Raw genomic sequence first — 72,089 nt, 5'->3', positions numbered from 1 at the left:
CTTCTTATGTTTGGATCCAATATATGCACATTTGCTTGAGATAAGTGTTGTATTGAAAGTGACAGGGAAAGTGATAGGGCAGTAATACTCTTTAAACACACACACACACACACACACACACACACATGCACACACACACACATACCAGCATCTATCTCAGTGGAGAGAGGAAGGGTATTCTATCCCAGGGACCACAGAAAACATTTGCAGAGTGGGGAGAATTCATTTTCTCTCTGACTCAGACAATAGACATTCCAGTGTTCCCCCATATTCTTCCCACCACAAAAGCTATGTGCAAATCCTCAGGGACAGAAAATAAGTTGCATTTCAAAGAATTTTAAAAATGTATTAACTGCAATTCACTTTTGAAATTAAAAGAAAAGAAAAGAAAAAACATACACCTATATCTATTAATACTAAGCTTGTAAACTAAGCTTGATGTAAACTAAGGAAGTATGAGATTTTAGAAGTTTTGGGATTAAGTCTTCATTTTTTTTTTTTTGGTTTACTAAGTACAGTGGGTTATAAAAGGATACTGTATAAAATATTTTCATGTCTCTACTGATGAATGGTATCTACCTAACTAAGATATGCATAAGAACTGCAGTTGGTCATGAATTGTTAGAGGCAATGATGAGAGAAATATTCTTGCAGTATGGTTTGCACTATAATGGACACTTCCCATTAATAAAGAAATACAACGTACCTGCTAGCAAATGTTTGTGATAAAAAAACAGAATATCCAATTATAGTTGTGTTAAAATATAAAAAGAATGTATACCTTTACCTGGCTGAAAAATCCAGAAGTGACTTTGGCATTAAACAAGATTTTGGCTCAACTAGAATGACCACAACCTCATTTTTATTCACTTCTCACCTCTGCACCTGAGATATTTTGGAAATTTAAGAGAGATACTGGGGAGACAACGTAGCGAACAATTATAAAATTAAAGCCTATCTGTTGTGTAGTAGTAAAAGCAAGAAATAGGCAAAGGATGAATTGATTCTGTTTAGGAGGATTAAGGATAGAAATAAAGAAGAAAAAATACCTGGATTGGGTAATTGAATCACGTGAAAGGGATTTTGGCATCACAAACATGATATTTGTGCCATACACACTCATACACACATATAAATCTATACCTATGATTCTATACATGCTATCTGTGTGTTTATGTGTGAGTTTATTGGCAGAGTTTATTGGCGGTTTATTGTGCTAAAATGCATATACGCATGACTATTCAATATTGCCAAGACATAAGGGTAAAACTCGATTCTATCGTTTTCTAGCTATGCATTCGGCTAAGACATATTTAAATTTTGTGCACATCAGTTTCCACATCTAAATATGGCAATAACAATATAGTTACTATAACTACAAAGAGTTGTAGTAAGATGAGAAAATAAATTAATGTTGGTAAAGTACTTACAGCAGTGACTGACAATAATAAATGCCATATAACTGTTTATTATTAACAAATCAGTCACTATTTTTAAATGACATATTGATTAAACATTCTTTTATGGCAACTAAGGAATATGACTCTATGTTGCAAAGTAATTTAGAAATTGGTATTTCAATGTTGAAGTGCAAAATGAGTAGTCTTTTTATTTTTATTTTGCCCTCTCAATATGATTATTTAATCTTCCATGAATTGATAAGTAATGTAATGTTTCCAAAAAAGTAAGTTGTGTCTCAATATGTATAGATTCCTTTTAAATGTTAATTTGACCATTTGGAAGGTCAAAATTGTATTTCCCATTTATCGATATTGCATACTAACATCTTGGAAGAAACGAGCTCAATTAAGCAAAAGTGTTTGACATTTTAAAATGTTAACCCATGTGCTTTATTGTCCAATATAATGAATAGATTGCCAAAATACTCAGTCAGTTTTGAATTACTTTAAGAGAAAGAGCACAGCGTGAATGACAATATTTTTCTTGCAATTTGTAAGGCTCAAGGCAATTAAACAAAGCTATTTTATCACAGCTAAAAATAAGATAAACACCTACTTCTGAGAAGTAAAGATATATTTGTCCTAAAACAAAGTTTACTTGTTTTTAGAAGGTGGAATTCAAATATAATTGGAGGCTGTTGATTATAATTCCAATTCCATTTTCTCAAAATAACACATATTTAAGGAAGAAAAGTAAAACTGTTTTTAATAGATTAAAATTTGTCTGTAGCCTGGACTATATCAAGCTCTTTTGCTTGTATATATGGTATTAAAATATGATAAATAAATCTTCTTAGGTAATTATTTTAACAGCTTTATTAGGTATAATTAACATACAAGGAAGTGTACATATTTAATGTGTACAATTAAAAATGATTTTTCAATGTTCACTCATTTTTTATAATTTTTTGTTGTTTATTATTTTTGACAGAGAGAGAGAGAGAGACTGAGAGCAAGCAGGGAAGGAGCAGAAAGAGAGGGAGACACAGAATCTGAAGCAGGCTCCAAGCTCTGAGCTGTCAGCACAGAGCCTGATGCAGGGCTCAAACTTATGAACCACAAGATCATGACCTGAGCCAAAGTCGGACCTTAACCGACTTAGCCACAGAGGCACCCAAATGTGTACAATTTGATGAGTTGGGACAAATGGAAACACCATGGTATCATCACCAGTATCAAGGTAATAGACATAAACAACAGCCCCAAAGTGTCCTCGAATCTCTGATTTTGTCTGTTTTGTTTCAGTGGTAAGAACGCTTAACAAGGAATTCACTCCCTTAACAAATGCTGTATTTTAACCCTAAACCATATGTCATACAGTGGATATCTAGAAAGTACTCATCTTGCATAACAGAAACTATATGCATATTGAACGATTCCCCATTCCCCCCACCCCTCAGTCCCTGGCAAATACAGTTGTATTCTCTGCATTGCATTTCTCTGTCAATTTGATTAGTTTAGATGCCTCATATGACTGGAATCATGCAGTGTGCATTCTGTGACTGGCTTAAGACACATCTATGTTGTCACAAATGGCAGAATTTCCTTTTTATTCCCCCAAAGCCAAATTATAATCCCTTGTAGGAATCTACCACACCTTTATCCATTCATCGTGGGTTTTTTTCCACATCTTACTACTGTGAATAATGCTGCAATGAACATGAGAGTGCTTGAAGTACCTCTCAGGGTCATGATTTCAATACTTTTGAATATGAAGTATTCATCCAGAAGTGGGACTGCTGGATCATGCTGAAATTCTATTTTTAATTTTTTTAGTAAACTCCATAATGTTTTTCAGAGCTGCTGCACCATTTTACATTCTCAGCAATAGTGTTCAAGGGTTCTAATCTCTCCACATCCTCTTCAACGATTAACCCTTTCTTATAATAGTCATCCTAACAGGTGTCAGGTGATGTTTCAGTGTAGTTTAGATCCGCACTTCTCTAATAATTAATGTTTCAGAGCATATTTTCATATACCTGTTGGATTTTCTATGTCTTCTATGGAGAAATAACTGTTTGAGTCCTTTGTCCATTTTTTTTCCAATGCTAAAATTCATTTAGAACCAGAAAAGACCCAGAATAGGCAAGGCAATCTTGAGAAGGAACAACAAAATTGGAAGCATCACACTTCTTGATTTCAAGATATATTACAAAGCTACCATAATGAAAATGGCAGAATACTGGCAAAAAAATAGACATATTGACCAAGAGACTAGTGAGCCCAGAAATAACCCATGCATATGTGCTCAACTGATCTTCAACAAGGGCATCAAGAGTACACAGTGGGGAAAGGATAGCCTTTTCACCAAATGGCATTGGGGAAAGGACATATCCACCTGCTGAAGAATAAACCTGGACCCTTATCTCGCACCATACATAAAAATAAACTTAGAATGAATTAAAGATTTATGAATGTAATACCAGAAACCCTGAAACTCATAAAAGAAACAGGGGGAAAAACTTCTCAGGGTGCCTGGGTGGTTCAGTTGGTTGGGTGTCCGACTTCAGCTCAAGTCATGATCTCATGGTTCCTAGTTGGAGCCCCACGTCGGGCTCTGTGCTGGCAGGTTGGAGCCTGGAGCCTGCTTCGGATTCTGCACCTCCCTCTCCCTCTGCCCTTCCCCTGCTCATGCTCTGTCTGTCTCTCTCAAAAATAAACAAAACATTTAAAAAACAATTCTGACAATGATTTTGGCAATGATTTTTTAGATAGGACATCAAAAACACAGACAAAATACAAGTGGAAAAGCATTAAAAAATGAAAAAAAATCAGAAAAAAAGCGGGACTATATTAAAGTATAAGTGCTTCCCGACAGCAAAGGAAACACTCTGCACAGCTGAAGGACAAACTGCAGAATGGGAGCAAAACAATTATCTGATACAAGAGGATAAAACCCAAAATATATAAGGAACTCCTACAGCTCAATAGCAAACACACAAATAAATATTTAAAAATGAGTAAAAAACTTGATTAGATGTTTCTCCAAGAAGGACACACAAATGGTCAATAGATATTAGAAAAGATGTACAATATCACTAATCATCAGGGAAACATAAATCAAAATCACAAAGAGGTATCATCTCACATCTCTCAAGATGGCCATTACCAAGAAAACAAAAGATAACGAGTGTTGACAAGAATGTGAAGGAAGGAAAGGAACACCTTGTACACTCTTGCTAAGAACTGTAAATCGGTGCAGCCCTTACGGAAAACAGTATGAGGATTCCTTAAAAACTAACACTAAAGGGGTGCCTGGGTGGCCCAGTCAGTTAAGCATCTGACTCTTGATTTCGGCTCAGGTCATGATCTCATGGTTTGTGAGTTCAAGCCTCGTTTTGGACTCTGCACTGACAGCATGGAGCCTGCTTGGGATCCTCTCTCTCTCCTCTCTGTCTCCCCTTCTCACTTTCTCAAAATAAATAAATAATCATTTTGAAAATTAAAAATAGAACTATTTTATAATCTAACAATTCCACGTATGGGTGTATATCCAAAATATTGAAATCAAAATCTTGAAGGGATATTTATACCCTCATGCTTATTGAAGCATTTTATTCCCAATAGCAAAGGTATGGAAACAACCCAAACTTCCATGGAGGGTTAAAGAACATTTGGTATATACATGCAGTGGAATATTATTGTATGTTCTATTAATTTTTTGCTATAAAATATAAGGAAATTCTGCCATATGCAACAACATGGGGATTGACCCGGTGACATTATGCTAAGTGAAATAAGCCAGTCACAAAAGGACAAATATTGCATGATTCCCCTCCATAAGGTATTTAAAATAGTCAAACTCGCAGAACCAGAGAATAGAATGGTGCTGTCAGGGGCTAGGGTAGGGGGAAGTAGGGAGTTACTATTCAATGAGTATAAAGCTTCAGTTACGCAAGATGAATAACTTCCAAATTTCTGCTGTACAGCATTGTGCCTATAGCTAATAATATTGTACTGCTTATTTACTTTCAAGTGATCCATCCCATGTGTTTTTTAAATTTGGTTTGGCTTTCGCTCCTGTTTTTTAATAAATGTGTTTGCATTTTCAGAACTAAGAATAAATGTAAATTTAACAGGAACAGCATAGTAAGTTCAATCATGGCCTCTATAATGATTGCAGACACAGTTACTCCACTTCTAAACTAACAACTTAGGTCCTTACCTGTAGCCCCCCTTTAATCCTCTAAAATCAGACACAGAATAGCACCAGGTTTCTGGTACCTTCAACATTTCAAGAGGCAAATGCAAGGTCAGAGGAGGGTTAGAAGAACCACAGTACAGAACATATTTTTTTTTTAAAGTAGACAAAGAATCAATAGCAAATCCACCCTTTCCTCTGCATTAATGTCTGGGCTGAAAGAAATGGGAGGAGGTCCTTGGGGAAGGAGAAAAAGAAGGAAGGAAGGAAGGAAGGAAGGAAGGAAGGAAGGAAGGAAGGAAGGAAGGAAGGAGAGAAGAAGAGGGTAATACCGAGATTGGCAGGTCTCATGTTCCTACCACAATTAAATAACAAATCATTACAACTTTTTCATCCTTTAGTATTCTACCATATCACAGTTACTTTGTGATAGTTAGACAATAGATGATAGAAATTTTAAATTAACCACAAATGAATATATTAATCTAATAATAATAATAATAATAATAATAATAAATCATTGTGCTGACTTTCAGACTGGGAACAAAATCAGACCGTAGAGAGCCAGTTGTTCACTACAATTACTTGTGGGGATTGAGGAGAAGGTACTGTTTACCTAACGCAGTGTACATTTGTGACAGAATTAGATTTTTTTTATTTCTCATTACAGCAGTATAACAGAGTTTGCAACCTGGCACACTGTGGACTGAATCCAATCTACACAGTTTTGATAGAAACAATAAATATGAATGTCATTAAAAAAGCATCAGTTCCCTGATTCGCCACAGGCCATATAGTTCTCTATTATGTTTCATTCAGTTCATTCATACATTTACTTTTACTGCTTGTTCCTTGTATGTGAGACTGAGATGACGGAATAAAGCGGAAACATTCACATACCAATATAATACCAAAGGCTACTGTGGATATCTTAAATCTTCACAACAGAATAATTCAGTTTGATTATCTCTGATTCTGTGTTCCCCGGGTTTCTACAACTGTGATAACCATATAATTCTTCTGAAAACTCACCCATCCAGTGGCCAGATCCATATGCACATTATGCAGACGATACCATTAACGAACCAAAGGCCCCACATAATGTGTCTTAATATGATGCCATGACCCTAGACTCAGAAAGGAGAGGCTTCTATATGACCTGCTGTGGGTAAGCAACACCTAAATTAAAATAATTTCCACTGCTCATATTGAAACATCCATAAGAAGTAGTTCACATGTGTAACTGTGATCAATCATTATGTATTTATTTTTCTAAATCTCTAAATGCATTCATGTTGAGTTGGCTTAGGAAGTAGTAAAAGTGTAAAAATTATAATAATTATCACTTGTATTATATTAACTAGAGCTGACTTTGGAGGATCTGATCAAATTAGAATGGAAGCTATTGAATCAAATCATCAAGAATGTAGTGCTTGAAATGAACCTGTGTTCATGAGAGTTAGTTGGATTCTTCAGAAGCATTATGATAATGGGAAGATGCTTTCATGGAGGTTGGTAAGCATTCAGCTGAAAGTTACCTTTTTAGCAAGATTATAGAGAGAAGGGTAGAGGATTTTTACGTTGTAGTGCAATAAGGATAGTCCACTCAAAACCTTGAGTTGTGACACGTGCGACACATGTAACGCCTATTCAATGTAAATTGAGAATCCTTCCTAATGAGGAAGGGCTCATTATAATTAGACAAGTCATGTGAAATGAGAGAAATCATAAAAAGAAAAGCTGGCCTTGACATAGTTCCACATTCAAGATACAGAACACTTTTGGGGCGCCTGGGTGGCTCAGTCGGTTAAGCGGCCGACTTCGGCTCAGGTCATGATTTCGCGGTCCGTGAGTTCAAGCCCCGCATCGGGCTCTGTGCTGATAGCTCAGAGCCTGGAGCCTGTTTTAGATTCTGTGTGTCTGTCTCTCTGACCCTCCCCTGTTCATGCTCTGTCTCTCTCTGTCTCAAAAATAAATAAACGTTAAAATTTTTTTTAAAAAAATAAAAAAAAGATACAGAACACTTCCAATGCCTCCCAAATGTTCTCACACCCCTTTGTAGTACATCCCTCCTTCCTCCAATCCTTGCCCAAGCAACCACTGACATTACCATAGAGTGGTCTGCCCTTGTTTTACTAATTTTTTTTCTGATACAAACTCCTGTATTTTTGTCTGACTTCTTTCACTAAGCAAGATTATTTTAAGATTCACTCATGTCACTGTATGCATGAATGGTTCATTCTTTTTTGTTTGCTACTATCCCATTTATAGGGCTATAATTTATTTTGCTTAACCATTCAACCCTTGATGAGTACTTAAGTTGTACCATTATGAATAAAGTCACTGTGGATATTTGTATGCATCATTTTTGTGGACATGTTTTTATTTCTCTTGGCTAAATACCTGGGCATGCAAACGTTGGGTGATATGGTAGAAGTACACTTAATATTTTAAGAAACAGTTGAAGAATTTTATAAAATGGTTGACTCTTTATCATTCCACCAGGGGTTTAGGAGAATTTCAGTTGTTTCATATCCTTGCCAACACATTCTTATGTCAGGCATTTAGTTTTGGCCATGTAATGTATGTAAAGTACCATTTCGGGAAGTTTAAGTCTTAATTAGAAACAGGACACATGAGGGGTGCCTGGATGGCTCAGTTGGTTAGGCATCTGACTTCGGCTCCGGTCGGATCCGACTTTGGATCCGTTCATGGGTTTGGACTTGTGTGGGCTCTGTGCTGACATCTCAGAGCCTGGAACCTGCTTCGGAATCTGTGACTCCCTCTCTCTCTGTCCCCTCCCCTGTTCATGCTCTGTCTCTGCCTCTCAAAAAATAAATAAACGTTAAAAAAAATGGCCACATCATATGTATGTATTTATTTACAGTTTGTTTCATTTTTACCTAATTAAAAATAAAAATGATTTTATGGAAAGGTAACGTACAAAAAAAAAGTAGAAAGATGATGGCATATTTGCATTACTGTCTGTTTAGATAAATATATTACTTGTTTCCTATTGAGCAATTGTGGCATTATATTTTTTTCTTTCCTTTGTTTTATTTATTTATATGAAATTTATTGTGTTATAAATTTATGAATAAAGATTTCAGTATATGAATCCAGTCCTTCCACATTAGAATATGCAAAATCATAGAAAATTCTATGATTTGATGTTCACTCACATTGAGATAATGTCTAATATATCTATTTATGAGAGAACAGGAGTTTCTTTTTATATTTTATATAGTTTTCTCATAATGAATGATAACCTTTCCTTTCCAGTGAAACACTATATTCTAAAATACATATCGCCATATGTTGACATGGAGGTATATTTATAGAGTTAAGAAAGCATTTGCCTCAAGGAAATATACAACAGATCTCAAAAGCTATATTCATCAACGGTCATAAATAATACTAAAATATCTCAATATAAATATGTTCCCCCAAATTAAAAACAAAAAAAGAAACTTATACCTAATATTGTAATATTTTTAACACAGGACACTTTTTGACCAATGGGCAAAAATAAAACTTGAGAATTTCTTTAAAATTATGACATATGGCAAATTTTTAGGGCAGTTAAAATTGGAATAATACATAATTAAATAAATATAAAATGCTAAAAAATTAATTAGAACACATCTCAAAAAATATGAGAAAAACAATGTCAACACAAACGTGGCAGTAAGAACACAAAAGCAAAAATTAATCAATTTAGGAACTAGAATGTAATGACTAAAAATACATTTAAATAGCTAGTTTTTTGTGAAATCAAACAAAGCTCTAAGTACTATATTATCTAATCCAGAATTTAAAAAGACACAATTGCATGAAGTTTTAAAACCTTTATAAACCTCTTTTCAAATAAATTTGTAAAGCTCAGTTAATTGGATTTTAAATCTTTTTGGAAAATTGAAAAAATGTAATTCACTAAATTGACTTCAGAAGAGAAAGACTCTAAACAAGCTACTTGCAATTCATTAATTACATAATTAAAGAGCTCCCACAAAATACTTTCTTCCAGATTGTTTCACAAAGAAATCATACTAAACCTGTAAAAATATGATGATTTCAGTGCGACTGAAATTATCTCAGAGTATAGAGAAAAAAATAAAAATTTACAAAGTTATTTCACGAAGCGTGTTAAATATGGACTCTTAAAACCTAAAAAAAATATATTGTCACAAAAACCACAATATTATTGATCAATTTTATATATAATTATTAAAAGATGTTAATATATATTATATTAGAAGAATGTGTAATATATGTACAACCATACAAACTTTTAATAATAGTGACAGAGGTAATTGTAGAAAGTAATACATTTAAATTAATAGCTGCAATGAGCATACTTAAGAAAATCCAGTCCCTATCACACATGGCTTAAAATTCTGTACAAATGAATTGCTATATATTTTCTTAAAGTATATGTATATAAGAATGTGCATATGTGTACTTCAACATCGTACTAACTAAGGAATTTAAGAACATTACAAACATACAAAGTATCTTCATATTTGGGTAGAATTATTAGCCAGTGCTATTTTACAAGAGTGACTAATATACAATACAGAAAAGAGATTAAAATATTCCTATTTAGAGATCACATAATGTTTGACAACCTAAAATAACCAATAGAAAACTCCTAAGGGCGGTGAACAAAATTCGAAAAGTACTATGATATAGAATTAACATTTAAGTAGTCCTTATGGTATATGTAATATATATCAGAAATCATACTAATATAAAATTACTGAATGTTTAACCTTTGAAAGCAAGAACAAAACAAGAATGCTTTCTGTCATGTTTATATTTATAATTATGCTACTGATAATAGTAATTACAGTGAAAAAAGAAGATGTAGACATAGATGGCAGAAAGTTAAGAAAAATGCACCTATTTGCAGGTGATGTGACTATCTAGAGAAGTAGTTAAGCATTCTTCCTAAAAGACTTCAAAAAAAGAATATCTTAATTTTGCAAGGTTTCAGAAATCAAAGTTAAGAAGCATATCATTTGTGCTTATATATACCAGCCACAAACTAGTTGAAAATGATTTTTAATTCTATTTATAATAGTAACAAAAACACACATAAAATTCTTAGAAATAATTTATCAAAATGTGTGTTGACTTCTGTACTGAACGCTATAAAAAATGCTGACAGTAATTAAAGAATACCTAAATAAATAGAGACCTTCAAGAATTGGAAAGACTGCAAATGATAAAGATGGCCGTTTTCCATTAATAAACTGATTATACATTTTATATGGAAATACAGATGGCTTAGAATGACCAAAACAAATTTTAAAAACCTCACAGTTTTGTTTGTGAAAATACAGTGCTTGATTTTAAGGTTTACTGTAAAGTTACCGAGACAATAGCTGTTGTCATAAGGTTTGACATTTGATCAATAAAATAGAAAAGTAGTCTAAAAACTGGTGGACACAAATTTATTGAGTCAATTCTATGAGGAGAGAAAAGTGTGTTCAACAAGTGGTTCAGGAATAACTGCATATTCCTATGTAAAACAAAAAAATAAATAATAAAAAAATTCTAATACCAAGCAGAAAAGTTAACTAGAAATGAATTATATGCCTAATGGTAAAATGTAAAAATATAAATCTCCTAGAAGAAACTATATGATAAAATAGTTTTCATGATCAGGTATATAATGATTTTATAAATAACAAAAAACCCACAAAAATTGATAAATTGTAATTTCATATTATTTTTAAAGTACATAGTTATGAAAATAAAAAAAAAAACAATCCACAGAATCAGTAAAAACATTCACAGAACCTATTATCTGGCAAAATTTTATATCCCCAATGTGAAAAGAACAATTATGATCGAAGAAATAAGAAGCCACAATACTTCTTGACCAATTAGACATCTAAACAGATGTTTCACAAAATGAGTTACATAAATGGACAAATATATATGAAAGCATTATTTATCGAACAAATTCAAATTAAAACAATGAGCTATTATTTGATAACCTTTATACATACCAAATTAACAGACTGACAATACTATATGTTAACAATGCTGAAGAACAACTCTAACTTTCATATACTGCTTGACGGGGGTTGGAAGGGACAGGGTGGTAGATGTAAGCATTACCTCTTTGCCAAAGGTTTAAATATTAACCTACTCTAAAGTTTTGACATTCTACTCCAAAGTATGAAAAATACAGATGAAAAATACATATTCATGCTAAGACAGATGAAAAATACCTATTCATGCAAAGACTTATAGAAAAGTATTTGTAGTATTTATTTACAATAGACAAAACCTTAAAATGAATCATAGGAAGAGGAAAGTACTCAGTAATTAAAAATAAAATAAAATTACCTACATGCAACAGCATGAAAGATTTTTAGAATCATTATGCTGAGAGAAATTGTACACACAAGATTACATGCTGTAATATTCCATTTTTATAAAATTATTGAAACTGCAACCCACTTTGTAATGGGTATATACATATATATATATATATATATATATATATACACACATATATATATATATACACATATATATGGTTTTATACTGTAATGGGCATATATGTAATAAGTATATATGTAATATGTGTGTGTGTGTGTGTGTGTGTGTGTGTGTGTGTGTGTGTGTGTATGGTGTGAGATATACATATATACACACACACACCAGTAGCTGCCTGGAGATGGGGGCAGGGTAAGATACAGCTCATAGAGACAAGGAAATTCTCATTCTCAGATAATCACCTGAAACCATTGCTTCTGTTAAATAAAGGGACATTTAAGACAATATCTTCTTTAAGTGTTTAACAATTTGAGGCATCAAATCAGTTCACAATAACTATATAGATTTTGCAGTGATCCTTAAGTCACTGTATGAAAATGCCCTTGAAGTTAAAATAATAATCCCATAATCCATAATGATTGACAAAGATCTACTCTTCCGACTGGTGGATAATGTGGATTGAGAAAAAAACATGCCCAGGTTTGCATCCTAAAGAAATTCATACATAACTAAAACCTCAGAATACAATTAGATGAGCAATACTGTTATTGAGAATGGGAGACACCTTTGAAACACAGTGTCTAGGGTGACGGGGTAGAGTGTTTAATTCGATGTTTAAATCAATGAAGATTTTTGAGGTAGAAGAGTTTTAAGTGCTGGAAGATCCTTGTGGCTACTATTGTGAAAGAAACTAAAAAGGGAGTAGAGATGAAAATCGTTTGAGTGTACAATAATCTAAATTAATCTGCCTAATTTTTGAAATGTCCCCTTTCAATTGAGGTTGAAAACTCTCAGGATTATTGAAATATTTGGAGTGCAAAACAAAGCAGGATTTGGGATGAAACAAGAAGGAAACCAAAATAATGTTTTAACCAGGACCAGGAATTACCAAAACAATACTAGTAATAATAATAATAATAATAATAATAATAATAATAATAAATAATACATTTTAAAAAGGCTTTAATGCTAAGAAGGATGGAAAAAAACAAAGAGAAAGCTGAAATAGTAATATTCTGAAAGTAGCAGTGATAAAAAATTATAGCTGTTTTATGGCCATGTTGAGCATGACATATGGTAGAATGTGTAGTTTACAGGGAGGTAAAATGCAAGAAAACTGAACTCACTTTCAGAAAAGTTCTAGGATTCAGTAAGGACCTGTAGTTTTAGATAACTTGGGTGAAAATAAAACTTAGCTTGTATTTACAGTTGCATAAAATTCACAGTGGTTATGTAGTGGTAGAGTTTACGTAAAATCTCCTGTATATCATAAACCAATTATTTTTATTCTTCCCAAAGAAGAGATATATTTCCTACATAAGTCAATATGGGTTTGTTTATTTGTTTGTTGGTTTTTACATCCATGGAAAAAGTTCATGCCAGAAGATAGAAAGAGATGGAAATTTGGAGCCTTTATTAGAGAGAAAATACATGTTTCCCATCATCTGGTGAAGTGGACATGATTCCTTCAAATATGTGTTACTTATCTCTTGCACGGAAATGTCTGTTTCCAATTTAAATTGTGTAACTATAGCTTCAAGTTTTACCTTGAAATAACTTTCCACTTTTCTCCATAACTCTCCTGAGTTTTTACTATAGGAGCCTGCACAAATTGAACCGTGGAGCAACCCAACAATTTCACCTTCGGTAATCTCTCCCCGTGGATGCTGTTTAAAACCATGCGGATTCACAGATTCCATCCCCGTATGCTAGTGCTGATGGGACCGAAAAGACATACCAGAGTGAACATTCCCATTTACACACCAAAGCCTAAACTTCATTCCATCTTTCATGCATGCTTCTCTGTTAAGATCCATGATGAATCAATTAATAAACTCCAACATTTTGATATACCTAGGATCAAGTCTCTCCGAGTGATTCTGTGCCGTGAGGTCTTTGTTTTATGTAGTCTATTCAGTAAGCAACAGAGAGCCACCAGGATTTTTGTGAGTTGGCTATTCCCTTGAGGAATGAACAGTTCTCAGAAGATAGCCTAAGTCACTATTAAAGACAGAGGGAAGAAAGAAAAGAATAGCAACAGAGAAACCAGTTAAGTTTTATGCATGTAGTTCAGAAACATGAAAACAAGGGCCCATCCAAAAACTTTTAGGGACACAGAGGATACACTAGATGTAAAAGATTAATTCTCTATGTTAGAAGAAGAAAGTATAGGGAGGAAACTGTTAAAATAACTGCAAAGCACACTGGTCTGTTGCTGAGATGCCGAATGTCTCCGTACTCTCTAAATAGTTGAGGGCTGACTTTCTGCTAGAGGTTCTTCCTTGATCTAATTCACAGTGATAAGGCAGAGAAGGTACTGGGGAGAGAGAGAAAGAGATCATTCATACTTAGAGGTGGACAGAGAACCATTCCAGGCACCAAGCTAGAGGTTAAGGCACTGTGTGGACTTTTATCCTGCTTCAGGTTATATGTGACGTGTGTATTAACTGTAAGACTATTATAGGTAATTTTATGTTAGAATTGCTGCATTATATTGAATAATTCTATAATAAACATAATGAATTTGAAAAAATGAAACTGAAGTTAGGTGACAGAAATCTGTCTTTAGAAATACGCTTTCATTGTGTCCATTACTTTTCACAATATAGGTTTCACATAATGACCTATACCATATTTACTTTGTGAATTTAGGAAAATGTTGTTATCTCTGAAGACCTTTCACACATATTTTTTCCCCACACAAAGAGAAGGATTTGGTCACTTTCCTGGCAGAATTTCTCTCACTTCCATCTGATTGCTTTACAAAAATGAAAGAAAACAAAGGATTCTTTTTTTTCCATTCCATTGGTTACTGAGAGCTATGCCCCAAAGCAATTATGGCGTACATAAATATTTTTAGATAGCAACTGTTTTCTTCCTTCATGTACACTATACTTTGTAGTCTTTGCATTTTTCTCTCTGTGTATCACATCCATGGCCCTAGGGAAGGAGGTAATGAGGTTCAACAGAAGGAAGTCCATGGAAATAGTCATTTTGGGGGCTCTGACTTTTATAATCCTAAATTTTCACTTAAAGTAAAAGATACAGAAAATGCATGTTTATGAAAGATGTTTTCTGCCCAAGACTAGATACCACAAGAAAAATGTACAGGGAAGAGGCAAGAGTCTACAGTGTTTGTGGATTTGTGGAGAATGTCCTCTGTCAGAACTAGGTAAGTGGACATGTAAAGAGCAGAGTATGTGTTCCCCGAACCCCAGAATAAATCTGGGGAATGGACTAGTTCCTTGCGTCGACGTGATAGAATGAGTGTCTACATGGTTTGCCTGGCCAGAGATATCTGACAAGGTCACATGTTTTTCCAGTCGCCCCAAACAGAAAGATACCACAGAATACTTTTAATGCAATTGGAGGTGGCAGAGATAAGGCACAGAGACCACAGGCCTAAAGAGGAGATGAGAGAGAAAATCAGCAGTGCCCGGCATGGACAAGTGAATGGACATCAATCCAGAAGAAGGATGTCAGTGAGGAAAAATAATGCCACGAGGACAGATTCCTTCTCTATCTCAGAACATGTGTTCCCCAGAATTCCTACAGAAAACCAAAGAAAGCTGATGAGACACTAAATTAATTAATAGCAAATGGCTCCATATGCGGAAAATGGTGTCTGAAATTAATTTTAAGTTCAGATACACAATCTATTTCTGTAGACCAAGGATATTGGAAGAGATTCGTGCCCTCTACACTATTAGTTAAAAACCAAAATTACCAAAGTAAAAGGAACATATTCATAAAACCATTTACTATCAACTTACTGCTTTAGAAATATTCTTCAGAGATGAAGTGCTGAACAAGATTGGCCTTAGGAAATATCTGTGAACCTTTACCTTCCCTCCTTTTGTTTTCTAAACTCTTAGAGGAATTCAATGCTATTCTCACTACTGTTACTCTCACCACTTCCACTCCTGTGAGATTCCATTAGAGCAAATTCATTCATACTAGGATGTAAATAATTTGTCACAATTGATGTTTTAATTTCTCCATTCAGGGATATGCAAGCTGTGGCATCGCATCGAAGACACTCAGAAATGGCCCTCTGCTTAGTTTCTATCCCCTTCATTCTTTCCTAACTCATCAGTAAATCCAATGTAGAAAGTGCTGGTAGAGGGTTGCTTGGGTGGCTCAGTGGGTTAAGCGTCTAGCTTTGGCTCAGATCATGATCTCGCAGTTTACGGGTTCGAGCCCTGCGTTGAGCTCTGTGCTGACAGCTCAGAACCTGGAGCCTACTTTGGATTCTGTGTCTCTCTCTCTGCCCCTCCCCCATGCGTGCTCTGCCTCTCTCTCTCTCTCTCTCTCTCTCTGTCTCTCTCTCTCTCAAAAATAAATAAACATTAAAATTAAAAAAAAAAAAAAAGAACTTGCTGATAGAATGTTCATTTGCCAAGAAGTCAAATATAAACAGCTGAGATAGTTATGGGCAGCGTCCCTCTTCTTGTAGTTAACTCATTCCATTTAAAATGATTTGTACTGTATTGGGCGCCTGAGTGGCTCAGTCAGTTAACTGTCTCACTTTGGCTCAGGTCATGACCTCCCAGTTTATGGGTTCGAGCCCCGCGTCGGGCTCTGTGCTGACAGCTCAGAGCCTGGAGCCTGCTTCACATTCTGTCTCTCCCTCTCTCTCTGCCCCCTCCCCGCTCATGCTCTTTCTCTCGCTCTCAAAAATAAATAAGCGTTAAAAAATTCAAGTGATTTGTACTGTAAGAGATGAATGGCAAAACTCTTGCTAATAAATGTAAATAATCTTGTCTTTATTTATAATGATCGTAACTAGCAAATAAAAATCACCATTATAGGCTGAGAAACTGTACAAGAAATATATTTTTATACCTTTAATGGCATTTTTTCTTGGTGTTTTTCTACTCTTTGAAGGGGCTTCAGATTTTCATTTTACACAGGGCTTTACAAATTATAATACTGACCCAGAATTACCATGCAGTCACATTTTAAAACTTGAAAGAAAGTGTTTGTACTGATTCAAAATAATATAATTGAAAGAAGTTAGTTTTAGCAAACTCTAAAGGAGTTGATTTTATTATGAAATTATAAAATAACTAAGCAGAGAATTTCCCTAGGGTTACCTAAAAAGCACAGAGGTAGTATTTTAAAAATTTCCATGCCTGAAAATGACATAAAATGCCTAATTTAAATGATATTTTGTTGATACCCTCTCCAAATGAGATTCCAACGTGTCACTGGCATTGGGAGGCTATGTTTAAGTTCTAAGTTGAATCTGGATTATTTGAATATTATTCAGATAAGCTTATACATATATGTCAATAATTGGTAATAATATGGATAAACAAACCTTATTTACCAGCCTAGCTATGATCATCAAGTCAAATTAATAGTTATGGCTCTTATCATTATTTTTTTTCATTTTTTTAATGCTTATTTTTGAGAGAATGAGAGAAAGAGAACTTGAGTGGGAGAAGGGTAGAGAGAGAGAGGGAGATACAGAATCCAATGCAAGCTTCAGACTCGGAGCTGTCAGCACAGAGCTGGACACAGGGCTCAAACTCACGGACCGTTAGATCATGACCTGAGCTGAAGTCAGATGCCTAATGACTGAGCCACTCAGGTGCCCCAGCCTTTATCATTTTAATTAGAGTGTCAATACACAGAGTATTGTTTGTGTATCAAAACTTCATCGCCAGGAAGAGTAATATCTTGCTATTGCTTTTATATTCTGTCCAAAAGATAAGCAATTTTCTCGTATTTTGACTATAGTTACCTAGGAGACTTATATTCTAGATTCAAAAACGAAGATGATCTTTTTCTCTCTCACATTGACATCCAACAGACAGTAAAAGTTTGTATAAAGATGTTGTCATTAAGTATATGACAATAACCAATCTTGTTTTTTTAATGTGAAATTTATTGTCAAATTGGTTTCCATACAACACCCAGTGCTCATCCCAACAGGTGCCCTCCTCATTGCCCATCACCCACTTTCCCCTTTCTCTGACCCCCCATCAAACCTCAGTTTATTCTCAGTCTTTAAGAGTCTCTTATGGTTTGCCACTCTCCCTCTCTAACTTTTTTTTTTCCACTTCCATTCCTCCACGGTCTTCTGTTAAGTTACTCAAGACCTACATATGAGTGAAAACATATGGTATCTGTCTTTCTCTGACTGACTTATTTCACTTAGCATAATACCCTCCAGTTCTATCCACATTGCTACAAAAGGCCATATTTCATTCCTTCTCATTGCCAAGTAGTATTCCATTGTATATATAAACCACAATTTCTTTATCCATTCATCACTTGATGGACATTTAGGCTCTTTCCATAATTTGGCTATTGTTGAAAGTGCTGCTATAAACATTGGGGTACAAGTGCCCCTATGCATCAGCACTCCTGTATCCCTTGGGTAAAACCCTCTTGCGCTATTGGTGGGAATGCAAACTGGTGCAGCCACTCTGGAAAACAGTGTGCAGGTTCCTCAAAATATTAAAACTAGGTCTAATCAATCTTGTTTTAAAGTTTAATGTGTTACGTTATGTGATAAGATCATTAGAGAAGTGATAAGATTTTTGTTGGTAGAATAAAGTTTTAGGAAATATATGCACTGGCATTAAAAGAATCTTACTGTCCTTTACTATGTGAATATCTTCAGAAAGAATCTCAAAGACAAGAAGAAAAGTGACAATTCTTGCAGATATAGAAGTTTTTTTTGTTTTTTTTTTTTTTAATTAGCTAACAAGTTTTGCAAGCTATGGACTATCTTGGAACTAACAATGAGAAGAGGCTGTTACCTCAGATACCTAATTAAGGTGACCACACTTCTGAACTGACCAGGCTTAATTAGTTAGGGAAAGCATATTTTTTTTTTAAACAGCTGGGTCAATTAAAAAAAAAGAAAAAGAAAAAAAGGACTATCATTGAAATAGGTCCCTATCACCCATAACAATGTTTTTTAGGACAATTAAAGAAAATAACTGATAAAAGTAAAATTGGATAAATCCTGTGTTTTTTTTTTTATCATCAATGAACAGCAGAATAATACAGTTATATTTGGAATTGTCATAAGGAGTAAAAAATGGACAAGATTTTATTAGAGACATAAGTGATATAATTCTGTTTTCAATTTTTGTTCTACTTTATATTTCATATATATTCTCTAACATAGGTCAGTGTTTATTTAGAATTTGCAAAGTTATAGCTTTATGCATTTTCCCTATTATGAAATCTATATACTGGCCCTATTTTTTGAAAGGCAGTGACTGTGCAGGAAAAAAAAAAAGAGGAAAGAAAGAAAGGAAATGATGAAAACACACATATTTAAGGGGATACAGAGTTAGGAGATATGGGTAGTTGTTCTAGTGATACAGATATGTAATTTACTTCGATAATAGGAAACGTATCTGCTCATATATGGAAGAACAGCTAGCACCAAAGAGTTTTTAAATCTTTTTTAATGTTAATTTATTTTTGAGAAAGAGAGAGAGAGAGACGGGGCACAAGTGGGGAAGAGAGAGAGGGAGACAGAATCTGAAGCAGGCTCCAGGCTCTGAGCTGTCAGCAAGGAGCCCATTCCAGGGCTCAAACTCATGAATCGTGAGATCATGACCTGAACCGAAGTCAGAAGCCCAACCAACTGAGCCACCCAGGCGCCCCCCCCCCCTTTTAAATTTTGTTTTTAATATTTATTTTTTAGAACAGTTTTTTTTAATGTATAGTACTTTTTTTTTCCATTGGCTTAGGTTAAAGCATAAAAAGTCATGAAAATTATTATGATCATCCAACAATAATTGACTATAACAATACATAGGTATGACAGAGAACTCACCATAGCATTTTCTTGGGAACATAGAAAAATCACATTCCCAAACCTCTTTTGAAGTCAGTTTGGAAGCCATGCAACTAATTTTTGTAAAATGGAATATAAAAAAAGGTGAAGCCAGCCCCACTTCCCAGTGGGCATTTAAAGAATAGTCAATAGGCTGCTTCTGCTCTCTTTTCCCTTCCACGCTTCCTTGAAGCACTGACTTAGAAGCCATAGCTGCAAGAAAGGAGAAGTCACAGAATAATCCTGTAAGAGAGAAGCTGTGAAAAATGTGAGGTAAAGAAAACTTTATTCAATTAAGACCCTGAGACTTGATAGTTTATTACCATAGGAAAGTCTAGTCTAGTCTAATCTTTTCTTTATTTTTTTCCTTTATTTTCATGTTGTTTGCATAATGGAAGTAATACATGATAATTGCAAAAAGTGAAATAGTACAGACATATCAGAATTTTCTTTGTGGTCAAATATGGGATCAATGATTTAGTTATTTTATTATTTTTGTTTTATTTTATTTTTTACTTTAAATTCAAGCTAAATAACATACAATGCATTCTTGGATTCAGGTATAGAACTCAGTGCTCATCTTGAAAAGTGCCCTCCTTAATGCCCATCACCCATTTAAATCATCCCAGCATCCATCCTCCCCTCCAGCAACCCTCAGTTTGTTCTCTGTATTTAAGACTCCCTTATGGTTTGCCTCCCTCTCTGTTTCTATCTTATTTTTGCGTCCCTTCCCCTATGTTCATCTGTTGAGTTCCTCAATTTCCACAGACCTAAATGTGACACAGGAAACCATCAAAATTCTACAGGAGAAAACAGGCAGCAACCTCTTTGACCTGAGCCACAGCAAATTCTTACTTGTCTCCGGACGCAAGGGAAATAAAAGCAAGAATGAACTATTGGGATATCATTAAGATAAAAAAAAATCAAAGGAAACAGTCAGCAAAACTAAAAAGCAACAGATGGAAGGGGAGGAGATATTTGCAAATGAGATATCGGGTAAAGGGTTAGTATCCAAAATCTATAAAGAACTTACCAAACTCAACATCCAAAACACAAATAATCCAGTGAAGAAATAGGTTGAAGACATGAAAAGACACTTTTCCAAAGAAGGGATTAATTATATATTCCATAAACATATGGGAAGAAAAGTTTTTCTTCACTGTTCAAAAGATATAAGGTCTTTTTCCTATATTCATGAGTGCATGCACACACAAGGGCACGCACACACACACACACACACACAGCAGTTTACTTATCCTATTGTCCAATTCCTATATGTTCTTACTTATTTTTAGTCCATTATAATCCATAAAATTTCTGATCTATATAAATTTATACAGAGGTAGGTCACCGCACTATTAAAATGCATCTCAAAGCATCATTTCTCATGACCAGACAACAAGGAAACAACTACAAGATAACAGATGTAAAAGACTGAAAATATACAAACCAATTGCTATAAATTTGGAGGCAGACTATATGCTTAGAAGACTTAGAGACTTAAAGAAGATAAATGTGCTTGTAGTCATTGGAAATTTTTTTAAAGATCTGAGAAGAAGGATAAGAGATACCTTAGAAATTCAAGGCTTTCCAAGAGTGGAGTAGAATGTTTCTGAAATATTGTTTTATAAATGTTTTATGAAAAGAAGCCAGTAAAATAATTTTGATTTAATAAAGTGGCCTATAAAAATATCAAATTAAAGATGTCCCCCCGGATATCTAAGATTTTTTTTCCAAATAGCCGTTAGTGTTTTGCCAGAAGCTAGCAAGAAAATTAGAGTCAAGGGTTCAGAAAGCAGGAAAGTAAAATATACTTGATGTCTGTGCCCAGGAAGAAATTTTAGATGGCAGAAATAGATCAGAAGTTTATTAGGTTTTTGCAGGCTTATCATAGAAAACATTAGTTCATAGAGAACTAAAGTATTTACTTTAAATCTTCAAGATTTGTTTTAAAGCATTGGGCCCAAACTTCCTTTAGGGGAGGAAAGGTTCATTACAGTTCCCCAAGGAGTGCGTGGTCTCCATTCCCAGGTTAGGTATGATAAGGGAGAATAACGAACAGGGAATTCTCGGAGGTCAGACACCGAGTTCACAACAGTGGACAAGAGGTTCCTTCTAGTGAACAGAATCAGAGTTTTATCAAGATGATTCTCTCACAACCAAGTGTGTATGCCAGAAAACTTTATTAAAATCTCTTTTCGGTGAGATTTAAATTGTTGTTTTCCAGTTGGTATTGTATGCCTCCTATTCTTTGCATTTCCTGATGGGAGAAGCTGTTGTGTATGTACTGTGCCTTCCCCATCACTGCATATTGGGTGTTAGGGCTGGAGGGGGAAAGATAATTTGCCTTTTAAATCTGTAGGTCTATAGACTAAAAGGAGACACATCTGGATCTGATCGTACCTTGAGACATAGACTCTGAACAATAATCAGTGACCAGATGGGACTTTATATGGTTTCTCCCAGGGAGGGGGTAAGAATGTTGTATGCGTGAAAGTAGAATGCTTTGGTGACCCAAATGCTCCGTCAAAGATTATAAGACATATTCAAACCACTATCTTCTTGGGCACACAGAAATCTTGACCTTCTGAAACTTTCTTGTAGTTAGGTCGGAAATCATGTGATTGAATTCTGACTAGTAGAATATAGGTGTATGTGATTTGACCCAAGGTGCAAGTGTTTTATATCACATATGCTTGTCTCTCTTTGACCTTCAGCAGGGACCGTGGAGTCGGGTGTTCCGGATCTACAGCTACAGAATGGAATGTCCTGGTTCTCAAGTTATCAGTGGAGAAGCACTGGCCTGGGCCGGGCTGTTATATGAATAGGAAATAATGCTTTGCTCTGCTGATACACTGATGTTTGGAAGCATGTCTTTCATAATATAGCTTATTCTATCTTCTCTAATAAAATTATACAGGTATATTGATAATACAAAACATAAAACAATACTACACAAACAAAAATAGTAGTAAATCTTAATGAGAATATGGCATTAAAGCAAAAATGTCCCAAAAGCTCCATGTAATTGTCTTCTGTTATCACTGAAACCAAAAATAGTATTTTCCCCCCTATCTGTGTCTCCTTTAGTGAATGTGAAGAGAAGAGCAGTTTCTGGCTACATGTTGGCAATGGGAGGATATAAATATCAAATTGCCTCTAGCATTGGCAAAGGCTCAGGAGTCCATCCTGAATTGAAGGATTATCCAGCACTCTTTTATCGAATAGAATAAATCCTTGCACAGTACTTTCAATTCAATAACTGAAAAAGTGTGGAGAGCAAATCCAACAATTTATATTACCAACAGCCCAGCTGAGCCCACTTTCTAAAGCCATCAGAGCACAGAAAAGTGGAACAGACCAGTAACTCTCCTGAGAAATGAAGGACTGATGGGAAGAGACACGGTGAACCATAATGAGTGGGATGCGAGATAAAAAAGATAGGAAGAAAATACAGAACACACGCTCAAAGATAGAATATGAATATTCCACCAAAATTAGAATATAAAGGATATGTCAAAAGTGACAATCCAAGAAAAAAAGAATAAAATAGCACAATAGCAATGTTATCAAATATACATCTTAAAGAAATAATTTTAATGGGATACATCCATTTAATAGAATGAAAAAGCAATTTGGTATTTAGATATTCCATGTATGTACATACAGAAGAAAGAAAAGGGGGGGGCGCCTGGGTGGCGCAGTCGGTTAAGCGTCCGACTTCAGCCAGGTCACGATCTCGCGGTCCGGGAGTTCGAGCCCCGCGTCGGGCTCTGGGCTGATGGCTCAGAGCCTGGAGCCTGTTTCCGATTCTGTGTCTCCCTCTCTCTCTGCCCCTCCCCCGTTCATGCTCTGTCTCTCTCTGTCCCAAAAATAAATAAACGTTGAAAAAAAATTAAAAAAAAAAAAAAAGAAAGAAAAGGGATGACTAAAAGTAAACCAGAAAAACTCAAGAATGGAGAGGCAGATTATGAATTGCATATAATGATGATTTAAGAAGAAAACATTTTTTAACATAAAACATTCTTCAAATGTCATATACTTGAGACTATAATGTGGATATAACTGACATGATGTTTACATACTAAACAATTTTAATAACAGCAAAATCCAGATGGAAAGTTAAAATGTTCAAATAAAAGGAAAAAGACACAGAATAAATAAAAGACTCAGTAAGTGATCTATATCAGAACACTACAATAAAATAATGGAAGGAGAAAAAGATAACTGGAAAATATGTTTAATGTCTCTAAGCAAATATATGCATATCTTTTTAAGTGCCCCTATATTGAAAAAATTAGTCATTAACTGCTGTAAACCTTTAAAAATATTAAAAGAATTACTAATAATCCCAACTATCTTTTCGGAACATGGTGTAATGAAATCCACAAAACACTTGATTTGTGTTTTTATTGAATAAAAAGTACACTAATAAAGAAATATGTTCTACCCTGCAAATGTATATATTAAAATAATTTATAGAGTTTAAATACACATTCCATATTCTTTTAATATCATTTGTATCTGTTTATTTTTAAATTCTAAAATGATGATTTATAATCATTTATTACTGACTATATTTACATGTTAATTTTTTATTTACTTTGATATTTTGTTAATTTTTACATTGAGGTTGATTGATCTTCCAGTTTTCCAATAGTTTATTTTGCTTTGTATTTAAGACTAAGAATCATTGTGTTAAGACTATCATATGTACATAACAAAGATTTTGATTTATATATTTTAGATACATAAATATCTGTATTATAGTTTGATTATTTATATAGCATTCTGCAAACATGCCTTAGTTTCCATTTTTTCCCAAAATATTTTAGGATATTATTTTTATTTTGATTTAAGATTTGACAATTTTATTATTAGTATTAAATTCTAGGTATATTCCAATCACAGAATCTGGAAAAGCTAGTGTAGCTTTATAAAAATTCAACACAATGATCTTAAAGGCAAAAGACTTACTGTACATGTTCAAGAGGGTAGCATAGAGAAATCCTGAATTCACATCCATTGCTAGACAAAACAAAACTACATTATGCGTATAACAATTCCTTCCGTAAAAGACCTGAAAACTAGCTGCAATCTTCTCCTCACCAAAAGATAAAAGAGCTTCATTGGGATACAGTTAGGAGCCTGAGACAGTCTCACCAAAATCCCCAACCCGGATGCAGTGACCCACAGTCTGGAGGGATCTCGGAAATACATAACTTCCTTATGAGAAGTGAAGGATTTGTGCCCCACATAAGGCACACCAAACTTTGAACCCTGAATCAGAGAGGCAAGCTACCAAAATATCTGGGTTCCAAATCGATAGAGCTTTTATCAGGGAGAATCCTGGGGCTGTAGGGAACAGAAATTCCTCTCTTAAAGGGTCCATGTGCAGATACACTCACCTTGGGAACCACACCAAAAGCAACAATTTGAAAAAGGCCTAGATCATATGGAAAGGAGATTCATTTGCTAATCATAAAGTACCTGCTGGAGGGCAGGAGCCCATAAGAACTTTTTCAGGGGCTGAGGCACCGACAGCCACCATTTTTGGATTCTCCCTCTACCTTGCTAGCACCATTGCTGGTGAGCACCATTTCTGCATTCTCTACCAAAATGCTAGAGACAGGGGTGGAGGGGTGCACCCCATCTTCGTGCCTCTTGATGCCCCACCAAGGCTGTACACAACACACACATGGGACAGTCATTGAGCATCCACTTTGGTGTCCGAGGGGTGTTGCATTTCTGGACCCCACAAGTCCAAAACAATCAAAGATACAGTTCTCTTCAGGCTCTCACCCCCAAGGCACTTCACAGAGAGCAAACCAAAACACAACACCGATCTTCCTGTGGAAAAGACCTATTTGCTTCTCTTGGAGCTTTGACTAAGTGGCAGGATATATAAAAACATGTAAAATGTGGCTTCAAAAGCATAAAACATTGGGGAGGAAAGGAAAATCTAGAGATTTAGAATGCATTGCTACATGTGGGCCTCATAGTAACCATACACTCACTCACACACACACACACACACACACACACACACACACACAGCTATAGTAGATATACAAAAGATAATAAGAAAGAAATCGAAGCATAATACCACAGAAAATCATCAGATAAAAGAGACAAAAGCTAGAGAAAAATAATAGGAACATAGAGATATTTCAAAACAACCATATAGCATTAAGTACATACATATCAATAAGTTATATATAAATGGACTAAATTCTCCAACCAAAAATATAGAATGAGTGAATGGATAAAAGAATAATAATAGTAACCCATCTATTGGCTGTCTGTAAGAGACCTGCTTCAGATCTAAGAACACACACGGACTGAGAATAAAGAGACAGAAAAGATGTTTTATACAAATGGAAACCAAAAGAAAGCTGGAATAGCTATACAATTTTCCAAGACTGCATAATGAAGAAATAGAAAATCTAAGTAGAGAGATTTCTAGTAAGGAAATTAAATTAGTAATCAAAAACCTCCAATAGACAAAACTCCAGGACCAGACTGCTTCACAGGTGAATCCTGCCAGTCAAAGATTTAAAAAAAATTTTTTTTAACGTTTATTTATTTTTGAGACAGAGAGAGACAGAGCATGAACGGGGGAGGGTCAGAGAGAGGGAGACACAGAATCTGAAACAGGGTCCAGGCTCTGAGCTGTCAGCACAGAGCCCGACGCAGGGCTTGAACTCACGAACCGCGAGATCTTGACATGAGCCGAAGTCGGACGCTTAACCAACTGAGCCACCCAGGCGCCCCAAAGATTTAATACCTATCCTTCTCAAATTCTTCCAAAAAAATTGAAAAGGACAGAATGCTTCCGGATACATTTTATGAGACCAGCATTACCCTGATACCAAAACAAGATTAGGTCACCACTACAAAAGAAAATTACAGACTGATATCCCTGACAAACATAGATACAAAAATCCTCAACACAATATTAGCAAAATAAACTCTAAAATACATGAAAAGGATCATTCACCATGATCAAGTGGGAATTAGTCCAAGGATAAAAGGATAGTCAGTGTGATATGCCAGATTAACAAAATGAAGGATAAAAAGTATATGATCATCTCAACTGATGGAGAAAAAGCAATTGAGAAATTCAATATCTATTCATGATAAAAACTCTCAACAAAATGTGTGTAGATGTAATGTACCTCAACATAATAAAGGCTATACACGTCATCACTCTGCTGAAAATGCATACAATCTTTTGGTAGATGTAAGACATAGACAATGGAATACATAGATGGCATAGGTCTAATAGGAATTCAGAAAATAAAATAATACACACTAGAATATAAATCCTTGAAGGACGAAGCTACATTTGCCTTCATTATATCTTCAGGGCCTAGCAAAGTATCAAGGAAACTTATGTATGTCATAAATACCTGATACAATTAACAAAATAATCATAAACCTACAGGTAAAAGATTGACCTTCATTTATGCATTAATGGAAAGTTAGAACATAAGTAGAGCAGCAGCCTTCACACAATCATAATTTTGTTTATAGAGACTCACATTCAGAAAATAATTTCCAAGAATACATGATTACTATAATTAGAGAGTGTTTATATTGCGGCAGTCACCATGTTTCTATGTATGTTTTAGAATTAGCCATGCTTCCAGTATGGGAAATTAAATAATATAAATAGATTCTATTTCATTAACTTAAAAAAAAACTTTTAAAACAAATCAATCAATTATACAAAATCTTTTAAAATTTATGATATTATTTAATAAGTTTCAAGTAGAGTTCAGGAAAATATATTTCTGTTCTACTCTTACTTCTTCATATAAAGGTAAATATTACACACACCAATAAAAGCATGGATTTTCTACCAGATATCAAAAATGAGAAATCAACATGTATAAATGCAACATGTACAATGTAGCACAAGTGACTGCAAAAGCCAATATAATTTTAACATCGGAATATTACATATTAAGCTATATATTAAAGACGTTTACATTTGAAATACATTAAGTAAATGTTATTAAACAGGCTTTAAAATGTTATGCTATAGTAGAATGGACACTGAGTTGGGTGAATGATATTACCAACCACTCGTATAAACGTTGGAAACTATTACTTTCCATGCCTCAAGATCCAAAACTGTAAAAAAAGAAGTGTGCCTTAGACTATATTAAGGCACTTAGGCTTTATGACCCAGATTCACTCAGTTCATAAACTGTTCTTTGCTATTAAAGAACAGTGTCTTTGGAAGCTGCATTAACTCTTTCTAGCTAATTAGTTTAATTTACGTTTAAGGCATAACTTTATATGCAGGGATATTTGGCTTCGTTGAATTCCAATTATTTCCCCTTATGCTAAACTAGTTAGCTTTCACTCATTTCTTGGCCTCCTTCTTTTTTGAGTTTAATGAACTAAACCCATCATAAGATTCACAGCAAATAAGATGAAACATTTATATTAAAACCATTTGATGGACACTAATCAAGTAGTCACTCTATAATCTGTTGTCTACATTTTAATAGCCTTGGATATTTTTTCCAATTATCCTGGAAAATAGAAATAAATTATTCCAGATATTTAGCTTTAATTCTACACTTAATCTGCAACTTCTGATCCACGAGTAGCCATGAAAAAACTCAAGTCACTTCTGTATCTCCTTATCTTAATTTTGGCATGATTTAATGATATTATGAAACCTCCAGTCATTTTTGAGAACTATTCAATTTATTAGTTTACTCAGAAAAATAACTTTGGCTCTTAATAGTTTCGTGTTTTTCATTTGGCATCTAATTCAACATTATTGTTTGGCTGTAAGATGTACTTCCTTCTTCATGCATACTTGTTTTTCATTTGCTCCCCATTTATTTCTAGCTTTCTAAAATAGAAATACATATTATAAATTTTAAGGATTCCCTTTTCAAATATAAGCATTTAGAACTATACACGTTCTCTTAGCATAACTTCGTTTGCATGACGTTAATTTTAATATGGTATGGTTTTATTAGCAAGTACTTCAAAGTTTTGCAAAATGCCTCATAATTACCTTTTCCACCATCAGTAGTGGATTTGTTAGGTCAGGGTTGGGAGTGCAACACAGCAGCTCTGTTTGTTTAGAGGGTGGACTTCTTTAAGAAAGAAAGGCAAGGGTAGCTGGGTGGCTCAGTTGGTTGAGCATCCGACGTCTGCTTAGGTCATGATCTCACGGTTCATGAGTTGGAGCCCGGAATCTGCTCTGTGCTGACAACTTGGAGCCTGGGACCTGCTTTGGATTCTGTGCCTACCTCTCCCTCTGCCCCTCCCTTGCTTGTGCTCTGTCTCTCTCTCTCCAGAATAAATAAATATATATTTTTTAATTAAAAAAAAAAAAGAGACAAGGGCAAATCTTACCCATGCCCAATGGCATGGTCAGTAAAAGTAACAAACTTAGTTGGAACTTAAAGGAAAAAATCTAAATCTTTTATAGCCTGAGTTTAAGGTTCTGTTTGGGAAAGCAGACCAGCCAAAAATTTAATGGGAAATCATGGAAATGAAGAGAGATATGAAGGTTTTAAGGGGCATTTTGGTGTCTCAGTCGGTTAAGCATCAAACTCTTGATTTGGGCTCAGGTCATGATCATGGTGGTGAAATTGAGCCTCGCATCAGGCTCTGCACTGGTTATGGAGACTGCCAGAGATTTTCTTTATTCCCCCTCCCTCAAAAAAAAAAAAAATTATAAAAGCTCTCCACACATCTGTCCTGACTAAGTAATCAGGCACACACAGGAAAGAAATGAGTGAATGGAAAGAGGAAAGCTAAATTGGAAACACAATTTAGATCCTGCTGATCCTTGAATGTTCTACAAAACCCACACGCAAACCACTGACTGTGGCCAAAGACTTCCACATGTGTCCCGTTCGTGCACAGCTTCCGCCCAGTCATTGGCTGACCACTAACCTAAGCAGATACATGAACAACTCCTAGAAGAGAAAGCTAAAAAGAAATCATAAAAAATGAATTAAAAAAATAGAGCAGGGAGCAGGGATATTAGTAGTTCACAGAGCAGGGGAGACATCTTATAGAATAAGTTCAGAAAGACATAGAAGACATAGAAGTAAATAAAAATTATTTACTTCTAAGAGATAGAAATAAATAAAAATTATTCCAGAATTGCTACCTATGCTACCTACAATGCCCTAGAAAGAAGAAAAAAGGGGAAAAAAGAGCCTAAACACCTCTTTTCTCTGTCCTTCACCTTATTGTTTAGTTATTGATGTCTTACTGATATTTTTCATCATGGGGCCATGTTATCTTTTTTCTGTAGTTAAGTGTTTTATTATTTTCCTTGTAGATTGGTCAGAAGTAAGGGCAGCAGAATCATCTCTGGGTTGATGTTGCTGAAAGCCCAGAGCTGTGCACCTTGACAATGACAGGCAGAAAATGGAGAAATGTATAGGAAACAAGTTTAATGGAACAACAGTATCCAGGTTCCGAATAGCACAGCTACAATAGAAAGTCCAACAGGAGATGGGCTTTGTTTCAGAAGAGCGATATTATAAAGCCCTCAAAATTTCCTGAGATTAAAAAGGGAAGGATGGGGCAAGAAAAAAACTTGCAGTTTTACACCGGGGACTATTGAGGTACAAAGTAATGAAAGTTAGGTATGTCAGCAATTAAGATATCTATAGTGGATTAACTTATTTAATATTTTGTCCATGCCCTGAAACAACATAGAATATAGACAAAATGTCAGTGTGTTCTAAAATAAATTGGAAGACGTTATGTACATAAAATTTCAGTCTGCCTATTTTGAATTATCAATCGTGAAGCTTCCCTAATATCATTAAGGTTGTATATATGATTGCACATTTTTGAGTTTATAAAATGTCATCATATTATTGGGTTTGCAACTTCTCTTTGTTATGCCTCTTATAGTCAACTTTATTTTTTCCATTCTTTGCTGACTTACTATAAGGACATGTAATAAATAAACTTAATTTTAAATATGTCAAATTGAGCCTATACATGAAATGCTGCTGGTTGTTGTGTAGATAATAGTTAAATGCAACCTATTCATACCTAGAACTGAAACAAGCTTTAGGAGAATTCTTGCTGGCCTAAATTTCTACTTCAGAGCTAATTGAGATAAAGAGAATGTTTCTAATTTGCTCCTTATGTATTTGTATTTAATCCAAATAAAATTTACTTAGGTAAGAATTATTAATCTTCATCTGGTAGAAAAATCAAATATATAGTAAATACTTCAGTGAGATTTGAAACATGGTCCACCTCCCAAGCTTTAAAAAATTCTGAATTTTAGCATTATTTCTGTGACTTCAGTGTGCATCTTATTATGAATTAGAGAAAAAAATAATGTATACCTATAGTGCACCATGACTGTGTTTGCCATAAATTAGAATTTTGTAAGATGTGCAATCTTTCTACTTTCATTTAAAATATGAATCAGGACCACCTGGGGAGCTCAGTTGGTTAAGCTTCCAACTTCAACTCAAGTCATGATCTCACGGTTATTGAGTTCAAGTCTCACATTGGGCTCTCTGCTGTCAGTGTGGAGCCTGCTTCAGATCCTCTCTGTCGGTCTCAAAAATAAATAAGCTTTAAAATGTGAATCAGTGCCTTGTTGGGAAATAGTATCAGGTGACCATATCCTATTTCAATGCTCTAACACTTTTAACCACTCGGTTTCCTGATACTTTTCCCTTCCTGGGTTACTTCTGAAGGCAATATTGTATGTGTTCTGTGATCTTTATCTCTATATATTCTCCAGTTTCCGGACCAATCAGGCTGTTGGATGTAATGTGGGTATTGAGAAACATTTCTTTCCTGTGTGACCTTTCTGATATTTCCCTTGAAAGGTAGTTAAAAAAACATTGACCAGAACCTCTACGCCTGGGGTTGCTTTGCCAAATAAGAAACATGCAGGACTCTCAATTTGTTCCAGGAGGCTGTGCCTTACTGGAAGCAAACACCATCATTCTCTTCTCACTGACTTCAAAAGCTTTGACATTTCTGCCTTTGTATGTGGGTTTAAAAAATAGGTCTTAAATTCCACGTTGAAAATCATATTTTAAATCTCACCATCTATCAGGAAAACAAGACTGATGGCTTTATACTTCACAAAATAATCCCAAATACTGAATGCATATACACACTCTTATTTAAAGCCTCTCTTACTACTGTTAACCGATAATCTTTAGGGAACCATTGTCAAAAAAGAAAGTTATAATAGAAGACTATCCCATGCCAATTTTCTACAACATAGTTAACACTTCTCACCCAAAATTATTAGAGATGTTTTAAATAATATTAAGAAAATGTTTGCAAAGCACGTCAAATTGATTGGAAGGAAGTTTGTTACCAACAAAAATTATCCTAAGAAGTAAAACACAGGATAGATTATACAGGGTACATTTCTTTGTATTTTAATCTGCACACCCGTTGACAATTCTACTGTATCTCAGTTTTTCTCCCTTTAAATTAGGGATTTGATTTTTTTTTAACATTTATTCATTTTTGAGAGACAGAGAGAGACAGAGCATGAGCAGGGAAGGGGCAGAGAGAGGGAGACACAGAATCCAAAGCAGGCTCCCGGCTCTGAGCTGTCAGCACAGAGCCCGATGCGGGGCTCAAACTCACCAACTGCAAGATCCTGACCTGAGCCGAAGTCGGACGCTCAACCGACTGAGCCACCCAGGCACCCCTTGGATTTGATCATTTTCTAATATTCTTTTGAATGTTAAGAAAATATGTGTCTTCCTGAAACTATTATTACGCTGTATGTTAACTACCTGGAATATAAATAAAAACTTAAAATGCTTTTAATTAAAAAATAAAACAATGCAAGTTAATGATAATATAAATAGTAGTTGTTATTCTAGCATAGTTAATTGCTATAAAATAAACCATCTACTACCAAAGGTACTAGGTAGAGTCAAGTTAATTATTATAACAATTTTTGGTTACTCCCTTGGCTTCTAAATATAAATAATACTAGGTTTTATTAAGTACTATTTCACTTCAAGTCAAAATGAAAAAGTAAGTGTCTTAAGTAGAGAATGCTTTAATTTCATGAAAAGAATTTGTGTTGCAGCTGAATTAGAAAAACCTCACTTGGGGTTATTCAAGTTAAAATGATGTCTATGGATAAAAATAGATTCGTCTTGTTGGATTTTTTTGAAGGAAAACGGAACCTTCTAAAAAATTGTAAAAATCAAATTTTAATTTATGGTTCCATGTTTGTATCTTTTTTTTAATCTAAAATGATTTTTCCCTGCAAAATACTTTCTTTCACCTTGTATCATTTTTCTGAAATGTGTACATTTAATTATATAAATTGTATTATTCGAAGTACAGACATTTGATTATCACACATTAGCAACATAATTAATTTATCAAAGATACGTTCCTTGAGCAGTTTTGTCTACTGAACCAGCCACTGAATTATATGGCACTATTACATAGTAAATCCTATAATGAAGATATATAAAGGGCTGATGACAAACAGCACGCAGCACAGCTAAATTTTCCTGGTGGGATGAGAACTTACATATAGAATGTTAATTTTTCAACTTGAAGGATGTGAAGGTTTATACAAAGATAAGAGTAAATTTATTTCAGAAATAGAAAGCAAACCTTCCAACACACGGAGCTGTAAAAGACCAATTACCTCAGGAAATGGCATATTCTATGTGACTTGAGTAGGAAATGAAGCTACAGGGACATTATAAAGTTGGGAGTTTTAGATGTCCCACTAAAGACATTTAAAATGTGAAATCTTGATTTATTTATAGTAAGAGTAAGGGAAGCGTGAAATCTTTAGATATGTACAGGTCTTTAGAAAAATAACTATGGGACAAGGTAAATGAAAACATATTTTGTATTATTTGCACTATACAAGACTAATGGACAAGTTGAATATACATAATCGGTGTTAGATGTTAGCTTAAGACATATGAGTATGAGATTTTCAATTTTTTAATGTTTATTTATTTTTGAGAGACAGAGACAGAGCACGATCAGGGAAGGGGCAAAAAGAGAGGGAGACACAGAATCTGAAGCAGGCTCCAGGCTCTGAGCTGTTAGCACACAGCCCGATGTGGGGCTCGAACTCACAAACTGTCAGCTGAAGTCAGGGGCTTAACTGACTAAGCCACCCAGGAGCCCCAAGTATGAGATTTTAAAAGCCTTTGTAAACGTCATCCTATCCCAGGGCTATAACCTGCAGTACACTGCACACTCTTTATACACACACACACGCACATACACACACACACACACACACACACACACACACACACACACACACACCACAGTCATCGTCATGCATATAATCATCTTCACATATAGTCACCAGAGATGAAAATATAAATTTTGGGAGTGTCTGACTTCAAGACACGAACACTACCCCATAAGAAAGAATATAATTTCAGCTTGTAAACATTTGCAGGTGTGTTCAGTTTGAAAACTCACTATAGAGTTCTGGATAATTCTCACTGAAATCAAAGACTGGAAAAGTAAGCGACATTTGGGAAGGGTTTCAGGGATGCAGGTGATGGGTTATTCTACCAGACTCTAGAGAAGTACCAATACAATAGTATTTACGCGTCACTTTAGGACTGAAACTACGTATATTTGCTCTCTATATTTGCAGTGCACCTTTTATCCTCACAACTGTCATGAGGTAGACAGGGAAAAATGGACTTGAAAAGACACTGGCTGTCATGTAAAAAGATGAATTATGCCCCAAATTATATAACTACATTCATTCAAATCCTTTACCTACTCTATTTTTTCCTTCTTTAAAATTTCATAATGAAGTCCATATTCTACGATGAAGCCTTTTATTCAGATAGACATTTGATTTTGCTAATGAAATAGGTGCAGGTAATTAGAAAAATGATATATTCATACCATTAGATAAAATTTGGGCAATTTATATAATATCTCGTTTCTTTAAAAAATATTAATAGAATTCAGATAGCAGATAGCATCTTTCATACTGTATGAATTTCATATGATAACTGTAACAAATTTACCACAAACTTGGTAGCTTGAACAATAAACACTTATTCTCTCAAAGTTTTGGAGACCAAAGGTTGGACATCAGTATCATTGGGCTAAAATCAATGTATGTTGGTGGTTTTGCAAAAGGGTTAGAGCAGAAAGTGTCCTTTGCCTCTTCTGGGTTCTGCTGCTGCTGGCATTTCTTGGTCTGCACCATGCAACCCTCCACGGTCACACTGCCTTCTTTGTGTCTGTGTGGAATCTTCCCCAGCTTGGTCTTCCAGAGGTGTATGTAACTGCATTCGGGCATCACCCAGATAATCCTGGATAATGATCTTATCACCAAGTGTTTATTTTGGTCAGTTCTGAAAAGACTTCACAAAGGCCTTTGTTTCTCAAATAAGATAACATACATGTCATGGGTATATGCTCAAGGGATTAGGTTCCTATATCTGGGGGACACTGTCCAGCCTATTATAAGGCTCTTTCTGGCCCTCAAGGATTCATGACTATAACACCTGAAAAATATATTTACCCCATCCAACATCTCCACACATTCATCTACACAAGTCTAAAATGTCATCTAAATACCATCAGTTGAAAAATCCCAAACCTTGGGGTCCCTGGGTGGCTCAGCCAGTTAACCATCTGACTTTGGCTCAGGTCACGATCTCACATTTCCTGAGTTCGAGCCGCGCATCAAGTTCTCTGCTGTCAGCACGGAGCCCATTTCAGACCCTCTGTCTCCCTCCTTCTCTGTCTCTCCCCCCACCACTCTCTCTCTCTCTCTCTCTCTCTCTCTCTCTCAAAAATCAACATTAAAAAAGAAAGAAAAATCCCAAATCTCATCATCTGACACATTTAAATCAAGTGTATAAGACCCTGGGTATGATCCATTCTGAGGCAAAATTGGCTTCGATATACCTTTGAAATTTACAAAGGTATTGGTTGCGAACATACAGTTATGGGACCGACATAGTATAATTATAGTCATTCCCATTCCAAAAGGGAAATGAAGAAAGGAGTCATAAATTCCAAGAAATGTAAAGAAACATCAAGACAGATTCTATCAGGTTTTAAGGCCTGGGAATAATGTTCTGTGGCTCAAGACCCTACTGTCTGCACCACAGTTCCATCTTCTACCACTATGCTTGGGGCTTATGCCCCTTCTTTTGAGCCCATCGCTATGGCCTCTGGGCCCAGGTTCCCGCCCTCAGAATCACTTTCCTTTGACTTGAGGGGTCACATATGTGTGCTGCTCAGTAGTGGTATCACACTATTTCCCTCCCGTGGAGTTTTGGTAGTTGAAAGGCCTTTCTTCATTTTGTCCAGGGCCTATCCATTCCCGTCCAAGGTGGCAGTGGTTATGGTGGCCTAGTATTTCTCAAAAACCTTGTGGTTTGCTCAGAAATATCACAGGTTTTCATGCCTTTAGATATAGCATCTGCCACAGACCCTCTCTGGAGAATCCCATCTCTATTCCAGGCTTCCCCTGAGGTAGCTGAGTGAATTTCTGTGTCATGTGTGTAATCTCTTCAGCACTGTTAAAGGGTGCCCAGCCACACTCTAGGCCTTCTCTCCAAATCATGCTTCCCTAGTATTTGCTCTGATTGTATCACATTTTGTCATCACTGGAATAGGCTGAGTTTCTCAATTAGCAAGTGATGGATCTTCCTCGCCTCACAGTTTCTTCCTTCATTTATCTCTGGTTGTTTTTGCTATAAGCTGGCTACACCTTCAAAGCTTTACTTGGAAATATTTTCAGCTAAATAGCCAGGTTCCTTGTTTGCAAGTTCTGCTTCTCCAAACCACCAGAAGGCACAACTTAGCTAAGTTTTCTGCTGCTATGTAGCAAATACTGCATTTCCTTCAGTGCCCAGTGATACGCTCCTTATTTCCTTCTGAGCACCGTCAGAAATGCCTTTAATTCACATTTCTACCAACAACATGATTATGCAAATCTAAGGATTTTTTTACCATGTCCCTTAAGATTCTTCCTTCCTTTACCCATTATTCAATTCCAAAGTCCTTCAACATTTTCAGGCAAGTAGTACACAATATCCCGCATCCCTGTATCAAAATCTATATCAGTTTCCAATGGCCTGTAAAACAAACTACAAGCCTAGTGGCTTAGAAGAACACACGTTTATTATATCATAGTTCTGGAGGCCAGAATTCCAACATCAGTGTCACTGAGCCAGAATCAAGGTGTTGACAGGGCTTTACTCGTCTAAAGGCTCTAAAGGAACATTTGTTGCTTGCCTCTTCCATGTAGAGGCAGTCAGCATTCATTGGCTTTGCCACATTCCTCCAGTCTCTCAGTCCTAGCTTTGCAAGGCCTTCTCCTCTGTGTATATTCAAATCTCCTTCTGCCTCCCTCTTGTAAAGATAAATGAGATTGTGTTTAGGATCTACCACCTGAGTTCCTTCACCATTTTTCCCTAAGTAGACGTTTACAGGTCTAGAGATGTGAGGACCTGATATCTTTGAAGGACGTTATTCAACCCACTACACGTATTTGCATATTGCGGCTTGCCAAAAAGTACTTTCATTTTAATTAATGTCATAAAAATTGTGTTTACATTTTTAAAAATTCTTATTTTATGAAAGACAGAAGTGAGACAGAGCACGAGCAGGCAGGCACAGAGATAGAGGGAGACACAGAATTGAAAGCAGGCCCCAGGCTCTGAGCTGTCAGCACAGAGCCTGATGTGGGGCTTGAACCCATGGACACAAGGTCATGACCTGAGAGGAACCACTGGATGCTCAGCCGACTGAACCACTCAGATGTCCCTCCTAAAAATTTTGCTATCATTACCCTTTAGATTTCAAAAGTCCCCCCTTCCTATTAAAGCATGTTCTTACCTTAATCATTAACTACAGAATAATCAATTGTTCATAATTCTCAAGTTATCAGGGATATTAGGACATGTACAATTTTTATTGTCTGATTTCCCTATTGGTACATAATACGTAGACTTTCTTTAGAATAATGGTGCTTTCTCACTGGGGTAACTTACACTTATTTACATTCTATTTTCAGGCATTCAGTAAATGGTTTATCATGTGATTATCACTAAAGACCTAGATTATTGAATTATAAAATGAAATATTCTATTTATATTTAAAACACATGGCACTTCATTGCCCTCTGGTAAAAGCCACAGCTAGAACATTAATGCATACATTTAATGTTTTCTGTTAAGTAGGTTATTGCAAAACAACCTGCTGATTTGAAGCAATAAACTAATACAAAATGTAGCAATTAGATATACTATGCTGCAGGAATTGCCAGTCCCTTGTATTTTAGCTCATTAGACTACAAGTTTCTTTGAAGGACCAAATGAGTCTCCATTACTTGGTTCTCGGGAGTGATGCTGTTGTAATTTCATTTTTGGAATGATACTTCCAGATATATAAAATACTGTATGTATTTTGAAATGCAGATACTTTCTTACCGATATGCCTGGCCATACTCTCTGCTTATCATAATTGAACATTCAGTTTGAATCACTTAGGAAATCTGAACCAGCAGAAGGCAAGATCCTTTCTGCTCGCTCATTAGTTAAATGCAAATGTAGTAAGTAATCAGGGTCTTGTCTCTGGGATATAAGATTATGTATATTTGAATAACAAAGTGCCATGGCACAAACTAGTGTAGGATATCATAAAGCAGACTTTGGAATGACATTGCTTGAGGTGAACTCCAGCTACACCCCTGACTAACTGTATAGCATTGATCAAATTATTTATCTTCTCTCAGTGAAACAGGAAAAGTGCCAGTGGTCAATGCTATTCTTCTTCTTCTTCTTGTTTTTAACATTTATTCATTTCTGAGAGATGGAGAGACAGAGTGTGGGAGGGGGAGGGGCAGAGAGAGAGGGAGACGCAGAAACCGAAGCAGGCTCCAGGCTCTGAGCTGTCAGCACAGAGCTTGACGCAGGGCTTGAACTCACGAACCATGAGATCATGACCTGAGCTGAAGTCAGACGCCTAACTGACTGAACCACCCAGGTGCCCCTCTATTTGATTATTCTTTTATTTTTCTTTTCCACCAGAGACTCATACAATACCTCCTAGAGTCATAGTGACTGCCATGTCCCTCTACACGTAAGGAATACACACCTCTACACCACTGACATCAGGAGTAAGCAGGTCAGTTGTCTTTGGCCAATCAAATGTAAATGGAGTGACATGTACCACTCCATAGCAGAAACTCTGAAGATCATGAAGTTTTGCCTTCACCTACCCCACTTTTGCATAAGGAAGCCGTGTCTCAGTTAGAAATTGACCCATAAGCCTGAGTCTCAGAATTAAGACGTTGTAATAGATAGAGCCACACACAGGACATAGTTTGAACAAGAGAGAAGGATATTTGGTCAGCCACCAAGATACTGAAGATAGTGCAGAATTGCACATAACTTAGCAAAAGATGAGTAATACTCGTATCTACTTCATATGCTTATATTCAGTAAAGTTCAGAGAAAACAGTGAGTAAAAGGCCAGGTACATTGAATATATATAGTACAAGTAATCTTTGTTATTACCACCATTACTAATTTAAAAATCCAAGGAGTGATGGTGGGAGAGATGATCACATGCTAGATTTTAAAAGTATAAGAAAAAATCCTGTTTCACTGGTTAGAAAGTATTATAATGAGTCTAGGACTGATGGGCATGTTTTTGCAAGTTCTGTTGAGGAATAAGCAATAGAAACTGATATTTTAAGTTGTGAGTTTTTATTTATTCAAAAATATCAGATAATCTCCCCAAATCTTCCAGATTTCCTACAACTCTGCCACGATCCTCGCTAACCCTCTCCAACAACAATAAAACCGATGAATGCATCATTTCAGGGCTGTATTTGTGTTTTGTTCTCCCAAACATATTAAACAGGATTTCACTTGGAATAGGACGAAAGTCGTTTTCAATAAGGATTCATTAAGGGTCAAAATTACTCTTAGAGGGACTGGAATGAATTATTTATATAACGTGCAAGGATACGAGATTTAACAAAATGCTCTAGGGGTACCTGGGTGGCTGAGTCAGTTGAGTATCCAACTTCAGCTTAGGTCATGATCTCAGGGTTCCTGGGTTCAAGTCCTGTGTTGGACTCTGGGCTGTGTCGCGCTCTCTCTGCCCCTCCCCCACTCATGCTCTATCTGTGTCTCTCAAAAGTGAATAAACGTTATATTTTTTCATGCTCTAGAAGTTAAAATAATGTTCTGCTATTAAATTATAATTCTACCCCCTGAAACCTCACCTATTTGAAATAGAAGTTGCCACATTTGTCCTTTGAACTTCAAGAGTCTCTAAATTTAAGTTCAATTGATAATTTCAGGTATTATCATGTCATCTATTGTTTGTTCTATAGTTTTTCACATATATTCATGAATATATAATATATATAAATACATATGCACACGTTATAAGTAGATCAATAGATATTCATGAGAAAGAATTGGTTTTATTTCTACGTATCTATAATAAGTAATTGGTTCAACTTTGTCCTACATGTTAACAAAAGACTAGATACGGAGTATTAATACTGGACAAGTAAAAAGAGTATTTTATTTCCTCCTTCTTACATGATGTTTGATTCCCTGATCTCCAAACTTCATCAACCCAGCTCTCTTGATGTTTTTCTCATAAAGGAAGGATTTCTAGATTCTCCAATGCAAAAATTTACTTTCGGTAGCACTGTTCTTCCATTAGGTTCATTAGACCTAAATTTCAATGATAACTCAAAGATTTGATTTGTAAAGGACCATTTAAAAAAAATTTAATGTTTTATTTTTGAGACAGACAGAGACAGAGCATGAACAGGGGAGGGTCAGAGAGAGGGAGACACAGAATCCGAAACAGGCTCCAGGCTCTGAGCTGTCAGCACAGAGCCCGACGCGGGGGCTGGAACTCAGGGAGGAGAGATCATGACCTGAGCCGCTTAACTGACTGAGCCACCCAGGCACCCTAAGGAGCATTTTGTAAATGTTTATAATCAATGTAAATGTAACTTTAGAGTTACAATTGATATGGTAATGTCAAATGTCGGCTGAAATTTGAGCTGCCCTGATTGCCATTTCAAAATTAGAATAAATCAATTGAGCTTTATTGAGTCAGTTATGCTTTTAAAAGGTTTTTATTTATTATTAATATATGTTGGGTACCAACAATTCACAAAAAGTTATAGGAAAACTAAACTTATGCATAATGACAATTCGATTGAGATGCCCCATAAAAGAGACTGGCTGTAATGTGGCTGTTAGCTAATATCTCTTAAAATGACTGTTTTGTTCCAAGTGATATGTTAGGTACATATTTCTTCTTAAAATATTTTTACTGTCTTTTTTTTATTTTTAAGATAGAGAGACAGACAGAGAGACAGAATCTGAAGCAGGCTCCAGGCTCCAAGCTGTCAGCACAGAGCCCGATGCGGGCCTCTAATCCACGAACTGGACCACAAGATCATGACCTCAGCTGAAGTCTGATGCTTAAAGGACGGGACCACCCAGGTGCCCCCGTACTTCTTCGTAACCAATAAATGGCTTGATATAATAAATACTATAATTTCAGAGTTAAGAAGGGGTTAAAGAGCCTTAGATAGCTTGATTGAGTCCATAGATCCAGGACTGTGCAATCAAGGGAATAAAGGTTTATATCATTAAAAAAAAAGGTTTATATCACTGCAAATTCTGAGCTTTAAATATTATAGTATCTGCTTTCATATGCTTTATCCATATAACATTGAGTCAATAAAAGGCTTTGGCTTTTGCTTGTTTTAGTTTTTAGGATGAAAGTGATATGTTCATGTGAGGAATATTTGAAAAGTGTGGAATAGCGTGAATGAACAAAAGAAGGAAGACATATAATTGCAGCAGCTTATTTTCCTTAGACTTTTTCCTTTTCCATGTTTTTTGTTATGGTGTCACGATTAAAATACAAGATCTGTCACTGTATGTCAAAGATTTTACTTAATATTGTGGCAAAAGTATTTTCTTAACTAACTATCCTGATGAATACTGCAGATCCGATGCATAATAATGCCACATGTATTATACACAATACATATATCGTTACACTTAAAAGTGGTTTCTATTTTGAAAATGGAAGATGCATTGATATTGTAAATGAGTGATATTTAGGCATCTGGTCATTTTTTCAAGATGCCGTAAATATTAGTCATTTCAATGGCTTTAAAAGGACTAGAATGTCAGTGCTCACTTCGGCAGCACATATACTAAAAGGACTAGAATGTCAAATGTAGAAAAGGGACAGGAGAAATACTAGCACATTATATGGCATATTTCAAGTAATTATCACAATTACGTTTAAAAATAAATTCCTGGGGTTCCTGAGGCTCAGTTGGTTAAGCATCCCACTTCAGCTCAGGTCATGATCTCACAGTTCTTGAGTCCGAGCCCCACATCAGGCTCTGTGCTGACAGCTCAGAACCTGGAGCCTGCTTCAGGTTCTGTCTCCCTCTCTCTCTGCCCCTCCTCCACTCTCACTCTGTCTCTCTGTTCCTCTCTCAAAAGTTAATAAACATTTTTAAAAATTTAAAAATTAATTCCCATCACCTCCAATTTATAAATTCAGTATAAATCCACACTTGGTGTTTTCTCTTCTCAAACCTTACTCTTCTCTTTGTAGCATATTGCTTCCTGTGATTAAAATGTAAGATAAGGCAATAGAAAACCAGGACAGAGTCTTAAGCAAAGGGAAAGCCTAAATTTAGCAAAAATAATGCCAACCAAAGATATACACCAGTTCTGTTGAAGAGAATTTCCTGCAATGTTGGAAACTTTCAAAAATTTAGACTGTCCTATATAGTAGCCAGAAGTCATAGGTGGCACTTAACATTTGAAACGTGGGGAGTTATTTCCCTTAAATGCAAACATAATCCCCTGCGGCTCATGGCTGTCCTGTGAGAAGGAGTAAGTCTAAACTGTGAGCAAATCTAAACCAATGAAACCAGTTGGGGGAGAGAGGGTAGCAACAAAAGTTAAACCAGCTGTGAAGACTGAATGTGGAACAGTGTAAGGGCAATGGTTACAAAATAAACAAAGGCAAAATTGGAAGGAGACTCAACATATAAACACAGGCAAGGGAAGGAAAAATAAGATAAAAACTGAGAGGGAGGCAAATCATAGGAGACTCTTAAATACAGAAAACAAACAGGGTTACTGGAGGGAGTCGGGGTAGAGGGGTGGGTTAAATGGATGACATTAAGGAGGGCACTTGTGGGGATGAGCACGGGGTGTCTTAAGTAAGAGATGAATAATCACTGGCTTCTACTCCTGGAGCCAAGACTACACTGTATGTGAACTAACTTGAAAACAGGGGCACCTGGGTGGCTCAGTCGGTTAAGCATCCCACTTCAGCTCAGGTCACGATCTCATGGTCTGTGAGTTCAAGCCCTGTGTCAGGCTCTGTGCTGACAACTCAGAGCCTGGAGCCCGCTTCAGGTTCTGTGTTTCCCTCTCTCTCTGCCCCTCCCCTGTTCATGCTCTGTCTCTGTCTCAAAAATAAATAACATTAAAAAAAAACGTTTAACTAACTGGAAAACTAATTTTAAAAATTAAAAACAAAATAAAATAAATTCAAAAAAGTTGGAAAGACAGTGTGAAGAAAAAAGTGAGTGGAAATTAGAGAGTGGAAATAGGAAAATGTACAGGAGGAATGCAGAATCCAAAACCATTCATTCATGGAAAGCTGGGAAAATGATTAACAATCAATTCACTACAAAACAACAGATCCTTTCCTGTTTATTTTCATTTTCACTCATCAACTTTGCATGCTTGCTTTTTCCTCATAAAATGTGTAATGAGGTTAATTCTATTTTCTAATGCAGTTTGGGAAGAGAGTCCATTAAAAATGTTGTGCAAAGTGAAATGGTACTAGATTTTATAATTCACAGTCTAAATGTATTACTTTTTTACGTTTACTTCTGTGAGACTGTAGCATTTTGTTTTTTGTGTTTTTTGGCATTATATAAAAAGTTCTATATCAATGTTTACAAGGTGACTCATGAACATCAATTTTATATCAGTCACGTTTTACCTCCCAATCTTTTTGTTAATTAATTTTTTTAAATATTTATTTTGATTTTGAGAGACAGAGCATGAGCCTGGGAGGAGCAGAGAGAGAAGGAGACACAGAATCTGAAGCATTACCTCCCAATCTTAAAATTAGATCAATATTAACTATTATGGATTTATGCAGATTTTTTTAAATTTTTTTAACGTTTTATTTATTTTTGAGACAGGGAGAGACAGAGCATGAACAGGGGAGGAGCAGAGAGAGGGAGACACAGAATCTGAAACAGGCTCCAGGCTCTGAGCTGTCAGCACAGAGCCTGACGCGGGGCTTGAACTCACGGACCGTGAGATCATGACCTGAGCCGAAGTCGGCCGCTCAACCGACTGAGCCACCCAGGCACCCCTACACAGATTTTTTTAAATCTATTATTATCTTATTATAGCTAAATACATAAAACAGAACTGCATTTTCTGTTGATAGTAAACACATGTATTAAACTCTATTAGTCAATTTTGGGGTCATTTTTGACTATTGACATGACCTTCACCCTATTTTATTATTACTGCAAAGTGATTCTTATGTAAATAAACAGGATAAAATATATTCACAAATCTATTTTGTTTAAAATATGATATTTATAGGGGCTCCTGGGTGGTTCAGTCATTTGAGCGTTTGACTTTGGCTAGATCATGATCTCATGGTTTGTGAGTTCAAACCCCTCATTGGGCTCTGTGATGACAGCTCAGAGCCTGGAACCTGCTTCGGATTTTGTGTCTCCCTCTCTCTCTGCCTCTTCCCTGCTCATACTCTCTCTCTAAAAAATAAACATACATTTAAAATTTTTAAATATGATATTTACATATTTAATGTAATACATTTAAACTTTATAATTTCATCCAGTAGTTTTGCATGCTGTTATTATATATGACTGTCTTAAGTATATGTATTCTTTTTATTGCATTATAGCTTACTATTTGAAATATAATAAATGATAATCACAGTATAGCCAATTGTAAGGTAAAAAGGCATGGCTCCCGTTGATCTCTGTATGTAACCATTTTAATTAACCAGAGTGGACTCTTCTAAACCTTACTTGACATATATCCATAATTTTTAAGTGACAATGTGCTTTATTTTTATTCAGCTAGTCATTTTCATGTCTTTTTGTTGACTTATTTTCTTGCTTGTTAATACATGGACGTCATTGGCTATATTCATAGTATTCCAGAGCGTATATATTTCATATTCTACTTAATATTCTTACTTGATACATATTTAGGTTATCTTACTGTTAGATATCACAAAGCATTTCTAGTGAATTTTTTCCTTATATTTTTGCTCACATGTGTGACTTTTTGGGATATATTCTTAAATGTAGAATGGCAGATTTGGATAGTAGTTATACTTTAAATTTTGTTTTTAAATTTATGTGCCATTTTGATTCTAAATAGCTCTATGTGCAATCTCATTTTTCCCTGGGGTCACAATAAACTCTGTAATAGAAATTTTTTTTTAAATGGCAATCATAAATAATATCTTAGATTTTCATTCTTTTCTAAGTAAAGTGATTGAACATCTGTTCACACACTCATTAGACAATTTATGAAAATAAACCCAAGTGTTTATTTTTCAAATAATTTCAAACTTATGAACTTGTAAGAAAATATAGAAATATTTAAGATGGACTCTAGAATTTTCTCCCTTAATCAGCTGCCTTGATGTTTGGATTTGCCAACAGAGGGTGCTGAAAGGACACTGTAAGATCAGAGAGAAGGAAAACACTATTTTTTTTCTTCTTTCCTCCTTGAAATGGGCTGTTTTTCCACACAGTAGCCAGAGACTCAGCTGGGATAGGTGGGGACTTGGTGGTTTTCTTTCCAGTGACCCTGACAGATAACTGCGGTTGGCACTTACAAGTAAGGTTCTCCATCAGCTAGGAGTGGGCAGTCCCTCAAACCTGCTGTCGTTCATATCCTACAGTTGGATCCATCATCAGGCAGTGGACTCCTTACAGACCAACTGGGACATTTCCTTCTCCTCAACTGGCTGAAAATGTTGAACTGGTTCCCTAGCCTTGAATTCCTAGTGCTATCCTTCTTCACTCTCCATCAGCCTTAGAGCTAGTAATTATCCTGTGAAATTCCCACTTCTGTATTCCATGAAGTTCTGTCAACTTTTTACTGAAATATACACATACATTTTTTTTTTTAATGAAAATTTGTGTTCCATTTACTGATGTGGTTTCTATCACCTGGCAGGATCCTGGCTGATAAGTACAGCTTTTGTTTTGTTTTTTTTTGTTGTTGTTGTTGTTATCCTTCTGATTTTCTACATAATTTTTCCCATTTGAATTTTTCCCCAAGTAGTGAACAAGTTTATTCAACTACAAGTATTGAATGTTCATGTGTTTTCCCATTACTTTATAAAGACACTTTTTTTTTCATTTAAATATCTCTTGGCCTCCTTTTTGTTCTGCTTAATTGCCTTTTGGTGACCACTTCATTGTTGTGTAAGTTACCTGCTCTTTACTTTACATGTTAATATATTTTAAAGCGAATAATCCTATATTATCCTGTCTTCCATTGGAAAGAGAAAAAAAACCACACTGACCTTGAGATTTTTTTCAGGGTATTTTACTATCTTTTTTTTTCATAATTATCAATCTCTTCCTGTTTCAAACTTGTTTTAGAACAAACTTCATCTGGGGTGCCTGAGTGGCTCAGTCGGTTAAGTGTCCGACTTCGGCTCAGGTCACAATCTCACGGTCCGTGAGTTTGAGCCCCGCATCGGGCTCTGTGCTGACAGCTCAGAGCCTGGAGCCTGTTCCAGATTCTGTCTCCCTCTCTCTCTCTGACCCTCCCCCGTTCATGCTCTGTCTCTCTCTGTCTCAAAAATAAGTAAACGTTAAAAAAAAATTTAAAAAAAAAGAACAAACTTCATCTGTTTCTTTGTTTTCTAGAACAATGGGTTTTATGGTTGTGTTATTGAATTGTAAGAGGAAACTTCAAAATAGAATTGTAGAATTTCATCAACACAATAATAATTAAAAAAAAAAACAATTTTACTGTTAAAATTGCCTGTCTTACTCATTTAGCAGTTTCCCAATCTAGACAAAAGTTATCCTGGCCAGTAATTTGTCTGGGCATCTTAACCTCTCTTCTGTATCACATCAATGGGGAAATGTGAAAGTTAATCTGTATCATCCCTACAGGGATAAACTCTTTCCTTGGGTAGAACCAACTTTGATGGAATTTTACTGAATTTCCTCTAAAGAACACTCAGTTAGTTTCTTAAATATTTTGTTCATTGGAGTGTATTGCTAAATTTCAACAAAGTATATAATTATTCCCTAAACAATTAATAGTAGTCATCTGATCCCAGTTATTCTGAGAGTCTATTCAGAAATTCTGCCAGTTTTTTCAAACAGTATATTGTCTTAATTTCAGTCACAAGCATGGGCTATATTTAGACCCCATTTTTAATCAGATCATATCTAATCTGCCTCTAATTAGACATCTTTTGTAGCACTAGAGAACCTTTTGCCAAATCCATGGGGGTACTTCCATAAAAATTCTAAATATGAAATTTTTCTAAGGGGAATAGGATAAGGCCCTTAGTATGTAACCTCCATCATGCCTATTAATGTATTATCTGAATAGGTAGAAATGATAAGCCTGCTGTCCTCTGGAGATGATGCCTTTGTGACTGATAGTCCTAGAGGTATTAAAAGGAGGCCAAATTAAGTTGAAACACTATGCATTATTAAAGGAATGTGTCACAGAAACTATAGTGACTATCATAATGTCCTGCCACCGATCTTAAACCTTTTCCTATGTTTGGAGTTTCTACCAAAAAAGGACTGAGGAGGCTCACAACACACTGTAGAAGGAAAACAATAATTTAGTAGGCTTTATTAGTGCTTCTAATTATCCACTGCATTCACTACAAGAGGATTTTTGTATCTTTGACTTCTGCCAAGTTATTTTAAGTGCCTCTGTAAGGCAAGAGTTCAATTTCCTGGTCCATTAACACATTAACAAATGTCAGAGCAGAGGGTTTCACAGACATCACACCATTCTGCTCTTCACCCTGGGGTCCTGAAATGAGAACAAGTAGAGTCTCAGTTAACATAAAGCAGGAGTGTGAAATAAGATCTATTTTATCTCGATAGTTAAAGAGTATCTTTACTCTTTAACAGATGTGTCTGTTGCAATACAATCTGAAGGAAAGCTGACTAACACACGTAGTGACTCACTTAGAGTATGGACAGGCCACATAACCACAACCCACTGGAAACACCCATGAAGGAGGAACTAGTGAGAAAGATGCAGAGTAAGCGGAGAACACACTCTGTTGGCTGGGGCAGCTGTGTTAGCAACGTGTGTTTTCTAGGAGAAAAAGCATCTATAGCTTGATACTACCCAAGGAGGCACCAATGAGTAGCTGTTTATTCGTTCATTTGTTCGTTTTTTAATAAGAAGTAGGGTCTCTGCTGTTTCTGTAGTGTGGTTTTGACGGCAGTTTCTGCTTCTATGTAGCCTCTGTTCTTCCACATCCAGCATCCTGTAAATTTCCATAAGCTAACCAACCGCTCTGTGCTTAGATCACCTAATCGTTTTCTGTGCCTTTCAAATAAATGTCAACTACTTCAAACATTGTTAATAGAAGGAATTGTGGGCAATCATTCAGGGAAATGGAAACAATCCATTATCGATTGGCCATATTAAAGATGAAAACATTTTACCAAGTTCATAGATACAGAAAATAGATTAATGGTTGTCAGGGGGTGGGGGAAAGGGGTTTGGAATGGGTGAGGTGAGTCAAAAGGTACAAACTTCCAGTTAGAATATAAGTCCTAGAGATGTAATCTGCACTGTGGCAAATATAGTAAATGATACTGTATCGTATATTTCAAAGTTGCGAAGAGAAATCTTAACGGTTCTCCTCACAAGTAAAAAAAAGTAAGAATCTTTAGGAATGGTGATGGATGTTAACTGGATATACTGTCAAGATCACTTCCCAATATATACAAACATCAAATCATTACATTGTATACCTGAAACTAATGTTATATGTCAATTATGTCTCAATTTTTAATACAAGGGACACTGATGAAGGCATTTTAAATTCTGCCAGTCTTACTGGATGATATTCAAGCACGTTGGTCTGCAGTGGAATAAAAAAAAAAAAAGCTATAACCTGTGATCACCCGGGAAAAGGTGCAATGACAGCAAAGATCTAGGAGACTGACCACTCTCACCAGTTTGCAGGACATAAAATATTTAAGAACTGTGAGATGAAGGAATTCTTGCAGTAGTGTGGAATAGCTTACAAAAAGAAATACAGGTAAATTTCATAAATATATTCCTCAAGGCGACGGTCGAAGCCTAGGGGCATTTATAACTGTACTAAAGCACTATTTATTATATGGAACAGCTGGGTTACAACAGATGAAACTAAGTGGAAAGTTTGAATTGGTGAGTTGTCAAGTCACGACATCCATGAAATTTACTATCTGACTAGGTAATTAGGTTTTTTGTGTTGATGTTTTTGCTTTTCTCCATCTTAATATCTGAACATGTCTTAACATTTTAGAAGAAATGAAAAAATCCCCCATACAATCTTACATTGTAAAAAATTGTGAATCCTGCCTCTTCAATTTGAAAATGTCACCTTCTAGTCTCCCAGAGTCTTTCCTGTTATTTTCTGCCAATCAGATATATTCTCCCCAGAAATGGAATGAGAATGTATTGAAACCTCAACATTTCAATATTCCTATTCTCATCCATGTCAGTCAGACTCTTGATAATAGCAAAGGATACATCCAGTGAATTCTGATTCTGGTAATGATAGTGTTGCATATGGTGGGCTTATCTCTGAGAAATAAAATTATGCATGGATAGATAGATGATAGATAGATGATAGATAGATAGATAGATAGATAGATACTGAAGAAAATATTATACCCAAAAAGTAATGGCAGTGTCAGCAAACTATTTTCTCTGAGTTGAGTAAGGGTCATCTGCTATCTAGCAAATTTTTTAAATTAGTATTATCACCAGCTCCTTCTTCAGGGACTTTCCTATCTTCCCTTATGAAAACCTCACAATTTTTATATTCTCTTATACTCTAAGTTTCTGACACCCAGGTCTGTTCCACAGTGGCTCCAATTGGTGATATCCCCGCTGCCCCACCATCTCTTGAGATAACACATGTGAGTCTTGTGCCCCCGGTGATGTGCCCACTGCCTGTCTATGGATTGCTATTTCTGTAAAGCCAAGGAATGATCCTTCCTTATCCTCACATTTCTTTGTGCTACAAGTGTAGAATTGTCCTCAAAAGGTTACTGAGCTGAGGCTGTGATAGATGTTTCTGGAGCTTGTGTCCCAGGTGTCTCAGAGGTAGCTGGAACTGAAGGACTTCTTTCTTTTTACTTTTTCTATCTAATCCAGAAATGTGTTTTTCTAGCATTTTCTTGTACATTTCATATTTTGGTGCCTCTCATCACAGAAATATGAAATCAAGTCCTCATGTTGCTCCTGGAAGCATCCATTATTCAACCAAATCTTGCATACCTTTTTCTCTATTAATAATTACACCAACACAACATTTTTCCATTGATTCTGCCAGGCATACACTTTATAATGATCTTGCCTGAACCCCCTTTACTATCTTTCATCTATCTGGACCTATTTAAGAGACTTTCTTATATAATTTCTCCAGCATCACTCAGAGTCCAAGCAATATATTAATGTTGACAACTGCAGTAACTATCACCTTGACAACATCTAATACTGCCTTAGTTCTTTTATACTGATCCTCATCTTAAACTTGTGTAGATTTTCTGTAGGCACTTGATACAGCTATCACCAGCCTTTTTAGGGTGGTTTCCACATGCTAACAAAATCTTCTGTCCTTTCTATAATGTTCGCTTTAATAGCAGCTTAGCACACTTTCTTCCCCTTTATTCTCTTAGTTTGGCAAGCATATTTTAAAAATAAGAACCTCTCTTTTACTCTGTAACATAAGATGGTCAGCTGTTTCGTAAGAATATCAAATATCATTTTGCCCACTGATACCAAAAGGCACATAAGGGCTTCTTGGTTTTTTTTTTTTCATTTTTTTTTGTAATAAAATTTTGCACCAGCCAGGCATGTTCAGGAAAAACTATGTGTGAGTAATGAGCTGTGACAACCTGTACCTTGAGATCCTTCCTGCCTTTGGGGACACTTGGATTATTAAGATCCCTATGGTCATTGTATCTTAATTTATGTTTCCGCTTCTGTATAAAGAGACAATCAATTGTGGACAAAACTTCTTTGACCTGAAATGAGCCACCAAGATCAAAACATCCTGTGGTTAGGTTAAATGTGTATATATATATATATATATATATATATATATATATATATATACACACACACACACACACACACACACACACACACACACATATATATAAACACACATATATATGTGTGTATATATATACATGTATATATATACGTATATGTGTATGTATATATTCATGTATATATGTATACGTATATATGTACATGTATGTGTATATATGCACATATACATGTATGTGTGTATGTATATTTATGTGTATATGTATACGTATATATGTACAGGTATGTGTGTACATGTATGTGCATATATGTATGTGTATATATGCATATATACATGTATATATGCGTATATATGTATGCATGTATATGTATATATGTATACATATGCATATGTACATGTGTATATGGACGTGTGTATATTTGTGTGTGTATATGTATGTGTGTATATGTATGTGTGTATATGTATATGTGTATATTTGTGTGTGTATATGTGTGTATGTGTATATATATATGCATACATGTGTATATGTGTATATACATATGTGTATATATATGTATACATGTGTATATGTGTATATATGTGTATATACACATATATATACATATAGTCTGTCATATAGTCTGTCAAGCACCAGTACCACCATGCTGTGGTCTCTAACAAATTCCCTGTGCAAATACTAGGCTCTCATAAATTCCACTATTTGCTTTTATTTTTTATTAATTTTTGCCCTGTTTTGGAGGATGCAAAGAACTTACAGCTATCAGAAAGCATCTTCCCTACCCAATCTTTAATAGAAAACTGCGGAGGAGTGGTAGGTGAAGTTGGAAATATCAACATGATGACTGCAAGCCCAGAACAGGATTAGGACAGTACTCGCGAGCTTGTTAAATAATAAAGATATAAAAGTCTTACATGTTTCAAAAAATAGCTGTGCAGTAAGTTATAGCCTTTTCTGCTTGTGCAAGTGTAAACCACTATAGTCATTTTGGAGGAAAAGAGGAAAACAATGGAAGAATTAACAGGCCATCCCATTACCAGTTCTTGTCATACACACTCGCTTAGGGAGAAAGCATAAGAATACCCATTGTAATTTTGATTATAATAGTGAATAATTAGGGGTAAATGGATGTGCATCAATATGAACAATTAAATAAACTGAAATGGAATTGCAAACCTACTATAGAATACAATACAGCAGTTAAAATGAATATAATAGATATGTATGCATTAACATAAGAACGTTTCATCAGATCAATAATATGTAATTTTAATTTACATAACCAAATATATCATGAGTACCTATTATGCAAATCCATATAAATTGTCTAAAAGGATGAACATCATAGAAGAAATTTTTATATCCAGCAAAGGGGAATGAAATTGAATTTGTTTAAGTAGGACTCCCTAGAAGATATTTCAACACATGTTGAATGAATTAAAAAATAGAATAAAAATAAAACTGAAATGAATTAAATGAAGAAACAGGGAGACAAATCTACCCTTTTTGTTTTATTGATTTAACTACATTGCATTCAGTGATAATATTTTCTGACGGTGATCTCAGAACCCTCTTACTATATGTATATTCATATTCTCTTTATGGTCCTGCCTGTGCCCAGGCAAAGATGCGCTAGGTTATAGCATAACAAACAACTCCCAAATCTTTTTTTCTTACAATAACTAGGGTATATTTTTTTAGGGTATATTGTCCTACATTCTATCCCAGGTCAATCTCACCTTGTCTTCACTTAAGAACCCATGCTGCTAGGTTCTCAGAGATAAAATCAGTTCATCACAAACTCTGCCCCATCCCTTAAAGTTTCTCTTCAGAATTGTCACATTCATGCTCATAGTTAATTGGCTAAGTAAGATACATGGCAATCCTGAAACCCTTGGAATAGGAAGTATTCTTCCTCATGGAAGAGCACTGGATATTTTTTTCTTAATTTTTTAATGTGTATTTATTTTTAGAGGCCGGGGGGGGGGGCGGGGAGAGTGAGAGAGCGGGGGAGGGTCAGAGAGAGAGGAAGACACAGAATCTGAAGCAGGCTCCAGGCTCCAAGCTGTCAGCACAGAGCCCAGTGGAGGCTCAGACTCATGAACCAGGAAGGACATCATGACCTGAGCCGAAGTTGAACGCTTAACCAACTGAGCCACCCAGGTGCCCCAGCAGTGAATATCAAAGGAGTTTGTACAATATGGAAATAGGATTTTAAAATGGTATTCACTCCATTCAGCACTTTAAAAATTATTCTAAGCCAGTTGTAAAATGCTGCATTAATGCAAGTTGTATCGTAACAAGTCAACACTAAAAGCACAAGGCAAGTGAGCCATAAGCAACACCACTTGGAGATAGTGTTGTCAATGATTCATGACTGATGGCATCAGAATGGGGAGGGTGGTGAAAAATCTAACCATTTATGAGTCTATTGGAGAGACCGTTATTTCTTTAATTTTCTGTGCATTATGAAGGGTTCTGGAAAATGGATACTGTCAAAAGATAAATATAGCTGGACATTAGGTAAAGTGGTGAAAGCAGATTTTATTCAGTAACTACTGGCAGTAGGAGAAAGAGCTGAGCTCCATTTCGACTTATGCATAGAAGACTGGGCATTTTAAAGAATAAATCAAACAGTAGAACAGTACTTATCAGGACCTGGAGGGTGGGGGAATTGGGGAAGTTCTGTTGAAAGGTAAACTTGCAACTGAAAGATGAGTATGTTCTGGAGATCTAATGTACAACACGGTGATTATAGTCAACTGCACTCTATTCTATAATTCAAAATTCCTAAGAGACCAGATCTTAAATGTTCTCACCATAAAAAGGAAATGATAGTTACCTAATGTGAGAGATGAAACTAAAGCTACAATGGTAATCAAATCAACAGGTTGTACACCTTAAATTTACACAAGGTTATATGTCAATTATATAACAAACAGACAAAAACAAACAAGCAAACAGAGAATGAGGCAGTGGGGACAGGGATCAGTGGAGCCTTGAGTGGTGTCGGGGAAGGGAAAAATTATCAAAATCCAGCAGGAGGGTGTGATCCATCTGAAACCTACCTGGATCTGAGAACCAGCAGTTACTGAAATTAGTTTACATTCATTCATAAATGGGAGACTGGGGTCCTTATCATCAGTTGTTGGCCGGCACAAACAGTGCATTACTTGGCAGGCTTGAGTTTTCTCAGGCAGGGTAGTGTCATTTCAGGCACACAGACTTGTGCTGTTAGCAACTCACTATTTGGTTGTCCATATAATCCAAGCTGAGTCTCAGTCAAGATGAAGGCTCAGAGGAGTCTGACTAGAGTTTACTCACGGAGAGGATCCTGGTAAATACCCACATACTGAAAAGTTTTCTATTGCATTCCAGGAAGAACACACACACACACACACACACACACACACACACACACCCCAAGGCAAAACAAAAACACTTTCATTATTTTTTTCCTCAAAGAGTACTATTTATTTCATGAATAAATCCGAATCTCATAATTATATGACTATGACCTTAGTGTCCTTCTCTAATTTTCTAATAGGATATAAATTTCTTGGGGGTGGGGGGGGGAAGAATTTTCCTTTTTTATAGTTATCTAGATTATTTATATTATTCATTTCAGTGGTAGTAAAGCCCAGCGATAGATAACAATCCTTAGCTCTCAAGGATTGTTGAAAAAGAAATGGGCACATTTTTATTGTAATTTATTCAATTAATTGGCTAATGATCATGAACTGTGTCAGTACTAACTAAAGGCTGGCTGAAGGTGGGACACTGACGAACACCAGAAACGGTTAAGAATTTGAATCCAGTCTACATTTGCCAAAATATATAGGAGATTGTATTTGCCTCCTTTCCTCAGTTTGCAGATACCACTGAAATCAGTATTGGCCTATGACCAATCCTAAAAACAAAGCAAATTAAACAGAAATCAACAACAACAACAAATTCCCTCCTATTATGTTCCCATTTAGCCCCACAATCTAAAGCAGAGAAGATTCATAACACAATTGTACCATCATAGGGACATTGACACAACACTGAATTATGGGGGCAAATGTCAGCTTTTCCTCTAAGTGAAGAAAATCTCCTGCTCCACCTTCCTATAATAGTTCTTTCCCAGAAATAGAGTTTTCAGAAAATAGCTTCAGAAATCCATCCATGCCGTGTGTTCCTCTGTGACCATTTTAACCTTTTCTTTTCTCTGGTGATTAAGGGTGAGCACTGCACACATAACGCTTGTGGCCCTTTCCCTGACTTCACCCTTATGTGGTCAACATCATCCCAAATTAAATACACTTTTGGTTCCATGAAAAGTAAAAAAAGGAAGTTTATTAAAATGAACTTGCTGGCTGGGTCACACTTTTGCTAGGTTTGAAATGACTTTTTAACCCTGGCTACTCTTAGAGGGAAGAAAACCCAAGAGAGGGCCATATATTTTAACTCCATTACTTTAGAAGATAAAAGAGTTTTACTAGGTCTAACAAGCAGAAATATCTTTATGTTCAAATAGTCCCACAACTCTCATGTTAAATAGAATCGAATCTGGCAAAAAAGACTAGTTCAGCCTATCTCCTTGAAATTACATTAAAAATAATCAGACATCCAGTAAAATATACCCTACCTAATATGGATTATAGTTCTCATGAGAGATAAGCAAACTAGGACATTTGACTTCTTGGATTACAATTCCGGCTGGGATCTAGATTGTTCTTCTGTTTTTCCTTTATGCCATTCTCCTACTTTCTTGCACTTTTCTCTGGCATTTCTTCTAACTTACTCATTTTTGTCCTAAATCTGAGCCACACAAAATATTGTTTATTGACACAAATGGCAATCAGAAAGAATAACATTTCTCTCTGGTGTGTGCGTGAGTGTGTGTGTGTGTGTGTGTGTGTGTGTGTGTGTACATACATGTGCCAACAAAAGTGCTCGTTTTGGTTGTAATGTTGAGACCAAAAGTTTTTTTTTTCTTTTTTTAATTTTTAATGTTTATTTTTGAGAGAGAGACAGAGTGTAAGAGGGGGAGGGGCAGCAAGAGAGGGAGACACAGAATCCGAAGCAGGGTCCAGGCTCTGAGTTGTCAGCACAGGGGCCGATGTAGGGCTCAAACTCGCAAACCGTGAGATCATGACTTGAGCCGAAGTTGGTTGCTTAACCGACTGAGTCACCCAGTCGCCCTTAGACTGCAAGTTATTTACCCTTCCTTCCTTCCACATTGAGAAACTAACACAACCAGCCAAGTGAAGAGCAATGAATAGTAACAGGTTAACTATTATGGGTAAACTATTAAGCTTGAGAGCATAGTGTGATGGATACCCAAAGCAAATACAGTATTTTCTTTAGATGTAGGTCTAGATCTTGGGGGACACCTAAGGGAAAGACACAACTACTTTCAGACAACTGTGATTTGCAGGTGTTAGGAGAAAAGAAAGCATCAGGAAAAAAAAATGCCATAGATTGGCCTCAATGTTCATGTTAATTCAGCAGTCTTACCTTCTACTTTGACTGGTCTTCCCTGGACACTCAGAATTGTAAGGGTGAGTAGAATTAACCGTCCTTCCTAGCAATACTCTTAGAAGATTGAAATATTACAAAACTTTTCTATTTTATGAACTACTTTTTTATGATTTTTAACTTTTTTTAGAGAGAGAAAAAGAGCACATACATGCTAGAGTGGGGGAGGGGCAGAGAAAGAGGGAGAGAGAATCCCAAGCAGGCTCCTCCTTGTCAGTGCAGAGCCCCCTGTGGGGCTCAGTCTCACAAACTGAAATCATGACCTGAGTCAAAATCAAGAGTCGACACTTAACCTGCCGAGCCACACAGGTGCCCCAATTTAATGAACTAATTTTAAAGGATGTTGCATTGGATGTCCTTGTAAGATAGTTCTTAAAATCTATAGAAGAATGAATTTTAATTAACAATTCCCATAATAATAATAATAATAATAATAATAATAATAAAATAAATGAATGACTATATTCTGTAATGGGAAGATCATTATGTAGAGAAATTGTGATCATCATTATCAAATATATCTATGCCAACAACATGGTTACAAAAATAGAAAATATAAGAAAGCTTTTGGTTTTAAACTATTAAAGCCAGTTTAAGGATTTATTGTAAGAAATAATATTTTGGAAAGGGTCCTGCTTAGAAAGCACGACAGCACTCTCTATTTAGGCCCAGTTCTAATTGTGTATCATTATTGTCACCATCATCATCGTTCCCTTATTATTATTCCCTGAGATTGTAATCAAGGGAAGTAAAACATGTGTCACAAGTACATCTTGCCTATATGCCACTTTCGTTTCTTTCAAAATCAGCATATGCTTTTTAGTCAGCATGCATATGACTTTTGTAACTTTCCACTGTATTAGCAAAATAGTCATTTTGTTATAAAAGTTTCAGGGTTTAAGACATTAGTAATTATTTACTTCAATCTTGATCAAATGAAGGAACCGTTTCTGCAATTTTATGGTCTGGTTATTTCCCTTTACATCTAACATTTTGTAAATGTCAATCACATGGACGTCTAAATAGGACACATCGTAATGATACATACTTAGGCTCCTTCTATTCTGCTGTCAATACACCATGTCCTTGAGTTTCATCTTGATGCTGTAAGTTAGGCTTGTTTGCTTTTGTTTTCCCAGTAATATCAGGCAGATGAAATTCCCTGAAGTGAAATTCTTACCAGTTGTGTTAATTTTCACATTATCCGTTAGTGTATAGACTTTTAAAAGATATTAGGGTACCAGGCTATCTTTTCGAATATTCTCCCTCATTTAGTGGATATTTCCGTATTCATTACAGTTCACATATCCTTCATTGTGCATTATTTTTGAAGTCTTTGTCTTTTTTTCAAAACTGTTCCCCTTGCACTGCAAAGACTTTAAAAATCATTTCCAACAGATTAATGATTCTTCTGGTGAAATGTTTTGGTCCATTTATGTCAAAATAGTATTATCGCATTATATTTGTAACTTAGAATTACTGGGTAAATATTTATGTTCAGAAATTATTAAGTAAATGAGAAAAACAGAAATGAAAAAAATCTAATTGCATTTAGGAAAAAAAATAAGGTCATTAATTAAACAGCTAAATCAAATCATATATTATGTTTAGCAACTTGCAATAACTGGTCAACCTCATGACAGAAAAATTAATAATCTAAACCATTTTATGTTTTAATGTATGCACTTAAGTTAAAGGACTATCATCAATAGAGAATCAGTTAAAAGGAAAATTGGTACTTCCTCAAGAACGAAGAGGAAACTGTATAGATAAGTTGCATTCATCATTAATATTTTTTTAAATTTTTTAATGTTTATTTATTCTTTGAGAGAGAGAGAGAGAGAGAGAGAGAGAGAGAGCATGAGTATGAACAGGGGAGGGGCAGAGAGAGTGAGACACAGAATCGGAAGCAGGCTCCAGGCTCTGAGCTGTCAGCACAGAGCCCGATGCGAAGCTTGAACTCACAAACCATGAGATCACAACATGAGCTGAAGTTGTACGCTTAACCGACTGAGCTACCCAGGCGCCCCATGAACATTTCTTACATTAAAATATTTCCATAGGGGTTTTTTAAAGCCTACAAAGTGACTTTTGAGAGACTATTGACAATTCCGAAATAACTAGTTTTGGAAAAAGGGAAAACAAATCTATGTCTGAATATATTAACTAAAGTTTCTTTCTTTGAAAATAATGATTACCTGTGGTATTTTATATGCTTCAATTTTTTTCTCTCCTTCCACGTTGCTTTTTAGTATTGCCAGCCCACTCTATTTCAGGTTAAGAATATATTTTTAGCTAAACATAAGGAACTTAACGATTTATTCTTACTGGGGGCCTGGGTGGCTCAGTCAGTTGGGCATCTGACACAATTTCAGCTTAGGACATGACCTCGAAGTTCCTGGGACTGAGCCCCTGGTCAGGGTCCATGCCAACATTATGGAGCCTGCCTGGGATCCTCTCTCTCTCTCACTCTCTCTAAGCAAATAAAATAAACTTTAAAATTTTGCTATTATTAAATAACATCCAAATTTGACTCAAACATTTTCAGCTCTAATAATTTTATACCTTATAGGTGCACTAAAACCCCAGGCATTAGCTTGATCTTTTTTGTGCTATTTGGCATAATAATATTTCTTGATTATCTATTCACAACAGGCAAAATTATAATCTTAATGTCTCCATCACCTCTAGTGGCATTTTGTTTCAAAACTGCTTTCTTTCAAGAATATGCTCTTTATGAATAAAAATATTTCCAGAAAAGGGAGACCAAGATGTGTTTATTATTAATTTACTTTTAATTATATATTTAACTTATTATTTTCTTATTTGAAGTCCTTAGTTACTAATTATTTATTTACTGCTATGAGTAATAAGGATTAGATGTAATATTAGGTTTCAGTACTGAGGTTTCTGGTAACAATTAGTTTACAAAAACAACATAGAACATGTAAATATAATTATATTTGAGAATTTTGCAAATTAAAAAGCTTACATTAAGAAAATTGTCCATAAATATTTTTGCATTTTAATACAATGTATTAAAGAGATGAGAGCTTGTGATTTATGTCAGAAAATGAAACACTGGAGGAACTGCATATCATTTTTCTATGCACAAAATCAATTCTTTAGCTTCTATTTTTTTTGAAATGTCTTTCACAGCACACAAGATTTACACCTTAAGTAAAACTAGTTGTTCTCATACTTAACAGCAAATGTTTAAATATTAGTAAATGCCTCCACTCAAGCAAAGTGATTTAATGTTTATAATGTTCTTAACTCTTTGGAGTTTAGGAAACCATTAAAGACCTGTGCATCATTACATTTTACATTTTAGAATTCATAAATTCAAGGAAATTTTCCTATAATGGTAGTCCTTTTAAAACAGCCTATTTTTAAAAATCTTTGTCTTATGCAAACCATGAAAAGATGCAATAAGTTCAGAGTTTAAAATAAGCTAAAAGATGTATGGCACAAAAAATACTTTTGTTCTTATTAATCTCATTTTTGTTTCACTTAGTCTTTTCCGATTCCTTAAAATTTCTTTAAAGAAAGTTTTCTTCTTTCTTAAAAAGTCAAGTAAATACGACTTTTTATTTTGGGGGACATATCAGTTATTTCCAACTCAGGGATCATTCTTATAAGTGCATAGTCGGTTTCTGTGCTATCAAAAAACAAAACCGAATAGAAATCCACTTTATGCATGAGAGTTAAACACATAGGGTTAACCAGCAGGGACAGACTTCATCATCATTGTGAAGATCCCTGCTTCACGTACGGCTAAGAGTACTTACATGTGTGTCCACTAGAACCGTTCAAAAAAACTCACCAAATTCTTGGGCACTTTTCATGCTTGTGCTAGCAGTCCAGACTACGATTTAAATCTATTAATGGAAAATCCCAATAAACACACCTCCCCTATTCATCTGATGTGCTGTGTTCGGATGAAAGGCAATGCTGTGTCTTCAATATGCTTAATACGTGTATACACAGTCATAAAAACACCTTCCTATGGGGTTTCTGGGTGGCTCAGTCAGTGAAACATCTGACCCTTGATTTTGGCTTATGTCATTATCTTGTGGTTTATGATATCAAGCCCCAGGTTGGGTTAAGTGCTGACAGTGCAGAGCCCCCTTGGGATTCTCTCTCTTCCTCTCTCTCTGCCCCTTCCCTGCTCTCTGCCCCCCCGCCCACTCTCTCTCTCTCAGAATAAATAAACTTAACATAAAACACCTCCCTAAAATAATTGATCTATATTTCTTCTCCTTCTCACCTTCTACCTAGCCCGTAACCCAAATTCCCAGATTCCCTAGGTAGAGTTATTTCCTGCCTTCTATTCTAATGTATTATTAGAACAAAGACACAATTTCCTGTTCCCCTTAGGCATTTTTCTATTTTTTGAATTAGAGAAGAAAACTGAACAGTAGTTTTATATATGCATTCTGTCATACCTGTTTTAATTGTCAAAGTGGCAACATGTACTGTGATGACTGATGTCCATTATAAGAAAGCAGGGAAAAGAATATCAAACGATAGTATGTGAAAACTGTGTCTCATGACATCTGTAAATTAGATATTAAAAACTTCGAGCTTTGAAAACAAGTTAGATGTAATATAGGGTCAGCATCAGTTTTTCTTTTTGAAAAGTGTATGAATCTTGTTTGTTGTCATTAATCCTTATGTCTTACTTCCTTAAATTTTTTTTTTTGGCTTTTCTTTATTGTGCTTGTTTTTCGTCCATCTGTATCCCTTACCCCTCTACACCTCGGCCTCCCCTGGCCTGCTCTGCATCTGTTAACCTGGCCCCTGATGACACCATCTCTCAGGCTGCCTTGCAATGAAACAAAAGGTAAAATGAAATATCGAGGGTAGAAGGAGAGAGATCTGAGTATTTTTCTCCTGCTTTTCTCTACATATTAGTACTGATTTGCTGGAGATTCTTTGATGATTTCACCTATGTCTGGCCTTAAAGTACACTCTTTCTTCCCTTAGCTCCTTCAGCTGTGGAGGTACTAATAGCATTTTACCTTTGTGGATGGATCTCTGCATAGTTCAGCATTCCTTGTTCCTTCCCCGAAATCTGATGAAAACTATTTTCTTAGAAGCCTCATTAAGGTCTCTTCAATTTTATTCCTTCTCTATAAAACTATTTTTTTAATTTTCCCTTTAAATTATTTTTTTAAAAAAATGTTCCTTTAAAGCAATTAAGTCTTTTGGGGTGCCTGGGTGGCTCAGTTGGTTAAGCGTCTGACTCTTGGTTTCAGCTCAAGTCATGATCTCATGATTCATGAGTTCCAGTGCTGCATCGGGCTCTGAGATGACAGTGCAGAGCCTTCTTGGGATTCTCTCTCTCTCCATCTTTCTCTACCCTCCTGCTCTCTTTCTCTCTCTCTCTCTCTCTCTCTCTCTCTTTCTCTCTCTCTCTCTCATAATAAATAAACTTTTTTTTAAGTCTAAATTAAGTCTTTTGCCATTCAAGGCTACCAATTTTTCCATCCCAAAATAATAATTCAAAAAGAAAATTTTTAACCTGCGTTTCTAATGTATTACCAGCTGTCTTCTTCCATAACTTAAAGATAGATTACCTGGGTCTCTGAACCTAGCTCACTTACTGTGTCTTCTGATATTCATTTCCTTGGAGAATGCACCACAACGTGTGGATTTATGTATTATCTGTGTGCTGATGATTTTGGGATATAACAAGTCACTTCAAAACACTGTAGTAAAAAATGGATTAATATCTCTCAAGCTAAATAGTTGTTATTTGAGGTCTTTCATACAGCTGCTGTTAGCTCTCAACAGGACTGGCTGACATCACCTGAAGGCTTAGTAGAGTTTTATATGCAAAATGTCTTTTCCACTCATATGCTTGGAGTCTAGGCTCCTATGGCTGGATCAACTAGGGACTGTGAAGATATGCCCTTCTCTCCTTGTGGCAACATTACACGGGACATAACAGCCTCAAGTTAGCCAAACTTCTCAGGGCAACTGGCTTCCTCCAGAGGAATTGCTACAATAAATCTAAGCAGAAGCTATAATATTTATCATCTAGGCTTGAAAGTCATGCACCATCACTATGGCCACATTCTATTAGCTATAAATGAATCAAAACCCAAGCCAGATTCAAAAAGAGGGGACTAGCCAGCACCATAAATACAAGGAGGTGTGGTTCATAAAATGGGAAGTATCTTTGGGAATTTTCTACCACTGACTTCAAATCTCCTTCTCTTATTCATTATTAAGATATTTGGAAATATATATATATATATATATATATATATATATATATATATATGTATATATATACATATATATAATATGTAAGAATATATATGAATATATGGAAGAATATATATATATATATATGAATATGGAATATATAGAAAGAAATAAGATAAATCTCTCTGCCACATATGCACATAACATAATGAGAAAGTGACAGTCTACAAGACAGGTAGAGGGTCTTCATCAAGAACTGAACAGTGGCACCACAATCCTAGACTTCTAGCCTCCAGAACTATGAGAACTCAATTTCTGTTGTCTAAGTTGCCTAGTCTGTGGTCTTTTGTTATAGTAGTCTGAGCTAAGACACTACTAAACTTGACCCATATATCCACCTATTTACCTACAATGACTGCTTTATAGAGATTCTGAGTTCCCCAGTGCATGTTCCTTATTTTCCTTGCAAATTATTTTCTGCCCACAATCTTCCCCATTTCAGCTTACAACAGCTTCTTTGAACTTCTAGTCATTTAGTCTGAAAATCTTAGGGCATTCTTCACACACCTTCTCTCATAACATCTCATCCAACATTTTAGGAAATCATATAATGTCTTCCTTCAAAATCATATTAAGACCCCTACCAATATTTACCTCTTTCACTCCATCCTGATATGAGTATCAAGTGTTATCACCCATGGTATAGATTACTGCAGTGGCCTTCTGAATAATTCCATTGCTCTCATCCCTGTTCTTTGTTGTTTAATTCTCAATACAAGGGGGATCCTTAGAACCCACAAATCAAATTTGGATTCCCCCTTGTATAAACCTCTGAACTCAGAAATCAAATCAGAGTCTTTAAAGTACCTAAGGCTCTAGGCATTTTAGTCTCTCCTTTCCTTTCTGACATCATTTCTTCTATTCCCTCCATCTGGTCACTTCAACTCACTGAGCCCGACCGACCTACTTGCTGTTTCTCATGTACATCACTTCTTAGCATTGGCTTTCCTTTCCATCTGGAAAAAGATATATCTGCATGTATACTTCTCTCCTTCCATTTTGTGTTTAGGCTTTCTCAAGATATGTTAGACCAACCTCCTTAAAATTTTCAAGCCTCAGATTTTGATGCCCTAGTCTACAGTTTCTGTGATGTGTATTACCTTCTAACATACCTTACATTTTCTTTATTTTCTGTATCAGACCTCTAGAATGCATGATACATTAAATAATGGATCTTTTGTTAAAATCTTTATTTTTGTACTTAAAATACCTTCAGGAGTGCCTGGGTGGCTCAGCCAATTAAGGATCTGATTCTTGATTTCAGCTCAGGTCAGTTTGTGAGATCAAGCCCCGTGTTGGATTCTGCGCTGAAAGCACAGAACCTACTTGGGATTCTCTCTCTCCCTCTCTCTCTCCCTCCCTCCCCCACTCACATTCATATTCATATTCATATTAATTCTCTCTCTCAATGCATAAATAAACTTTTAAAAATAAAATTTAAAAAACACCTTAAATGATGTCAGCACATGATATACATTTAGTAATACTTGTTCTGATTTGCAAATGTTTTTTCAAATATCCAAGTAGAAATTGACGTGAAGGGGAAATGTATGTGTATGTAAGTGAATGCACATCATGTATGAAAGTAAGAGATTAAAAATAAGTGGATATGCATGTCTCGAGGAGTAGCTGGGAGGAGAAAAAGAGTGGATATTAATATTTTATACAGGAAGGGATATTACACACACACACACACACACACACACACACACACACACCCAAGATCATGTTCAAGACTAGGAAATAGAAGAGAATTGTATAAAAGTGATGACTCTGAATTTTAATGTTTTAGACAATCTATTTCTTTTGGTTGCCAGGAGGTGCACTGTAGGCGAGTAGATGGGTGTAAAAGAAAGCTGTAACAGTCAATGTTTTCTAGATACCAAGTATTGGGGTACAGTTTATGGACATCATACTGTTAATTCCCTTTATATTTAATAGGGTAATTTGAACATCAAGTTGATAGAAAGAGGTTCCAGTAGTTATTCCACCCTCATCTATTGGCAAAAACTAGGATGGCAGAAACCTTGCCTCAATTGAATTTAAGAGAGGGAGAAATTCTGATTTGAGGCATAGGGAACAAACTCCTGCTGACAAACGGGGGAAAATATTATTTTGACTTATGAAAGTAAGAGCATAGCTTTGGAAATATTTTTCTTAGAAAACTAAGGCACATCTTTCAGAAAAAAATAATTGTTTGAATCTTACTATGATTCAAGAAGAAAACTTCATAAACTGAAAGAAATACAGTTGAAAGGAAAATCCAACAAAATCAAATGGAAATGATAGAGATAAAAGGCAAAGTGTTGCAATTCCTATGAAAGGTAGAAAATAGAAATCTAATCTTAAAATTGTGCTTTCCAAAAGTTACCAGAATAACTGAAAAAGAGATGATCAAAGAATATATGTAAAACATCATGGTCCCTACACAAGGCTGAAAAATACAGGCTAAAATTCTTACTGGCTTTGAGGAAAACATAAAGAAGTCATTCACAAACATTAATTCTGATGATAATTTGTAAAAGTATTGACTACTAAAAGTACCAATGTTGAGAAAGGGAAAAACGTTAAAAAAAGAAAGTTTTGAATAATCAATAAATATAAGCAAATTATAAATCAAAAATCCTTAGTGTTTGCTTCTGAAATGCTATGATTTGGTGTTCCCTGAATACAAGTAAGGGAAGCTGAGAGTCAAGAGGATTGTCCTAAGGAAGAGAACAGCATAACCGACATGAAATATCAAGAAGGTAAAGATAATTAGGGGAAATCAATGTGAATCACAGTGACAGAAACACAAACTCTGAGGATAACAGGGATCAGCTGATGTTGATGGTACGGTAGAGACTGCCTGTCAATATCCATTTCCTTACAGATAGAAAATTTCCCAATTGTTAGCCAGACTTCCCCTTTACAACTCCATTCCCTTGCTTTCATTCCATTTAGCTGTAGGTTGGACACTAGGTTTGGGACAATGGGATGTGAAAGGCATGATGGGATGTGAAAGGAATTTCAGGTGATTTCCTTAAACACAAAGTTGTTGGCCCTAAAATTCCTTTCCTTCACTTTCCTGTTTTTAAGTCTATTTATTTATTTTGAGAGAGAAGGAGGGAGAGAGAGAGAGAAAGGAGAGACTGAGAGAGGGTGATAGAACTCAAGCAGGCTCCATGCTCTCCAGGGCATAGCTGGAAGCGGGGTTTGAAATCACAAACCCTGAGATCATGACCTGAACCAAAACGAAGAGTCCAAGGTTTAACCGACTGACCCCCCCCAGGTGCCCCCTCCTTCACTTTTCACAATCTGGAGCAGGAGCAGCTTCCTGAAACTTGCTTGAATTATGCAGATAAGAGAAACCTTTTGAGAAATTTTTAAACAGAATAATGAAAGAGACCAAGTTCCCTGAAAAAAGGACAAAAAGAGAGCCAAATGAAATACCCTTCTTTTTCAACTATTGTTGGTTTGTTGTTTGTTTTTTTGGGGGGTCTATTTCATTCAGTATCATAGCCTATATCATAACTAGTACATCGGCATGCCACTGCAACTATTACATACCATATGTAGCACTATTATAAGTGATGCTTAATAAGTCTTGAGCTAAATTTGGCAAAAGTATTACATAAATAATCATAGAAGTAATAATATCAGATTTGCATTTTAGAAAGATCTTGATGTCTACAGAGTGGGGATCCAATTAAATTGGATTACCAATTTAGGAAGCCGATTTACTAATATAAGAAAAGACTGGTTTATAACTTAGTAAGTGAATGGTGTGGATATGATTCACATGGAAAAGGAATAGTAGAAGAATTAAAGGTTTGAGAGCAGGGTTTTGGGGTCAGTGAGAAATCTAAATCATCCAGGAATGCTATGGAAATAGAGGTGTGGTATCTAAAGGATCTATGTTGAATATTTGCGTATTGTCAAATGTTCATTACAATTGAAAACATCAAAGAAAATAATATCACACAGCACAACGACATAAAAAATGAGAACATGAGACGGACAAATTCAGGAAACAAGGAAAGTCAACATTTATCATCCATATAAAACAAAGATTACAAAAAATTCTAAAAATGAGTAATTACTAAGTAAGAAGAAAGTCACAAGAAAAAATTGCTATAAGAAGGATAATGTGGTCTAGAATGTCAAATATATTTTTCAATTTTTTTAATGTTTATTTTTGAGAGAAAGAGAGAGCACGAGCAGGGTAGGAGCAAAGTGAGAGAGGGAGACACAGAATCTGAAGTAGGCCCCAGGCTCTGATCTGTCAGCACAGAGTCGGATGTGGGGCTCTAACTCAGGAACCATGAGATCATGACCTGAGACAAGGTCTGACACTCAACCAAGTAAGCCACCCAGGTGCCCCTGTCAAATATTTTTTAAGAGCCAATGCAAATCATCACCTAAAGGGTTTACCTGAAGGGAACACAATAGACATTGCTGGAGACTATAGGAGGGTAGTCTTAGTGTAGAAGTAAGGTTGACTGTCAAATCACTGTAGGTTGAGAAGCAAAAAAACAAAACAAAACAAAACAAAAACAAAAACAAAAACAAAAACCTGAGATTCCTGAACAAATGAAATTGTTGTGTTTAGCTTATAGCTTAACTCTATTTTTTTAATATTTATTTATTTTTGAGGGAGAGAGAGAGAGAGAGAAAGTGGAAGAGAGGCAGAGAGAAAGAGAGACACAAAATCCAAAGCACACTCCAGGCTCTGAGCTGTCAGCACAGAGCCTGAGGAAGGGCTTGAACTCAAGAGTTGTGAGATCATAATCTGTGCCGAAGTGGGAAGCTTAACCAACTGAGCCACCCAGGTACCCCTCTAGCTTAACTTTCTAAATCCAGAAAAGAAATCACAATAGAGGGGATGTGAACAAAAAGAAAATAGTGTATTCATTGATACCAATGAAATAGATCAGGCTAAGGTAACTTAATCAAGTGTTTTTGTCTTCTCATTATCAATGTACTATCCTAAAATAGTAATCTCATGCATTTATGTTAAATATGATGAGATCAATATTCTGGAAGCCAAAATCTACCGTAGTACTCTTGCCCCAAATCTTCAAATCATTTCCCACTGACTTGAGAGCAAACTGAAAAGTCTACAGATGGGCAATCATGACTCTCCAGTATTTCTGTCATCCATATAATTTTTGAATTACATTTCCAAACATTTTCATTTACTGGTCCTTATATTATATTAGCTAAATTAAAACACGTACCTCCCAGTTTTTCTTTTGAAATTTTCTATTTAAGTTTCCATAGTTTTACCTTTTTTGAAATATCATACTGTTAGAACCATACAGTATACAGTCTTTTCAGATTAGCTTGTTTCACTTAGTAATATACATTTAAGATTCTTATTTGTCTTTTCATGTTTTGCTGTCTCATTTATTTTTAGTGCTAAAGAAAACACTTAACATGATAGATATTTTAATGATGTTCCATTCAACTAGCAGGAAGGCTCCATAAAACTATGATTAATCTTCCCAAATGTATTATAATTGTGTATATCTGGCTCGCTTTATTTCTAAATAATTAGAAAGTCAGGTATATCAATATTTTAACATTTAAATATTTATAAACATTAAAAATGCTCCTCTATTTTTACTTTCTAATTAGTTTAAATTGAAGGGCAAATGTTGGAAAGATTGTCCAAAAGATGGTTGAAGTAGGAAAACCAGTTGTGTATTTTAGCTATCATTTATTCTAATATCTTAAAATAAAACTTAAAAATAGTATAAAATAGTGATAAAGTATTTTTTAAGAAATGTCACTATTAAGTAACATCTGAAATGTCCTACATTAGGTAATAACCCTTGGCATATAGTTTCCTTTTTTTTATTTTAATAAAGATTTTCAAAAATCACGAGTTAATAGAAGTCATAAGGCACTGTTGATTTTAATACTACTATTATTTTATGGTATGAACCAAATTTTATCACTTGAGAAGTCAGCTTATTAAAAGTCTATATACTTTAGGAAAAAACAACTCAAAGTGTACTGGGTCGACATTGCAAGTGAAAATAATGAAAAATATGATTTTAATACCTGTATTCTTTTTGTGGCCAATTTCCAGGTATAGGTATATAAGGAAAATTTTCAAAAGAATGCAATCACTCTTTTATGTTAATATATACATTTATATTTGCATATATGAATAAACATATCTATAGCATTGAGTAGGTCAAGCTACTCATCTTCCCACATGCTACTCACATGTCAACAATGAAATCTCAGTAATCAGCATAACGGAATGGCAAGATCATTCCCTTTCCCCAATTTTCTATGCCATTCTGGGAACAGAAAATGACCGCTTAAATATAAATTTAGTGTAATACTACACCTCTGAAATGGAGACCATCAAAATACGTAAATTAGAATGTTAAAGAAGTATTTTGACACAAAAACTGATATACAAATAAAAATATGCATTTGTATCTATTCAAGTGTGGTCTGTATTTCTTTGTATTTAAAGTTGGATTTTATTTAAGCGAGCACCATATATCATATTCCCAAATAATCACACTATCATTTGATGTTAACATGTCTAGAGGTGTAATTATTAAAGAGGCCAAGAAATTCTTATGATTTATCTGCAATATTTTAAGAGTTGTGAAACTGACAATACGGTCTGTGCTATAGCAGATTTTGTATCTGTGTAGCTATTAACAAGAGTGTCAGGATTCATAGCATTCCCGGCCCATTCTTTAGAGGGTAGGGTTGTGTTCACACTGAGTGAATTTTTTTTAAGTTTATTTATTCTTGAGAGAGGGTGAGCACCAGCAGGGAAGGTGGAGACAGAGGGAGAGGGACGACCTGAAACAGAGCCCGACGCGGGGCATGAACTTATGAACCATGAGATCATAACCTGAGCCAAAGTGGGATGCTCAACTGACCAAGCCACACAGGAGTCCCCATACTGAGTGAATTTTAATCACAGCTCAAAGGTCTACAATTCTTTAATGATTCCTGCCATTGTGCAAAACTCATTTACAGAGATGCATACAAAAAGTTGTGACAAATCCGATCTGGGACATACTATGTTGGATAAATTTGCAATCTCCTTCGAGGGAGAATTTTGCATTCCTGATAAAATGCTTACGCAACTTTCTGATATGTTTAATGGGATGAAAAAGATTGGGGGACATTCACTGACAGAAAAATCCAAGTAACATCGACCATGTGCTTTTTATTCAAACAGGTATTTTCTTTGTTTCTAATCCAAGTCATTATCTAAAGTTTCTTTTTTGTAGATATCCTTATGAGGAAAGGATCTATCCTGTAATTAGCAATTAGAGTTCCCTTTTTTGGTAACATGTATGAAATAGAATTTTAATACTCTTTGTAATTATCCAAAATTTGTTTATTTGAAATAAAAGTAGTCTTCACTAAATCTTCAATGAACTGTGACAAAAACTGAAACATATAGCATTCAGGAAAGAAATATTTGGAAACTTATACACAAATAATTACATTTTCCACTGAGATGATTTGGTTACATTATTTCTCGAGCAATTGTGCAACTTCCCCAGAATACTTTGAGAACATCATATAACAAAAACTTAACTCACATTTAAAAATATTCAAGATACTTTGGGGTGACATCATACTATGTCCGCTCTAATATTGTACTTTCATTGTTTCCTGTTAGAAGTACTCATGTATTGGGGTGCTTGGGTGGCTCAGTCAGTTAAGCGGTTGGGTCTTGATTTCAGCTCAGGTCATGATCTCAAGTTTTGTGAGCTCAAGCCCGCATCAGGCTCTGTGCTGACAGTGCAGAACCTGCTTGGGATTCTCTCCCTCCCTCTCCTTCTGCCCCTCCCCCACTCATACTTTCTCTCTCTCAAAATAAACTTATAAAACATGTATTAAAAAATCCTGATCATATAGTTCAATCTCAAAAGAAAGACAGCATTCTTTAACACTTAGTATGTACCATAAACAGGGCGGAAATTCCATCCTCAGTAGAGGAAATGAAGCACTACAGTTATAGAAATATTATGGTAAGGTGGACAATTGGGTGGATGTTGGGATTTTTTTTTTTCTGGTTTTCTGGGAGGAAGACCGTGGTTACATATTATTGATCTTTTGGATATAAACCTTGCACTTTCTTGTTGCCTAAGAGGTAGCATTTTTCAAAACTAGCAACTGACTTTAAATATCATCACTTATTTAAAACATTAAAGAAAACAAACACCCTCTCAGATGCTAACAGGTGGTTTTCATAACTCCTGCATCAGAAGTCACAACCTAGGAAAACATCTTTGTGGCGGCATTCTCCCAAAATCCTTTACTAATTTCTCCAAAGATTTTAATTATGTTTTCTTCATTGCTTAAAAGAAAACTTGCATAAGGCACCTAATGATGATAGCTATCTATGGATATCTATCCATAGATAGATATGGATAGCTATCTATGGATCACTCACATTTAAGTGAAAGAAAATGGAGCCATCAGTTTGAAACTGACAATGTTTTCTCTTACACTCTTTGCCATTCAAACATAAATGGATTTTATTATTCCAAATTTATTTATGTAATTGGTTCAAAGGATGAAATAACCTGATTTTCATTGGAGTGTGAGAATAATAAGAAAAAGTATATTAGTATAACTAGGATCCTCCATTGCTCCTAAGATATGTGACACACACTCTCGACTGAGAATGGATTAAAAGAAAACCTTCCACATGTTTTCCCAAACTTTTAATTTGTTGGTTTTGTTGTTAACTTCCTTTTCAGTCAGGCTCTCCATCCATAGGGGGATTGATTCTCAATTGCAGGCATCTATTATAATAGAGGATCCAAAATGAGTATGAGCTACTTAAACTCCTAGAGGTACCTAGTCGAATTTGTCTCTTGATGTTACTGTTTTCTAGAAGGGGAAGGCTTTCTTAACAAGGACACTTCTATTATTATTTTTTTGACTGTAACTGCAATATTTGTGAAAAAAGCTGAGAATTTTCCTCTTTTGTATTAAAAA

Source organism: Acinonyx jubatus, chromosome A1 (assembly GCF_027475565.1).
Source record: "Acinonyx jubatus isolate Ajub_Pintada_27869175 chromosome A1, VMU_Ajub_asm_v1.0, whole genome shotgun sequence".
NCBI lineage: Eukaryota > Metazoa > Chordata > Mammalia > Carnivora > Felidae > Acinonyx > Acinonyx jubatus.
Note: the sequence above shows the minus strand (reverse complement) of the source record.